Genomic DNA, 72,089 nt, shown 5'->3' on the forward strand with positions numbered 1-72,089 from the left:
TGTGAGACATGATTTCTCCCCCAGGACACTTAAGTCATAGATTTTCCCTGAAAACCTCAAATATTGCATACTTGTCTTAGCTCCGTGACAGTGAGCAACACAGATCACAAGTTTTTCTCTTAGTATACTGGAAATAATACAAAATCTGACTGTTCTCACAGCCTGTGAAACTTGCTCTTTTGGTCCCATCTGGTATCAGAACAGAAAAACATGGAAATGAATGTGTTTTATGCAACTCTAAAGATTCCTCTTCTGCCCAGTTTTTGAATGTATGACAGCGTGAATGGCAACTTAAGTTAGCTACTTTGGCATATGTTAAACTGAAAATACAAAATACCATCTCTCAGCATTAATCACCACAATCTAGAGCAGTAACTGCCTGAAAACCTAGCTGTTCCCCTCCACCTACAGCAGCAGAACATCTCTCACTTTTGTATTGTAGTAATGATGCATAATCTTATTTAAATATTTTATTTATCCATGTAGCTAGAAAACTACGTGATGGAATGTTTCATTCCTTTTCAATTTAATGTATGTTGAATATACTAGGAGTGAGGGACTAAACAGTTTTCCACATGCACATGCATGTGCACATACATGCGACGGGAGGTTATTTCTCATGCACACAGTCATCACAAAGCTTAACAAAGGAAAATGCCAGGTTCTGCACCTAGGATGGAGTAATGCCAGACACAGGTGCAGACGAGGAGAGAAGTGGCTGGAGAACAACTCAGCAGGAAGGGACCCAGGGGTGGTGGTTGACAGCAGGATGAACATGAGCCAGCAGCGTGCCCTGGCAGCCAAGAGGGCAAACTGCAATTTGGGGTTCATTAAGTACAGCATGTCCAGACAGTCAAAAGACATACTTCTCCCCTGTATTTAGTGTTGGTGTGGCCTCTGCTTGAATATGGTATAAAGTAGCCCTGGACAATAAGAAACAATGAGCTACTGAGCTGTAGCTGAAGGAACACTTTGTGACCACCTTGGTTTTTGGAAGGTGATTGCAAACCTAGGCAATATTTAAACAAAATTTTCATATTTAAACAAAGACACTTTCAATGTGTAGAAAATATTTAGCATTAAGGAAAATGAAGGACATTTGACACAGAGGGATTTTACTAGACATTTTCCCAACTTGAAGAAGAGAAAGAGAAAGAGAGGAGGAGAAGGAGGAGAAAACCATTATAATTCCTTATGGTAGAATTCTGATACACAAATATCCATGGACTCAGTTAAATCCCCAGGATTACAGATATTTGAGTAAAATTTCTATTTTTTTTACACATTTTTCAATCTGCATCAAAAAATCCACAAAATTAACTATAGGGCTTGTCTAGTGGCAACTGTAAAATATTTAAATCTTAGCTAAACTTAGAGTGGAAAGAGAGGAGAGAATGAAATAGCCCTCCACTCTGTCATTAATCTCGTAGATCTACACAGAAGTCTGATATCTCAGAGATTATGTTTGGTCTGCAAGCTTCAGTAACTCAGTGTTAATTCTCTTTTGCTGTACTTGCTGAAGCACAGACAAGAGCACTGGGCTAGAATGCTGTTCACTGTTTTCCATATGGAGGATTTTTAAATGGAAAGAGGCAAGGAACACAAAAGTGATTCCCTAATATGAAATGGAAAGTTGCCCCCACTATCAGGTCAAATGACAAGACCAAATTTTTAGAACCCCTGTAAGCAAGAGAGGTGAGAGCAACTGCCAGAAGTACAGCTGATTGTCAGGCTTCTTGTACAAATCTCCCCACACTGCCTTCCTGCAGGAACTGTGGGACAGCACAGCCTGTCGCTGCTGCCCTGTCCCATGCCCAGCACAGTCAGGGCTGGGCTTGGCAGCCCTCACCTCCTTCCTCCACCTCTCGCTGCCTCCGGGTGGCTACACAACAGTGAAGGCAAAACATTTGTCCAGTATTGCAGAGAAAGTAAGGTATTTTACAGGGCTTAAATACAGGTTTCCATAGTCACTGTGCATGTCCTGTGAGAATGATTGTTTTTGCCAATTGGTCACTCCAGTCTGGGAACTGCTGAACAAACAACGGGAATGTAATCAACTGGAAGCAAGTCCAGCGAGCAACACCATAATGCTATTCTATTTTTATATATTTTCTCAGCTATTTAAAAAACAAGCTTAGCCAGCTTTCCCCTGTTGTTCAACAAAGTAGGACACCTAATTTACAAGAAAACCTTCAACCTTCTGCTGTATCAGGACTAATTTGACGGTTAATGTTTTATGGAAATAAATCTTTAGAACACATTTTATATCATTTTTCAAGCTTGCTATATCCATACCAGAGGAAAATTGTTAGGATCTCGTTCTTTCCTCCAATTCTGGTACAGAAGATGCTCTAATTTCTCAAAAACATAATAAAATAATAATAAAAAAGACAATTAGAATGCTCTTTTTTTTTTTTTTTTTTTACAAATACAAAACATTGATTTTCATACAATGCAGAGCACTGTACATAATGTATAGTGCAATAACTTTACTGTAATACAGATATACATATGCAACACAGTACTAAAATATGAACCAAAAAAAAAGTTATTTGATAACTCTACTGTAATACAAATACATATGCAACACAATACTAAAATATGAACAACAACAACAAAAAAAGCTATTTGGAATGAAAATAATTCATTAGGGCCCAGTTCTTTCATAGTACATTTATTTCTAATTTGATAAATACCTCTGACTATTAATTTTTACCCCAAACATTCCCTTTTTGTAACTAGTTAAAGTTCAGAACATTATTTAGAAATGTTTATGCATTTTACAGAGACACATTCCAAATATAAAAATGAAAATAAATAAAAATGAAAATAAGTAAAAATAAAAACAAAATAAAAACAAAAAATAAAAGGGGAAATAAAAGAAAAAGAAGAAATAGAAAAAAAAGGAAAAAAAGGGAGGGGGGGAAGAGGTGGAGAAACAGAGTAGAACATTAGAATCATACGATCAGTTTTGTGAACTTCATTCATTTCCTCTTGCAAATCAAGTGTCCTGAGGTCGGCTATGCTCTTATCATACAGAAAAAAAAAAAAAAATAGAAAGTGCTAGACTTGTCCAGAAAGGATTATCTTCAATATTTTCATTTACAAATATAATTGCATGACAGCAGTTAGTTTCCAAGCACCAGACTCCACAGCCTGAACCTCATGCCTGTGCTCCACAGGGCAGCACCACCAGAGGGCTGTAGACACCAGGGACTGTTTGGGACTGGTCTGGTGCTGCAAGATGAATGTAGGAGCACTGCATCTGTTCACCTGGTACCAAAAATATTTGATGTATGTCACTGTGTTAATACAAAAAGATGTTGAAGTTATCCAGAGGGATGAATTTCCACAGCATTTCCACAAGAACTGCACTGCCAGCTACAAAAGCAAATCTCACAATTTGCATCTGTGTGCATGAAGGAATTTTGGTTGGTTGCTCCAGAACGACTGAACCAGACGTTTTTTTTTCTGATAAAATTTTCTATGCAGTGAAGGTTCCCTCTTTAGTCATGATTTTGTATAAAGAATAAAGTTATTAGGAAGATATCTGGTCAACATGCCTGCTTCTAGTGAAGAAAATGACAGCATTCCTCCAAACTTCAGGAAAGCAAGAATTGGGGTAGTAATATATCACTATTGGGAAAACAAGAAACTATGGGCTGGGTTTTAGGCTCAGTTTTGCCATAAACTTACCTTTAGCAAGCCATTAACTTGTGTTGCTGTGCCTTGGTTTTTCCATCTTCATAGGAGCACAAAGAAATTTACTGAATTCATAGGACTGCATCAAAGAAAATGTATTGTCATCAAAAAATAGGATTTTTTCCAATCAAGTACCATTAAACCATCCAACTTATTTAATCTTCATTTCCTCTTTATCAATCCAGTTAATCTGTTTGCTAATTCAGTAGTTTATAACAACTCTTCAAATATTTATTTTGGTCTGATTACAAGTTGCCCAGGAAAACAAGTACAGCACTATTTTTAAGTATGTCCCCTTTACTGAAAATGGAATGCAGTTATTTATTCCCATATAATGAATGTGGCACAGTTATTCATCATTTTTTAACAAGTGAAGAATGTACAATTTTCTAGTCTCTTGTTGAAAATACACTCTGGAAATGTATATTATCCACAATCATAAGTATACAAACATCTTGGAAAGTCACACATAGAAAATGTTTCACAGAGGTGATTAAACACGTGCAAAAATATGCTAACAATTTTCCTTAAGTCTCAGTATTTTAAATGCTGCAATGCTTTACCATACACAGACACAACAAAATCACTTTAGTATGTAGGCAGATCATGCTTAAATTTAATTTCCACAGAACAGACAAATGTTACAAATATATTAGTTGAGGTTAATATTGATTATAGTTCTGGCAGTGTTCTGCAGAAACCTACACTCTTCACTGTAAAAGAGTATGACAAATCAAGCTGTCAAACTAAATACTTCAGAAGCAATCAATGTTGGGGCAAAACTTGTTGGAATTTTTGGAATAACTTGGTGTAATAGTCAAATGTCACTTAATATTATAACACATAGTGTAAAGAGGAAACTGATCTTTCTTTATCCAGAGTAAACTAGTACAATATTAAGCATCTCTCCTCTCCTCAGAAGTGTGCAATACTACCTAATCAACTACGATGCCAAAACCTCAGGTCCTCTTCATTTGAGCTTAGTTTCAGGAGGTTCTTGCTTGTCAATAAATATCTTGCTTTAGTTCAAACTACTAGGATTTCTTAAGTATTCCAAAAATATCTGTCTAGGTGAGTCTAGCTCAAACTGCAGTGGTAATCTGCGTCAGTCCTAGATCATTGGATTCTTCTCTCTCTTGAGGACAGTAAGATGACATTTCCACGGCTAGTCATACAGGTTTGTTTGTCCCATCTGCTTCCCTCATATAAGCTGGGTCTTGCACAGTGTTTCTGACTCTGCTCGTGCTCTGCCTGTCCATCCTCATCTTAAGGGGGAAGCAGAAGTCCTTGAAACATCTCTTGAAGTTTTCATCCAAAAAAGCGTACAGGATTGGATTGAGGCTGCTGTTGGTGTAACCCAAAGCAATACAGAAATAATAGCTGGATATAGCAGCAGTACTGTGGGACACATCCCCTAATGCTTCAACCAGCACAAAAATGTGAATAGGAGTCCAACAGATGATAAAAACTGCCACAACCACAAGAACCAACCTGGTGATGCGGCGCAGGTTTCGATCTTTCTCTCGAGACCCTGAGAGAAGCCGTACGCTTTTAAGGCGCAGGATCATCAGAGTATAGCAAACAATTATAATAAGGACTGGAATAACAAATGCAAAGACAAAGACACAGATTTTCATGAAGATGTCCCACCACACGTAATCTCTGTCTGGAAATTGCAAGGAGCATTCAGTGCTCATGGTATCTAGAAATGAAATAAGCAAGAAGAAAATTGCTTTATTATTAGATATTCTAAACAATATCATTATCATAGCATAAGCTAGGAAAAGTGATTATCATGTAATGTGATACTAATAAATAGAGTTAGCATTAAATCACTCCAAGGAAAGCTTTCATTTACCACTGAAACTGGTTTTATGCAGCTGTCTAGAAATTACTTAGAGAGATATGGGCTTTTTAAAATGCATAACATTGTATAAACTTTGCTTCCCACAGGAGGAGCTAAAAATGCAGAGGCACAAAAATAAAAATTTATAAAATGAGTTGAGCAATTGTTTCCATTTGAATCTCACTGAGATTTAAAGCCATAAAGACTAACAGATTTAATGGAGTAGAAAACTTGTAATTATTATCAAATTATATATGTTTTTGTCTGTGAGAGGAGCAGATTTTTGGTATCATGAATGGTGGGAGCTGGATGAGATTTTGATCATAGGAAGGTTTTGCCAATATATGACAATTGTGTAATAATCTTTTCCCATGTGTCTCCTTCAATGCAAATGGAGTACATGTTAAGTGCTTGCATTCTGAAAAAAAAAAAAAAAAAAATCTGGCAACAGCTTCTTTTCAGTTAAATAGAAGCAAATAAAATATGTATATGTGCAGAGTCAAATGGAAGCTGCTCTTTTTGCAGATCGTGTCACTGACTGCAGTATCTGAGCCACTAACACCACCCCACTCCCTTTCTCCTTTCCCATGCCAGGATTCAAAACCACAGGCTCTCACATTGTTGTATATCCCAGAAATATTCCATCTGACACGAGGCTGTTAAGGCATGAAATATGAGGTTTCATTTGCTGACCTCATTGCAGCCTTCCAGCATACAAACCACACGGAGAAACAAGAAATAAGATAAATGGCAAAGCAAGACAAGGGATAAATTTACAACTACTATCAGCAGTTAAATTGCACTGAAGACAAGTCAAGGTAACCCAGGGATTTTTCACTCTGAATTGTAGCTTAGAGTTTATCCTCTCAAACACTGCATTATTCTAGTGTTTGGTGGTATGTTTTATTTATTTATTTTCTCTACTGAATTCTTCATTCCTTTACAAATTATTATGTATTGGCTTTTATTGAATCAGAGCTAAAGGTGGAAAACTTCAATACACTGTTGTACCTCACTTTTTCATATGTCTAAAAGAGAATCAGTCAGGAAAAAAAAAATCCATCAAACCATATTTGCTTGCTATCAAAATGCTTCACAAATCAAGCTGATATTGCAGCTGATATTATTTTGAAAACATCCCCAGAGGGTGGGGTGGGAAAAGTTATCCTAGAATCATAAAATCATTAAGGTTGGAAAAGACCTCCAAGATCACCTGGTCTAACCATCCCTCTACCACCAATGTCACCCACTGAACCACATCCCTAAGCACAACACCCAGCCTTTCTTTAAATAGCCCCAGGGACAGTGATGCCACCACCTCCCTGGGCAACTCATTCCAATGCCTGACCACTCTTTCTGAGAAGAAATGTCTCCTAATTTTCAACCTGAACCTCCCCTGGTGCAACTTGAGGCCATTCCCTCTAGTCCTATCACTAGTTATCTGTGAAAAGAGGCCAACCCCCAACTTATAGTATCATATACGCATTTCCATGGTTAGAGATCAGAAAACTGCTAGTAGGTGATATTGAACACTACTACATTCAAATAAAAAGTTGAAATTGAAACTAAATATTTTGAGTTTTTATTTTAAAGAATATAATGATTAATGGATGTTTCTGAAAGCTGAAAAGTGAAAAAAAGTCTTCATCTGTCAAGCCTGATGGAAAATGTAAGATGACAGCAGAAGCATTATTTCATAAGGTTGCAACTTTCACTCAACTCTTCTAAATCCTTTGTGATTATAGTTTAATAAGTCAATTTACTTTTACTTAATTTTATTCCAGAAACATCAATAATTATCTTCAAGAAAACTTTAACATTGATTATTTACTGCTATTTGTAGTAGATCATGGCCTAGCAACAGCAGAAATAATACCAGGACGCAAGTACAATGTCTAGACTAGTAAAGCCAGATGTGCAGTTTGGGACAAATGAGAGCTATGATTAGGGATGACTGCTCTAGACCACATCCAGCTATCAAGCAATAACCCCTCCCTCTTCAAGTCAATTGATGTAATTTCACATATTTATCAAAAGTATTAGATTAGAAAAAGCTCCTGCTGTTTAAAATGTTTGTGCCAGCCAAATTATCTTGAGAAAGCCACAGGAATGCATATATATATATACTTCAACAGCCATTCCTGAGAGGACAGGAGCTGCTGAACAGCTGGAGACATGTTGGAAGCATAAAACCTTCAGCTGCAGCTGGAAGAGCAAGACCAGCCACAGCCCAGTCATCATCCCTCAGCAAAGAATTCAGAGTCCAGGCAGCACTTCCAGTGACAGAAAAGGAAAGATCAGAAACGACTTGAAATTTTCCAACAGAAAATGAGAATTGTTAATTCACCAAAATTATTTCTCTAATCCATCTTGATCAAAATCATCTGAAAGAAAAACAGGAAAAAAAACAAACGAACAAAAAAATCCTTGAACCTTGTTTCACTTTCAGAGTATTCAAATACATCATTCTGATAGACTTTTTCATAGCAAATTCTCTTTTGTTTTAGTTTTACCATGAAAGATATTTGTAAGATGTAGTTTATTAAGTTAAAAATATTAAAGAAATTATATATAATAAATATAAACAAATGTCATAATATTAAGATAATATAGTGTTAATTCAGTGTATTAGATGGAATTTATATAAGATATAGTCATAAATAGTCTCTCAGAAAAAGAAGATGGTATCAGCATAGTTGACTCATTTTTTTTCTTTTGACTCATTTTTTTTCTTTTTGATGCATAAAAAAGACAAAAATGGATTTAACTTACAAAAAGATAAAGGCATGGGTACTTTATATGTGTATCCCAGCATATACTATTGAAAGTCAGTATTGCTAATTTTCAATAAAATTTTAAAAAAAAGAAAAAAAAAACTTTATTAAAGAATCTGAGTGGTAATGGCTGGAGGAGACCTATGGAGGCCATCTGGTCCAACCCCCTGCTAAAACAGGCCACCCAGAGCAGGCTGCAAAGAACCATGTCCAGGTGGATAGCACAGCAATTTATATGTAAAAACTTATCCTAAATTCATTAATATATAATGTTATCATAAGAATATATAAACCATATTCCAAACATTTCATTGTGCTCTACATATGTAGTGAAAATGTTTTCCACTTCATATACAGAGCACAATGAAATGTTTGGAATATGGAATCCTTTTCACAGTTAACATCAAGGATCAACAAATATCGCTGTCAAAGATGCAAAATATCATACTAATTTTCAGGAACATTCAGAGAGAATCCTTAGATCAGGAACTCTGAGAGATAATAATATCCAATTTGTACTTGATACTTGTTGCCTGAAAATGTGCAGAACTAAATTTAGTGTTACAAAATGAGCACTTAAGATGCTCATACTGTCATACTGACTTTTCCCACTCTGGAAGCCATCTATTCCAAATAGATCAATATATTTAGAGGAAAATGTTGCACTTCAGAAGGTATTTTAGAGTAAATATATATTAAAATATTTGATAAGATACCACTTAATATTCATTTTAGTCCTTATGCAGAAAGTCTATTTTTGTTAGGTACCTTAGTAGTACCTCACCTTCAGGCATCCATATTCCTCTCTATTCAATTGGACCCTTCATAATATTTCTGGGAATACTAATAGTACCTCTGGTTTCTTTTCTTTTTTCTTTTTTTTAATTATTCTTCAGCAATAAAGGTTCCATTAAGGCCAGAGAGGGAAAATTTACACAGACTTAAGATTTATTCTATAGGGAAAATGCATCTGGAAGGATACCCCTGGGAGCAATCCTGAACTGTGAGAACAAAAGGGACTAACTGTGTATAGGCTTGGAACTTTAAATACAGTCATTTTCCTTTTGATATTCAGTTGTTGTTTAAATCTGAACCCAACAGAGGCCCCAGAGCATATAAACAGCAACTATTGTCATCAACATAATATAGAGTTTCAGTACCGAGCTCCAGCTGCCAGGCAAAGGGAGGATCTTTGTTGTTTTTTTTTCCCTTCACCATTTATCAGTGCAATTCATGAACACACCAGACGAGATAATTGGCAGTAAATGCTCAAGAGACACCTTAGATCAGACAAGCAGGGCTGAATGGTAGGGGCTGACAAGCACTTGCTAATAATTCCTAATCTTATTTGGCCCAGCTGAGGTGTGTATTACTAGTAGCTGTTTCAGGAATAACAAAAAAAATAAATAAAATAATAATAATAAAAAAAGGCTGCCTGCCATGCAATGTGAAAAAAGGCATTTAATCATTTCTGGCCTCAGAGCAGCCCTTTGAACTCAATGTGATGCTTACAGTGAATGACAAGAACATTCTGCTAGTTAAGAATGCTCCTAACAAAACACCTGGTTGAGCCAATGTCTCATAGCCTTCAAGATTTCAGCTGTAGTTAGATAATCATTATTCCCACCTGGAGATACTTGGAAGTGAATTTTTCCTGATTGATCTACACAGTATTTCATAGAGCCTGTCCAAGCTTTACTGGGGAGAAGAGTTACAGCACTGCAGACCAGGACACTTGATCTCCCAAAAGGCTGATGAAGAGTTCCCAGAGATTCTCTTTCACTTACCGAGCATGAGACCAGGAGCAAAAACATCTTTACATCTTCAGTGAAAACAATCAGCCTTTGTGCAGCTGAACACCGTTGTTTTGTTTGCATTGATCTATGCCAAGAGTTTAACACACATCATTTATTTTCTCTGCCAGATAAAACTGTGTCCTTATGTAAAGTTTACCAGTTCTCTTGGGAGGAGTGAAACCTTTCTACTAGAAAAGGTTGCTAATTCAGGAACTTATTAATCATTCTTCAGAAGATCATTTACATCGCAAACAACACTACCACCAAATAAATATGTATGCCCTGTATTTCATAGGCCATCTGTGTCAGGATGGCCTCAACATCAGGACATTATTAGAGGTTTCAAGCCTTTTGAATATACAGAGGTGCTCCTGCACTACTGTCATGCTTGTGCGGATGAAGTATTTATCTCCCCTTTCCCTGACAAGGAAGATTTCAACTAAGATTAACTCCCGAGCAGGCCAGCTTTGGTAATGAGTCACCAGTTATAGGGGTGAAATCTGCAGTCCCTTAGGGATTATAAATTTCAAGTAAAGCCTACAAGTTCTCTGCACACAGATTCACTGACCTCATGTTCTTGTAGTTGCTTCCCTGCTATGCTCTGTATTCCCAATTTCTGGCTAAAGCTTATTCCTAGCCTTTCCAAGTCTCCATATACACCCTCTTTCCTTTTTAAACAAGAACTTCTGACATTGTCATTTTCACAAGGTTTAGCTTACTTTTCTCTCTCCAGCTACTGATTTTTTTTTTCTGCCATACCTTCAAGTTCTGTGAGATGGCTCTTTATAATAAGTTCTCAAGTCTTAATACTAATGACGGTTTTAATATTAATGCGAATGAGAATCAATCTACTTTCTGCTCTTGGAACTTCATCAGAACTACTCTCACAACACCTACTAAAAGCACCTTCAGCCCACATTTCAAGTTGGCAAGGGCATCTGAGCTTAAATTATTTATACGTCATATAGTAATGTTCCACAATATATTTCAAAATGTCAGAAATTTAGACATACTTTTTGAACCAAGGAATGTGGATGTCTGTGTGTAAAGCGTACACAAATTATTGAAGTAGGAACAAAACAGGTGTAGCCAATATTCCAAGCTACATTTTCTGTCATTTGAGAAACAAGAAGACTCAGTTCTTTCAGAATGCTCACACTCACCTTCCCTGACTTTGGTACCTCCAAGAACTATTGCAGATATACCCACAGATGAGGACAACAGCCAGATACAGATATTGATTATCTTCGCCTTGAGTGGAGTACGGAAGTCCAGAGCCTTCACAGGGTGACACACAGCGATGTATCGATCAACACTCATCATGGTCAGTGTGAATATGCTGGTAAACATATTATAGTAGTCGATCGAAATAACTATTTTACACAGCACATCCCCAAATGGCCAAGAGTTCATCAGGTACTCTGTGCTTTGGAAAGGCATGGTTGTGGTAACTAGGGCATCTGCCATAGCCAGATTGAAAATGTAGATGTTGGTTGCTGTCTTCATCTTTGTATACCTGAAGGACAAAAAATAGTAAAGATTATATGATTGTATCAGCACATTCAAATATGTAATGGCTCTTCAGTCAGTCTTTGCCACAGTCATTTTTTTCACTATCATTTCTAGTTTTGTGACAGAAGTGCACACATTTAGGACCCTTGGAATTACAGTAAACACTTTTCACTCTGTCCTTCAGTACCTGCATTAATCAGCTACAACTATTCACCACAGAAGAAAAGAGACATATGAACAAATTTAATCTAATTATCCAAATGCTGGTTTGAATTCTATCTTCTCAAATCCATTTATAAGCAATTTCCCTTCTTCACTCCTATATATCCAATTTCTCTTTCTTTTTTATCATCTGCATTTCCCAGTCCCCTCTTTCATGAATGCCAATGTAAAAGATGATGACAGAACAGTAGGGGAAAAAAATCAGCAATGTTTTCTCTGCATCCTTTCATTTCACCAATATGAAACATTTGTTTTGTCCATGTGGTAGGAACCTTAAACCACACAGAGGAAGAAGATCCCAGACAGCACCCTGCTTTGTTCTGCACAATGAGAATCTGACTCTGGGGACCCTGGCTGTTTTGCAGCGTACAGAGGACTGCTGCCAGCTCTGCTACAGACACAAAGCAGGAAGGACAGCCTCTCTCATTTTCATTATTACCATACAGATATACTTAACTCTCCTTTCTGAAATTCATCAACAAGTAGTTACTTCTGATCATTGCTGTAAATTTTTATGAGATTCAGTAATGGAGTTTCTCAAAACTTAAAAGTTTCACCCACATATTTTGAATGGGTCCCCAAATGAAAAGATGCATATGCAACACACACAGAAACACATCAAGCTAGATTGTGCCAAGTATCATTAACGAATTTGCAATGGGGATATGAGATTCTATCACTTCAGCTAATGAACATGTTGGGCAATGTGTCTATTTATCTTTTAAACTTTGACATGTGAAATCAAAATTAATTTGGAAAAAAAAAAAATCTTGAGCAGAGTTCAAAAGTGCTGACAAATGTGCCTAGCAAGTAAATGAAATATTAATTAAAATATAGGCAGGAATGTCATTTAATGACCTATATGAAGCATGAAAAACAGCTTCAGTTTTTATGCTTCATTCTAATTAGAACTCAGTGAGAAAATGAATCCAAATGCTAGTTCAAAGCATGGAAATGAGAACTGCAAGGGGAAAGGAGGTAAAAACCCTTCTCACTCAGATGCCAACAAGCTGTACCTGCTGCCTGAGATGACTGTAAGCACTAGGATTAGCTGCCAAATGAAGCAGCTCTACAGCAATGGTGTGATCCCTCTGTCCTGGTTTGAGCTTATCCAAGATAAAAGGCAGAATAAAGGTGCGGAAGCACCCACCAGTCAAAGCTGGGCTTCCCTAAGCTTTCCAGAACAGCATCCTCAACAGGACCTCCAGCAGAGGAGGCAGTCTGTCCTGTAGGTCACATTACAGCCCCTAAGAGACTGTGGAAACACAAATATGAGAGTATATAGCAAGGAGAAACAAATATAAGATGCATTATCAGACTAGGAATTTTCCTCCTGGGAGGGGGAGGTAGGGAAAAAAAAAAAAAAAAAAAGCAACTCTGAATGATGAATCTCAGTTGTAAGACTGAAGAAAAACTCACTAAGCTCTCAACACATCTGTGCATATATATATAAATATATATATATATAAACTTTTGTAAATCTGGAAAGCCTACCTTGAAGCACCACAAAAATAAGTGAAAGAAGAGGGGAAAATTCTTACTGTGATTAACTTAAAGACCTCAAAACATTTAGTTTATCAAAAAGAACACCAAGAGGTGACTTGATTACAGTGTCTGAAGTCCTCTACAGAGAGAAAATAGCAGGTACTGAAGAGCTCTTTCAGACTGGAAAGGAAAATGTAACAAGGAGACATACATAAGAGTCACAGCCAGACAAACTCAGCTTAGAAACAATGATAGATTTTTCCTAACAACTAAGGTGATTATTATTGGGAACAAATTACACAGGAAAGGAGTAATTTTTCCATCTCTTATGTCTTCAAATCAATGTCTGACACTTTGCAAGTAGCTGTGCTTCAGTCAAACACAAGCTACTAGACTCAATACAGGATTATTTAAATGAAATGCAATGGCCTGTGATAAGCAGAGGTGAAATTACTAATAGCTCTTCTGAATCACTACTTCTGTAAATCTTTCAAAAAATCCCCATGGATTTGGACAGGGAAAGTTTGCGTTCACATGTAGAAGAATTTATCTGATCTTTTTCCTTTAAAGAAAATCAGAACATTTAATAAAAAATAACTAAGAAGATTTTATTAGCCTTAAAAAATCAAATGTCTGAAAGACTTTCTATCTCACATTTCCTGTTCCTTGCAGCCTGAATTCAACTTTTGTTGTGCATGTGACACCATGACACAATTTAATTACATGTCGATGTATACTATATTTTCTCCTTAACTCTTTCCCCCACCCCTAGCCTTCCAGTAGCAGGATAGGAAAGACCCGCTGTAAAATAGAACTTATTTTTTATGTAACTTCAAAACTCAATTTTTTTAAGCTGCAACGTGAATCATATTCTCTGCACACAGAGTGTGTATTAATGGTATTATAAATGTAAAGTGAGCAATTCTGTTTTTTTGGACTACACAACATATGCATGCATAAGTAAAATAATTTTCCTCAGTCCAAAAAGAAGTAAGTCTTGTCATGTACAGATAGTAAGAAATACATAGGCATCCAAGCATCAGCATTTAGACAACCTTCAATATAAGCAAATCAAAGTTGTATTTGGCCCTGAAAATATATTTAAAAACAAAAACAAACAAACAAACAAACACACACACACACACACAAAAAAAAAAAAAAAAAAAAAAAAAAAAAAAAAAGTCGTTCTACCTATAAAGCTCTGTGAAAGGCTTTGGCTCCTTTTCCTGATCCAAGCATATATCAGTGCTGTCTTTGCCAGCCTTACCTGCTGTGTGCCTAGTGCCTCCCACAGCTCACCAGCCAGGCAGTCCCATGACTAGCTGTCTTTGCCTAAATCCCCCTGTGTTCATAGACCACAAGCAGGTGCCTTCTTGCACTATTCACTCTCAGCCAGAACAGGCACCTATATTATACACTCTTCTCCCTTGCCCATGCTCGGTAGAGCATGAGACTTCTAATCTTAGGGTAGGGTTTGAGCCCCATGCACAATGCAATTGCTCACACCTGCTGCTTGGGGATGGGATGGGCATCGGTCAGCGGGTGGTGAGCAATTGCATTGTGCACCATTTGTTTGTACACATTATTAATAGTAGATTAGTAGTAGTACAATTGTCATTATTATTATTTGTTTCTTTTCTTTTCTGTCCTAATAAACTGCCAATAAACTGCCTTTATCTCAACCCACAAGCTTTCACTTTTTTCCGATTCCCCCCATCCCACTGCTGGTGGAGTAGGGGATGTGAGCAACGGGCTGTTGGTGCTTAGCTGGTTAAACCACAACACCCCTTTTCTGCCAGACAAGAAGGAGGGAGACTAATAAATACTGATCCAATAAATACTTTATTACATTTAGGCAATTAATTCCCCCAGGCACTGCAGAGCAATGATGGGTACCTAACTAAAGGATAATGGTTCACTGGTTAACCTCAGCAATGCTAAGTCCAAATACTTTTTACTGATGTAACTTAAATCTCATTGACATCACACTTTTTCTTTTTTTTTTTTACGCAATGTAAAGAACTTGATTACTTTCATCTGAAAGCAGCAGCCTCCATATGAATGAGATGCTGGCCTTTAAAGCTGTTAGGCAAGATGGATTAAATCATAGAATCATTCAGAAGTTTATACATTCAGAAGAGCCTTTGAGAATCTGGACTCAATCATCCAAACTACTTTTGAATTTTTGGAATTAAACATCTAAAAATTATTAAATGCTTAGATGTCGCTGAAGATATGTACTTGCAGGCTTAATCAAAAGTCCAGTTAAAGTAATGGAGTGAGAGCTGTTGCTGTCAGACGAAGTAGACCCCAATAGAATCTTGACTCTAACACAATATGAGCAATTTGATCACTTTTCTACAACTCATTTCTATTGCACTAAAATATGGGAGGCAATATTTTGGAAGGTCTGAGCATCCACCCCTACACTCTTCATTCACCCAAATGAGCACTCGAAGAAGGCAAAAATAGTCATGGAGTAAGGGAATCCTGCCTTCCTTCACAAAATTAAAACTATTGATCAAATAGTTGAATATTATTTAAGGGAAAATACTGCTATCTGCTTAAATTAGTCTAGCAGAGCAGAATGGATTAATACTAATGTTACATAGGAATGGAAAGTCTCACTGCTCAATCAGCTGCTAGCATCTTTTTTCAAGAAGCCGAAAATCCTCCAATGACTTAAATTAGTTGACAGATTTTTGCAACTGCTTGTCAAGCTATAAGCAGGCCTCAAACCTCTGTGGGTTTTAAATACCTGGAAGATTTAAGAAAATCATGCAGAAAAACAATCAATATAAAAAGAAAACTATAATTTGGATGTATTTTTGGATGAATATATGGTAATGTTTTTTAAGAAGCAAGATTAAAATGATGTGTACTTGCATATCACAAGTAAAATTCTCAGAGCTATCACATCTTAACCTAAGTACACTTTACAAAAGTGGAAGGTTCTCTGAGACTGATTTTAGACTGACCTTTAGAAAATTTCTGCCATCACTCACTCAAATCATCGTTACTGTACTTTTTCCTCATGGAGCAGTTTACTTTGCACGTGTTTCTAAGACACTAAATAGGATAAAAATTACGCCTCCAACCCAAGCTTATCATCGAAATTGGGGTGATTGAAGAAGGAATCATGCTAGTAAGAAGTTGGTGCACTTTTAGAAAAAAATAAAATTCATTAGTAAACCTGCTAGCAGAGCCCCTTAAAGGTATTATCTCAAGAAGAAGAGAGGAGTGTGGTTCTATAGTACAGCATAATACTAGTAAAGCTAATAAAAACTGGGAAGGTAGATCTGGTCAAAAATTTGTCATTTACCTTCAGGTAAATAGGCTAAAAAGTTCCCTGCGGTGTGAAATGAGGGGTGGGGAGGGGAGCAAGTCTAACAAATATACTACAACAGTGTTCTGCAGTAGCAGAGTGAAAGTACAAAAGCATGAAATACAAGGTATAACAAACATATTTTTGGCAGATACCTGAGCCAGCGAATGTAAATGAAAGCTAAAGCACATCTAAAAGCAAATTACAAAAACACCTATCACCAGGATACAGGCTCTGTTCCACTAGGCTCCTCTGAATGATGTATATGGAGATCAAGCAGCTGAAAAGCTTATTCATGAAAGCTCTAAATCTCAAGGCTATATTCAGGGCACACTCTGTCAGAACAAGGAAAAAATAAATAAAAAAAATAAGGGGGAGTATGCATTCCAAACACACCAATTCAAAAGGATGGCTCAGCTATCTTTTGGATCTTCAAGCTCAATGTAAAAGGTTTATGATAATATGAAGCTAAGGTTGAGGTCAAAAGTAGAATGCAAAAAATCAATATTCTGCTGTTTCCATGTTCACATTGGGTTATATGTTATTATTACATTTTGAATGACAGCCAGAATTAAGCAAAAAAATAAAAAACAATTGAGTGTACCACTTTAGGCAAAAGCAAGCATTGTTACTGCACACAGATAAATTTTGTTTGTCTCCAACATCAAAATAGTTAGGAGCATATGAAAAATTGTATATGTTGCCTTCAGAATAGTATCCTAAAGTGGAATTCTATTTACTCATAAACACCTGCAGGTACCTATTTTTAAGTGGCTTAAATAATACGTGATCTTGGCTTTTATGCTTCCATTGGGGAGCTCAATCTACTGGAATGTCAGAAGGTATCACCAAAATCCTGGCAATTTACCACTACAATTACTCTTGTGAACTAGCCATAGGCTGAGCCAGAACTAGATCTTCCAGATTTAGATGTAGAAACATTCCTTCCTGAGCTTCTGAATTAGGGAAGAGAAGGTTCAACTTTACATATAACCCAGTCAAAACGAAAAAAAAAAAAAAAAAAAAAAAAAAAAAATCTCTACTTAACTAGGATGAACTATTTTTCTTCCTTCTCTGTTAAGGACTTTTAATATTTTTGTGTGAGTTCAAAAGCATCTTTTTGAAGAAATATGCTTAATGTTAGACACACCAATACTCTGAAATTTGTACTTCTATGGTTTTTCTAGGAGAGCTCAGAGATACCTTGAGGGCACTGTGATTTATCACGTCTTATATTGAAATAAAGGGAATTAAGAATTTTACAAAATTGGTATTATCCAAAACTGGGATGTCTCATATTATCATTAGGGAGCTAAGACAACTAATGTAGCCTATGTACCTAATTGTTTTGACGTCTAATGGAAGAATCCAGTCCTTGTCAAGCACCTGACTCAGCTGAGAAACTTTATGCAGCTGCAGATGCTTTCTGGTAAACTGTCACATTACAGAGAGTGCCCAGGGTGTTACACAGCCCATCCTAATCCTTCTCACTTGCCACCTGCACATTAGCCCAGTGAGCTGAGTCTCTGTCTGGTAACATTCACTTTTCCCATTGCTCTTACCTCTTGAAACACTATTTTCTTCTTGAAGGACATCATGAGCCCCCTTAACAGAACAAAACTCTTCCTATCATCTTGTGGGAGTGGGAAGAGAGTTTTCTATGCAGTAGGATAGTGATTGCCTGGCAGAAAGGCAGAGAGAACAGATCTCATTGTTCAGGGGTGCAGGGATAGCAGCTCCCTCTGAAGGTTTTTAAGGGTCTTGTTTTCCTGCTACATAGGTAGAATATATATGCAGAACTTGGCAGAAGCAGCCAAACGCTACTGAACATTTATTCTCATCTAGGTGTTTCTGCAGGAGAGAAATAAGGAAAGAATTCAGAAAATTCTCACAGAGGGGTCCTGTGGAATGGATATCACTCTTGTTCTCAGAACAAGACACCCAGCCTCCATTTTGCCACAGGGATGAATAATAACTGCCACTGCTGGGAGTGTTTTATAGGACAACTGCACACTTGTGTTGTGTGGAGACCTGAGACTCGGGTCAGCAATCCTGTAATGGAGTTGAATGGGAGACAAGGGACCTCCCTCTGTAACAAGTACAGGATTATGTTGTAAGGTAATGAATGCATACACTAACAGTGAGCCAGCTCAGGGAAAAGTCTTAAGTCCCTCTTAGGAGGCAGCCCAGAGGCACTCTCTGGACTTTACTCATTCATCTGTTTTCCTCACTTGCCTCAGAGAAGCCCCCAGCACAGATCAACTAAGCACACACTTTGCCAAAGAAGATGAGGTAAGTGAAATGCAGGAAACATTAAGATATAGTCAACTGAAAGGCACAACCGATAGCTTTCATGTTATAAATGTTTTTCTTCTCCAATGCACTTTAACAAACCAGTCATTCTGAAAGCCATGTCAAAGAGTAGGCTGCAAAGCTGTTTGTTGGCTAGCAGAATGGTAAAATAAAATTTCTGACTGTGAATAGTAATTGAACATATTGAATAGCTTGTCTGAACTAATCCTACCATGCAGATTCCCATCACTACTCAAGGACTTTCTTAATTGCCCCATGTTAACCACTGTGGGTAGACTATGAACAACGCAGCAGGCAGTGAATTTGGCTAAACAGTCAGTCAGGAAATATAATGTCTTCTTTCTTCCATATGCTGGGTAGATAGGTTTGGCAACCCTAGGTGTGCGTTCACAGTGCACTGCAGAACAGCACCAACTTTGTAATAGAGAAGAGCAACCAGGCAGAGCACTGTGTGTTGCACAGGTGCAGCGGTCTGAGGAACAGAGAAAACAGAAAGGTTCTGCACCTGTTCTTGCCACGGATTGATGAAAACTCATGCACTGAAGAAAACCATGTTAGGTTCTAACATTCATGCTGGAAGGAAAGAGCTTTCATTTTAAACAATGTCACAGAACTGAAAATAGGAAACTGCCTAGAACTAATTTTCACTGCTGTAGGGATTAAAAGCTGCATCTAATTAGATCTGAACCCTCTGGCTTCAGGACAAGTAAATATTTCAAAGATAATACACAGTCCAGCATGCAAACTTCGCAATAGGATCATAAAAATGCTGTGCACCTTTATATATTCTTTATTTATATCTTTTTCATATTTTGCAGAATGCCAGCATGGGTCAGACACACCTCTTTCCATGTCCTCATTCCATCTGTACACACCCCTTCCTCAAAGCTAATTCAGTTTGTGCACTCATGCCTGCCAATAAACAAAATGACATTAATATTGGCATTTCCTCATGCCTCTCAAACTCCCCCAAAGAGAAAAACAATAAACAAAGCACAAAGACTGACTTGAGTAGACACAGGGCCCACACTTTGCAAGAGTTTTCTGGTGGGAGGACCAAAAAACATTAAGCAAGGTTCCTAGAAGTAGATTTTATAGTTTTTCCTGCTTGTTTTTCCTTTGGAAGGTAACTGAAATTGAAACTCTCCTTGGGAACTCACATGTTTCAAAGAATTTCAGATAAGGGACCAACAAATCACAGTTTGAACTGAAAGTAGGTAGACAGTAAGGTTATCCCCCCTTACCCATAGCGCATCCTGGGCCAAAGTCACCATGTTAAGCATTTTCTACCTCAGCACCCTTCCAGCAAATTCAAAATCTTCCATTGTGCAAAACTTTAGGAAGGGTCCCCACTCTTCCCTCACTCTGTCCCCCTCACTGCTTCCCTGCTGCACTCCCTCCCCACGTGCTGGCCAGGAGCATAGTCCTCCCAGCCAATCTCCCAGCTGAAGACTGATGATCTGTCTCAAGCTTTCTCCCTTGCCAGTGGCCAGACGGGAAAGTTCTTGTAAGTTTTCACTTTCTGCCAGTTCAAAAGGGCTCCCCATAATTTGTCTTGCTTCCAGCCATTAATTCCAGCTATGCCTTTCTCTGAGATAGATGACTACCTGGCTGCTAGCCCAGCGGAAGTGTCTGGATGGATACCAAATTACTTTCCAGAAGCCAAAGAGATTACTCACTATAAGCTATTGCCTCTCTCTAATATTCTCTCCAATAAATATTCCTTCTAACTCTTTCCTGTGCTCTCTCTAGTTTTTCAGTATCAGATCTTCTTATCATAGCATGTTATCAGAAAATCATGTTGAGTTTCTTATCTGCTTATAAATCCCAGGTCTTACTGTCTAGCAGGATATTAAATATATTAAAAACATTTAAATTCTGTTTAAATGAGCTGTGCTTGACAAACTACCATTTATTTTTTAAACTTGTTCTACCTGCTCTACCCTGGTCTTTGTGCTATCTGTAAAAGCTGTCAGTAGTGACCAGTCGTCAAAGTCTTGATGATAATAGTGCCATGTCTGGCCAAGTTCTGCAGAACCCACCAAAAGTACCTCCACTCAGCAAGGTGAGGCCAGATGTTCCTTCAGGTCCTGTGATGAACTACTATCAATCCACTTGATGCCTCTGGACTGATAATAGTCAGGTGTTATATGTTTCACCAGGTAAAAATAGGTAAAAATCCATAAACTTAAAAAAGTATACTACAGCAAGGCCTTTACATTTAGCAGCAAATCCCATGATTTCATAAAAGAATGAAAGGGCTGGCTGCAAGTAATAGAGAACAGGCAATTCAGCTAGGTTGACTCTCCCCAGTTTCATTTTTCATTTCAGAACAATATAATTTCCTAATATAATTTAATAAATTTAGAAAAATAATTTAAAGCAAATTAATATGTAGTCTTTGATGGTACCAAAATCTAATATAGATCTAGACCAGTATATTGAATCAATTTCATTTTTGTATATATGTCTACTTCACTATTTTCATTATGGTTTGGAATGAACGGTGGATAAGATTTAAAAACAATCTGGAAAGGAGTTGGTTTTAGATGATATTTCTTAACAGACTCTTCCTGTTACATAAGGTGCCACTTGGTTCAGTGAATATCAGAACAGAAATGTATTACTAGTTACCTTTTTTCTTAAACATTAGGCTGAGCAGAAGAATACAAGCTTTCTCTTTTCCCTTAGGAATGAATATACATATCTGTGACACAGCCTCTCGTTAAAACTGTTTTTGAATGTAGAAAATTATTCAGTTCACTGGAAGCTTGAAAGATAATTTTAAAAGAAATACAGGGTTGCTTATTTGAGAATTTGATGTCAGCAGCTGTTCTCAGTAAATGACTTCAGTAATAATGGAGGTAAGGCACATGCAAAAAGTAGTCAGTCTGGAGTAGGTAAGAGGCAGTCACATGGCTCCCACAGAGTTTTTACCAGATTATGTTTATGGTTTTTTAAGAGCCAATCCATTGTTAAAACTGTAACTCAGCCTTCATTCAGAGAACTTTTCTGCCCCTCCAGCTGTCACAAGAAAGCACCATTTTTTTAAAAGTTTGCACTAACATTTGGAGAAATAAATTCAGGAGAGGGAGGAAGTGGGGGAGGGAGGAAGAAAAAAAAAAATAAAGACTATTTTGCTTCCAAGGACAAGTAATTTTGTTTACCAGCTTCACCCAGCTATTTTACTTCCAGAAAGCAAGACCTCTGAGGGTTTGAAATAGACTCTGACCATGTTAAGACACACACAGATGTGTAACTTGACAGAGGTGAGGTAAGATAATTTCACGTGGTTTCTACAAAAAACATTTTGTGCCTCCTATTCTCTTCCACAGGGGGACTGTGCTTCCCACATTGCATTTGCAGTTCCCACCAGTGCAGCAAGCAACATGATTCCCTGTTTCTTTCTTACTGTCTCCCCACAAAACGCAGCAGCTGCAGGCAACTGTTACATCCCATGTGCCCCGCTGGCTGTTGGCTGACAGCAGACCTCTCGGGGCTTGTACAAGGAACACACATCTGATCATAACACAGTGAGAGCTCCTGCAAACCTTAGAGAGTGCCAAGAGTGCAGGTTGCACTGCATACATAAGGCAGAGCTACTTTCTGCAATGGTAATTGCAGAAATTGTATCCCAAAAGTAAAACCAAGGGAAGAATCCAGGTTTCCTGAAATGTGGTTTAACAGGCCATACTGCCACCACAGTACTGAAATACTATTCCCACCCTGCCTTCAACACAGCTCTCTACAGGAGCTGGAATGATTGGTCGCCAACATGAGGAAATTAGATAGATACTCGTACAGTGGTGGAAAACATCCTTATTACCTTATTTCAACTCTAATCTTTTCCTATCACACAGATTTCTCAACAGGTTAAAGAGGTATATTTCTCTCTCTATTTTCTCCAATGCGTTTTTCTCCCTATGTCTTTAAAGTATATGAAAGAATATATGGCTGCCTCTGTCTCAACCTACACTTTTCCATTTATATATGGAATATATATCTTTCTCTTCTTGCCTTTTCAACACTTCTGTTTTCTTCCTGCTTCCACTTTTGCACTCACTGAAGCAGAACACACACCTGTTTGTCTCAGGAGGGATGCACCATCTCTGTGCCTGTTGTCTCCTCCTCATTACCGGGCAGAGGGAAATCCCACCCACTCCCTCAACCCTGTAGCTATTTGAACACCAGCTCTCTGTCCTGGGAAAGAGCTAAGGTCTGGAACATAGCCCAGCCTTCCAGTAAAGCAGTTGTTCCAATCACATAGGAAACATGTATTTGAAGTAATTCTTTCCTCCTTTAATAAACAGTGTAATGACATGGTTTGCTCCCTAACCAAAACTGAAAGATCCCATGGATTTATCAGTCGCAGCTACTTAACTTTCAGGGCTTGTACACGCCATTGAAGTGTCATTCTCCTGTGACTTCTGTGGGTTTTCCCTCTCAGCAGAAGCACAACCACCACACCCGAAAGAGATTTCAGACACCCAGCGCTCTGCATGTATGCTGCTGGGATGGTGACTTGCCGGTCTCCATGAGCTCCTTCAGCAGCACATGTGAGGATGTAGCTAAGGGCCTACCCTTGTGTTGGTCTTAAAGCAAGGAACAGGCCAAGGCCTGCCTACTCTACAGCTTCTGGCTGAATTTGAACCTGCTTTGGAAGGGTCTCAAGACCATTTGGAGACTCCTGAATCTACCACAGCATTGATACTTCAGCAGTTTCATTGAAAGTTTCAGAACATAAGGGGTATTTTTTATGTCACCCAAAAAGTGTCTCAGTGGTCGACTGCTGTGGTTTAACCTGAACGGCAGCTAAGCACCACAGAGCCATTTGCTCACCCTCCCTCCTGCACAGTGTGATGGGGAAGAGAATCAGAAAAAAAGTGAAAGCTTGTGGTTGAGATAAAGACAGTTTATTAGGACAGAAAAGAAAGGAAAATAATGCTGATAATAGTACTACTACTACTAATGTGTATGAAACAAGTGATGCACAATGCAATTGCTCACCACCTGCTGACCAATGCCTAGCCTTTCCCCAAGCAGTGGTCACCCCAGGGTGATACCCCAGGCCAGCCACCCCATATTAATTGCTTAGCATGATGCCCTATGGTATTGGAATACACCTTTGGCAAGTCTGGGCCAGCTGCCCTGGCCATGTCCCCTCCCAGCTCCTGGTGCACCCCCAGCCTCCTTGCTGGCAGGGGAGCATGAGCAGCCTTGGCTCTGTGTGAGCACTTCTCTGCCACAGCTAAAACATCGGTGTGTTATCAACATTATTCTCATCCTAAATCCCAAACACAGCACCATAACAGCTACAAGGAGGAAAATTAAGTCTATCCTAATGGTATCCTAACCAGGACAGCTGTTGTTTAAAAGAGAAAAGGGAGGAGTAGCCAGGCCTGCTCTGCCTGCTGATCCAGCCAGAGTTAGGAAGAGGAGAGCAGATCCAGGATTTGGAGACATGAGAAATGGCAAAGATGGGATGCACAGAAACCCTCTGCTCAACTGGTGGGTAAAAAAGAGCCATTTTCCCATCCTCCTTGAGATTCATGGCAATGGGACATGTTCCCCCTATGCCTTGCCACCATCTTTCACAAACTTCCCACACAAAAGCACGTTACTGCAGTCTGCATTTTCCAATGGGTCGTGAAAACCTATCCTGAAGTGCAATCATGCTGAGAGAGGATGTGAGGGAAAGAGAAAGGGAGATGAGAGGTTGGGACAAAAATTTAAAAAGAAAAATAATAATAAAAAAAAAAACTCTTGCATGAACATTTGGAATATTTAAACAATCCAAATATATTGTAAATAAATTTGTAATGTAATTGCGGGAACTGGTAAGAGAGGGAGGCAGGGCTAGCTAGACCCTCACAAAAAATGGTCTTAGGAGAGAAAAAGAAAGAGAGAGAAAAAAAAAAAAAAATATATATATATATTATATGAACTAGTGTAATCCATACATGTTAACTTTCAGGGCTCTGGCTACATTTGAATTTTTTCCACTTCTCAAGCCAGTTGATCAACACTATCACTGTTAAGTGAGTGGTGATTTAGAAAAACTGCCTTTGCCACTATGTATGTCAAGTATGGAGTCTCCCTTTTTGCAAGGTAAGTTCAAAAAGAAAAGAAATCTTTACTCTGAAAGAAGGCTAAAAAAGCAGGAAGGAGTACAAAATCTACAGTGCCACAAATATGGAGCAAACCAATTACTCCACATTGACAACACGCATCTTTATCTATTAGACCAACTTGTAAAGGGAATTTTATTTCCATTTTTCAAGGTAATTCACCTGGTTATAACTCATCTTTCACATAGTACATCATCAATAACTTCACTGCTTCCAGTTAACTTCCCTCTATATCAAGTCTGACAGAGTTATTTCACCATTCTGCAATTGCTTGACCCTTATCATGCACTCTTTACAAACAAGATCCCTTGCAATCCTTCCATTTTTCTTACTGTGCTCAAGCTGATTTTATATAAGGAATGAATACTCCACAGAATTATTTTTTTCAGGTGTTTTTTTTTTTCAGCATTCACATAGAATGCAAAGCAGGATTCCAAGAAGTTGTACAATTTCAGTTCCCTTGGTTGCTCATTATCACTCTGCTGAGCTGCACTATCTGAGCATCTTTATAAATCGCAAATGGACAGGTCAAAAAGAGAGAAAAATCATACTGTAAGCTAAAATATATGCCAATACACAAGTATTGGTGCATTGCACTAAGTAGTTTACTGTGAAAAAATAATTGATACAGATACACAGCTTTGTCCTGCTTCTGGAGAAACAATAGGAAAGGTCTTTGCATCTTCTTTGCTTTCTTCAAGACACCAACAACTGGAGTTAAACACCACTAAGCAGAGAAACAATACACCTTGGTTAAACATTTCTTTTTTTTCATATCTTGTTAAATGAGCCACTAGGTGACAAGGCAGCAATGTATTGGTGTCCACACGACTAGACACATAAGCCATCCCTAGGGGACTCCTCATAGGGGAAAAAAATAAGCTGCCTTGCAGAAGTTTCCTTCTCCACTTTCCCTCGGACAAGGGAAGCCTCTCATCCCTAGAGGGCACCCGGTGAACACAGCTCCCGGGCACCAAGCACCTTTCCTGCAGGATTCATCACTTTTAACTAGCTGCTCCCTTCCGCCTGAATCTGCCCTTCCAGACAAACCTCAGTGACTGAAAATGTTCGGGGTCATTCCAGCTACTTTTTCTTTTCTACCTCCTCATATATGCATGCCAACTCATATAGGCACCCCACCACTGATAAATTTCAGGACAGCCATTTGCATCCCTTTCAAACAGGTACCCCAAAGCCCCTTACCTTATGATGACAAACATGACCAGAGAGTTTCCCACCAAGCCGACCACAAAGACCACTGAGTAGACAGCGGTGATGATGATGGGGATGGCGGGGGAGATGCTGGTGTGGTTGTGGTGGGTGTCCCCGAAGGCCCCGGTGGTGTTGCTGTCGTAATCTGACCAGCCCAAGGGCCAGCTGCTGCTGGTGCTGGGGGGGCGACAGGGCCCTGGCGAGCAGGTGGAATCTGGCTCCTCACGGAAAATCTGTACAGGGGCATCCATAGGGGCCACAGCCCCCACGGGCAGGAGAGAGACCAGCAGGAGAGCGCAGGCTGCAGGAGGCAAGTATGCTGAAAAGAGAGGGAATGAGACAAAAGTGCTGTCACGGCCACTGGATGTTCAGCCCTCCAAAATTTGTACCTGTTAAAGGGAGCTCTGGTGTGGCAGGAACTGTAATTTGCCAAGCAGAGATTTAGGTAAACCACATTCATATTAAAAAAAAAAAAAAAAAAAAAAAAAAAAAAAGGCAAGTTTTACATCTTGGTGTGTAATGGGTAAGTGCTGCTCCTCCAGGTGCACAAGGAAAGTTTTCCTCCACTTTCAGAGATTACACAGAGAAACAAATCAGATGGGAAGCAGCTCAGATCCACCCCCACACTTTAACCCTGTCTCTCCCATCCTCCATATTTAAATCAAACAGCATCCTAATGACAGGAGCTCTTTATTCCCTAAGCTCTGCTATAAGCAAGGACAGAGAAACCCATCACCTCTTTGCACATCTGCTTTGACTTCCAGCCCTGAGTTATCTTTTTCCAGATCACCTATCTGCTTCCAAAGTGACAAAATAATGACATGAATTACCTCTTTCAGTCCAGGGAAAAGAAGGGAGTCCTCAGACAGATGTTCTTCGCAGAAAAAAAAGCATCCCCGTAGCTCCTGGAAGTACCACAGATCTTCTTGGACTTTGGAACCTGAGGCACCTGCACCTCTGGAGATGCGTGCTGGCAGCCGAGCCAATTCCCGGGCAGGAGCAGTGGCGTGCTAGCAGCAGTTGCTGCTGTTCCAGCTCCCACCACTTCGCCTTTTCCCTCCCAGGCTCTGCCTCCCTCTCCCCCTGCCAGGGCTCCGGCAGCACTCTGCTCTGATGCACGCATTCTCCTCCGTCTCTGTCCCTGCAGCTCAGGAGCTCACATGACTTCTGCCTAAACGCTTAGAGGCAGACAAATTAAAAGATAAGCAAGAAATAAGTTCTGCAGGGAGTGAATGCTTGGTTTTATTCACTTTTCCAAATCACCTTTTCTCATTGCCCCTGCACTCCCAGGCCTCAAGTAATGATTTCCTCTGCCTTATTGAATTCTGCATGCTTTTACAGGCTAGCAGATGATGAATAAAACAAGATTTTTCAGTATGTCCCAAATGCTTCTTGCAGGGTGGCTGTTCTCCTATTCCCTTATACCTGTAACTTGGAGGAATGGCAATAGCTGGGTACAAAAGCAGAGAGGCAGAAACGGCTGGGAACACCCTGATCACTGCCCTTAGTTCATTCTAGCTGTCCCACATGGCTTGAGAATTTAAGCATGCTGGGGATAGAGAGGTGGCACATGTAGAAATCAAATCCCTCGGAATCAATCCTGTAAATACTCCATCAAGTACCACCACCAATTAGTGTTCAGGATACCCCTTAATTTGCACACGGACCTTGAAATCCCCACCAGGACTCCCTCTAAATGGTGAATTGGAGAGGTGAGGCAAAAACCTGAGTAGTTGCCTCTCCCTTGGAAGAGGTGAGAAATGTCCAGACTGGCTGCACCTCAAAGCTCCCAGCAGGACAGCAGATCTCTGCAGGCAACTGCAGACTGTTGTGCCTCTCTGGGCATGTGTCGAAGCTCAGACATCCAGAAAAGGGGCGTGAGTTTTCTTCATCCTTCTAAAACCTTCAGGTTCCTCTTGTCTGTGATAAGGCTGAGGTTTCTATTTTTAAAACATTTGTTTCTTTCTAAACCTATAATCAAGATGAGAAATGGTGTCAGCTGTTGAATCAAAAGTTATGAAGGAGATTTAAAAGGTACAGAATCCCCTTTCTTAGAGGCAGAGGCTCAAGCAAACATGGTGATGGCTCTGACAGTGGTTACTGCTTCCTCCAGAGCATCAGCATCTGCTCATTACCTGTCTGAAAAGCTGTCTGAAAGTTTCACCTTTAATGGAGATGTCAAAAAGTGCAAGACAGCAAACACACAGCAGAAACACCCCCAAGCCAAATACATTTTAAAGGAGAAACACAGGCCTTTGACAATAATCATCATTTCTTGGAAGATAAACTGAGATCCTAACATAAAATGCTCTCGCCCTCCACTCCTCATTTTTTCCCTCTGTAATCCATGGGCCTATGCAAATACACCAAAAGGAATTACTACCACTGCTTCTTCTCCTACATATATTTATTTGGCAATTTTTAACTTCTTGTGAACCTCTTCACTAGACTTCTCCACATTCTGGAATTAAAAAATACGAGAAAGCCAAAAGATAGCAATATTTTTGCATTCATTGATACTCTGTCTCTTATAAACAATTGTTTTATTTGGATTGTACCTTAAATGTGAGCATGTGCAGCTGCAAAATAATAAAATGGATTGTAAGGGTTAGGCTGGTGAAGCAGAGGAAGAAGCAACAGTTTGTCATTCTGCAATTGCTACAGTTGGATAAGAAACATCTATATGAGGAAGAAAAGTTTGTTATTGCTCTGCATAAATCTCAAGCACAGATGGTGTGAAAAAATCAGTAAGATTAATTAACAGTAGACTCAAGGATTTTTTCAAGCATCAGTGGTTGGACAGTGAGCTCCTCTTCCTCTAGCTAAATTCTGTGCTGAAATTCTTCAGTCATCTTAGAGTTAGCACAAAAAAAGATGTGCTGACAGCTGTGGTCACTGACCTGTAATGGAGTAAGTACCTTACAGCTGCATGGGACACATGCCCTGAAGTCACAGGGGAAGAGAAAGGAATTTGCAGATGTAACCTGTCTACACACCAACACTTCTGCCTGAAGCCACCCCCCCCCCCTCCCCCCCCCCCGATGGAGCTCAATAGACAAAAGGCCTTGTGCTTTCAGGGGAAAGGAAATATTTTTAAAAAGCATAAGAGCACAGTCTCAACCATTTAGCTACAATGTGCCTCTTGCACCAAAGCTGTAAATCTGTGGATTACACACCCTCATTTTTTTTCACTACAATACTATAGATTCAGTGTTCATCTCACTGGACTTTAGGAGACACAAGAGAAATCAACTGGACTTGTTTTGCATTAAAGGCAAAAACTTTTGCATTAAATGCAAAACTTTTGCATTAAAAATGCAAAACTATGTACAAAATTCTATATTTAAGAATCATTACTTAAAATGTGAACACCAGCCCTCTATGGTACAGAAATGCCACATCCAGCTCTCTGACAGCTAGACAGTGCAATACACATGTATTTACACCAATAATTTTTTCTATTTTTTTTCCCCAGGCTTTCTGCATCATTCAGAGATAAATTACACAACATTGCCACATTTAACTGTAAGGAAACCCATAAATTGAGAATCTTGTAACTGTAAAGCATTTTCTTTTGTAATCCTTGTGAAATTCTTTGAATGAATAAAGAACAGGGGGGAAGGGAGCTATGTGATACTTCACAGTAGCAGTGGGGGAGGGATATATGCGATATTTAACAATAGCAGGTGGGAAGGCTTCCACATTGTCTTTTTTTTTTCTTTTTTTTTTTAATTGCCAAAATCTAAACTGAAGAGCTGCCACCAGCAGCACTGTGCTTCAAAATCTCAGTAATGCACCGGGACATTAATTCAGCCCTGACTCAGAGGTAAGTACGAAGTATACTGAATCACCGGCACGACTCGTGGTGCCGCAGCAGCTCGCAGGTTCTGGGTGCTGTGTGAAAGCTGCTGAGCTTCCAACATTGCTTCCCTGAAGACTGTGCCACTTTCTAGGCTTAAGTTAAATTTTTGGAATAGGGCAGACCTTGAAGTCCAGCCATGAGCCAGACACTTTGGTACAGGATCATGTGCAGAGGTCTCTTTTTATTCTAGAAATTGTGAGGGAGGCAAGACGAGTTAAGTGCAGCTGGCTATTGAAATGCTTTTTTTAGTCCATAATTGTTTTTACTACCTGATTGACCAAAGGATACAATAATGGTGAGCCCAAATAAAGGGAGGAGATGCTGGAAGAGCTTTCCTGTGCTTTCAGTTGCCAGGGAAACAAAGTTCTCCTGTGTCTGTGTATCCAGAAATGCGGGCTGGCTGTGTGAATGCAGCTTCAGGAAATGTGACATATCATCCTCTTCAAAGACCAGCAAGGCAGAAAAAGGGGGAAATGAGAGGAAGGAATGTGTATCTAATACTCCTTCCTAAACAGCTTCCTAAACATACATTTTAGTCATAGCAGTCAGTGAATATTCGACATACGACTTGTAATTTGTTTTACACTTGAAAGATGGCAGAAGTTAGTGTTCATTTTTAAATAAATTATTAGTATACTTCTCTACTTTCAACTTCAGAAACCAACACAATGAAACTCCAAGCACAGGAAGAACCTCTGTGGCCTGTCCCCAGACACCTCCATCTTCCACGGGAAAGTCCTTGTGGGCAGGGTGAGAGACCAGCCACCCTTAAACTGCCAGACACAGGGAGGCACTGGGCAGATGTTGGCATATTTCTGACCCCAGGACTTAAGAAACGAAGGGTGGTGCACAGGCAGGAGCTAACTGGCAGAGAGGAGGTTACTGGCTGGGATTAAGGACTTCTGCAAATTGTAATGATAGAAGCCACTTGCTCCACTCTGCTGTCACCCTGGCAGCAGAAGCAGCATTGTCAAAGCAGGTGGCCACTTTGCCATCTTCCCTGCACTTTCCTTAGTGGGGGTCCCCAGCTGGAAGTTTTCCTTCTGCCCAATTTCCTGGAGCAGGCTGCAGCTGTGGCTCCTGGAGGAGATGCGAGCATGCTGAGAACAGCTGAGCTTGAGCTGGAGAACCATTCCTGGTGCCTCCCCTTTTCAGAGAAAACTATAGTATCTATACTATCCTCGAGCATCTGTCATCCTGTTCTTACAAAAAAGAAATGAAAAACTGAAAGAAAGAAGAGAAGGGAAGGGAAGGGAAGGGAAGGGAAGAACTGATTCTTAAAGTCTCTCTAATTATTGTTTACTAATGATTATTTGTCATTGCACCTCCTGCAGAGCACTATGTTCATCATCTTCCATAGGAAGTTGGCTTCCCAGCACATGGGAGTGCAGGGCTGCCAGTAGCTGGCACACCGCTTGAGGAAGGGAATGTGGTCAGCTAACGCAGCCCGAACTTCAGCTCTGAGGCACCAGAAGCTGTTCATGCTGTGGATAAATTTTACGGGAATAAATAAGAATCAGTTTTAAGATTAGGCTGGTGTTTGGGGGGATGATCCCAGTGGATTGTGTGGGATAAGTACTGGCTTCTCTCGAAAGGACTCAGGCTCCCAGAGAGACTTCTCTTTACCTTTTTGACAAGAAAAGAAAGGATTCTTTTTTTTCCAGAGTTAAGACCTATGTGTCAATTACATGCCAATGATATCCAAATCTTAATCCACTTTTCTTCAGACCTAGAATTGTTTGTTCACTTTTTCAAATGCCTAGCAGAAGTCAGACTCGGACTGAAAACAAATGACGCAGCTAAAGAAAAGCAAATTTTACATGGACAATCCCTAAGCATTCCCCCTTCCACCTCCTTTGCCTGCTGCTTTTGGCACCTTCATTCAGACATAATCAATTGCTTAAACACTGATATAAGAGAGGTGATTTTAGCTCCCTGAATAAGGCGTTGTGCCTGCACTGGCTGACTAAGCCAGTGTCTGCCGACTCCAGGACGGACTGGGGAAGGCAGTACTCCCTTAGTCATCCCCCCTTCCCCATTCCCCAGTTATCGAATCTATTCATCGCTCACTCACTTGATCATGCAGAGATCCCACTTGAGCCATAGAAGAGAATAGTATAGGAACAGTGATGCTGGGAGCGAAGGGTATCAAGAAAAATCAGGCACGAAGGGCAAAGCTTAGCACAGGAGCTGGAATAAAGAGAAAGTGGGATTACTTAAGTGTGTATGTACAGCGACAAACTCTTACAGGTAACCAGCTGCCAGTACCCATGCTGAGAGCTATTTTCCGAAGCAACAGCAGAGGGTGTCGGTGCCCTGACGTGGGGCCACCGAGCAAACCCGATGGCACCCCCGCTGCCCACCCGGACCTGGTCCTGGACCCAGACCCACTTCTGGAGGAGGCAGCCAGGGACCAGAGTCCTTTCGTGGTGCTGCCCCTCTCCCAAAATTATGAATACAGGTCTTTGGTTTGTCCCCCATCAATATATTATTATTATTATTATTATTATTATTATTATTATTATTATTATTATACTATTATTACTACTATTACCCTGTGGCACTGAGCAGCAGAAAGTCACATACTTACCGTATTTCTTAGGACATAAAAAGATAGTGCAGAGTAAGTCTCCAAGAAAAAAAAAAATGCACAAACGTGCATTGTTTGGTGCTTTTACTAAATCGTAGATTACTAAATGTGGAAATGAATCTGAAAACTCATGCCAATGTTTTGCAGCATATGGAAGTGCAACGTGTGAGACATTTGCTTAAACAAATGACGAGAGAAGGAAATGTGTCTGTGATCAATTGCTTACATTCCGGTTGGTTGCCAGGCTGGAAAACTCATGGTTCACTTTGAAGGGTACTAAATGGGTCCCATAAATATGAAAGCCCAATTGTGTTCTCATTAATCAGTGCGCGTAGTGCCACTAAATCCAGTAACACTGTTCATGGACTGAAAGGTAACAGGCTAAAAAGCTAATTTGTAAAAGACACGGAGAAGGGGGGTGGGGGTGGAGAAGAGAAATTTCTCAGTAAAGGTATAACACAGAAAACTGCAACACCACAGGCTGCAGGGGGACAGCCTGCTCCACCAGGGGCCTCTCCACAGGCTGCAGGGGAACTGCTGCTGCCTGCCTGGAGCACCTCCTGCCCTCCTGCTGCACTGACCTGGGGGGCTGCAGGGCTGCTTCTCACTCCTCCCTCTCCCACATGCTGTGTGCAGCAGTTTTTTTTCCATTTCTTAAATCTGCCCTCCCAGAGGTGGCAACAACATCACTTATTGGCTCGGCTCTGGCCAGCAGCAGGTCCCTTTGGAAATGTCTGGAATTGGCCCTTATCTGACATGGGGCAGCTTCTGGATTCTTCTCACAGAGGCCACCCCTGCAGCCCCCTGCTACCAAAACCCAGTCACATAAACCCAATACACCAGCCGGGCATTTTACATAGCCAACTGTTTTTGCTGGAGCTATCTGGTTTTTATCTACATAGGCTATTAAAGAAGAAGGTATGAAACCACAGAGAAGTTCTTATTTCATATGACACAAAATAATCATCCATTAACTTAGAAAACATTAGACATGAATACAGTCTGTAATGATCCTCACAACATGTAACCTTTGGGCTCATTTGCATCCTATGACAGAAATTCTTATACGAAATATTCACCTAAGAGAGAATGAGCCCAGCACCCTGCTTGCTATGAGAAGGACAATATAAGGATACTCACTGTTCCTCAGAAAAATCTGCATCATAACTATAAGCATAACTATAACCAGTGTTGCTGCTAAAATTTACTTACAATTAACTAGAACATAAAAACTTTTTTTACAGGTTTGTCACCCAGTGGGTCTAAGTAACTACAAAATAAGCCAACAAATTCCCTGAGCCTGTCCTGCATCAGCTGGCAAAGACCATACCTTGTGTCCTAGCTTTTCCTTCAGTCAGAAGAGTTCAACATCTGTTAATAGCCTGTTGGAGATTTCTGAGTTTCTTGAACACAAATTTTGAAGGAACTGTCTATCTCAACAACAATATTACTGTCGAAGATAGAAGACAGCAGCTCAAGCTGGTAAATGAGGTAATGGTTAGCATTACAGAAGCAATGTCTTTAGGCTCTAGCATTTCCTCTTGCTCCTAATCCATTGTGGATAAATAAACATTCAGAAAATGGCAGGTAGTTCTCTAGTATAGTAGCTAAAACTCCTACTAGACATGTAGAAAGCTGAGCTTACCTCCCTGCACTGACCAAATATATTGAGGTTCTTGCTCTCCCACCTGTTGTCCGAATGCTCTATCTATCCACTAGGGCATCAGTCCATCTTGGTGAGCCTGACCTTATTATTCCCCCCTCACATCAGAATACAAAAGATTTTTTCCTCCTTATGAAGCAAAATTCCAAAATGACATTAAAATTATGACCTCACATAAATGCAGTTAATACAATAACTTATTTTCTTAGGGTAAAGAAAACAACAACAAAAAATAACAACAAATAAATATCACCTTTTAGTATAACAGACCACAGTACACACTTCTACATTTTTGAAAGGTTAATATAATTAAACAAGGAAATAGAAAGCTATTTTATATGAAAAGCTATTACAATGTAGGACCTCAACATAAACATCCAGTTTGCCTACATAATTTTTGAAAAAAAAAAATACGACATAGCAAGTCAATAGTATCTTGAAAAGACAAAACAGAAGAATTAAACCTAACAGTAGATAATTTCATGAAATAATTATTTTATAAAACTGTGCTCAGATTCCTTCCCTAGATATCTTATTGTCTGAAGTTGAATTGTCAATTCCTTCAGGAGCCTGGAAATTTCAGTTTAAAAAACAAAAAGCAATTATTTCAACATAAATGATGAAATAACCTCACTAAATTTTTAGGTGCAAATCTGTTTCACACTTATATCATTCAAATTTGAAGTGTTGACTATAGTTTTTGAATGATATTTACTTTGAATTTTTCTAGGTGCTTAAACTCATGAAGAATTAAAAAACTCTCAAAAACTATTCCAATTAAATTTATTCTGTCAGCAACCAATAGTAAATTCAGATACAATCTTGGGCTGTCTAACAAAATATGTTTATTATTTATGATGTTAAAATTGCTATGTAAGAGGCTAAAAGTCAAAAAGAAAAACTGCTTAACAATAACCAATGTCCTGCAGTACTGGCATAGTCAGGTGAGTGTAGTATAGAATCATAGAATCATAGAAAAATTAAGGTTGGAAAAGACCTTCAAGATCATCTGGTCCAACCATACCACCAATGTCACCCACTAAACCATGTCTCTACACACCAGGTCCAAGATTTCCTTGAATACCCCCAGGGACGGTGACTCAACCACTTCCCTGGGCAACCCATTGTGATGCCTGACCACTCCTTCTGAGAAGAAATGTCTCCTAATTGTTTTAACTGTTTAAGAGTAGTGCTCTTTGTTCAGTTCTTTGTTTTAATTGTTGAAGAGTAGGGGCATGACATTTCCATTTTTCCACACGCCAGGTATATCACCCAAATGCCAGGACTTTTCAACTATGATAGAGGCTTGGCAACTACATCAGCCAGTTCCCTCAGGACCCTTGGATTAATGTCATCAGGTCCCATAGACTTGTACCTATTTAGATTCATCAGATGGTGTCGAACCTGCTCTTCACTTACAGTGGGTGCAACATCGATCCCCCAGCCTCCACCTATGGGTTCAGGGAAATTAAAAACTTGGGAAGCCTGTCTGCCAGTACAGATGGAGGCAAAGAAGTTGCTGAGTACCTCAGCCTTCTCCATGTCTGTCATTGCCAATTGCTCAGATATAGAAACTCACTCCTAATATAAGAAATTAGCCACCTATAATCACTTACACACTACTTTTGTCACCCCTCAGTCTATTTTCACAAATGTGAAAGGTGCGTGGTGGCCCTCGGGGACTCCTCCTGTCACCCCAGCGCAGCAGCCTGAAGGAAGCTGGGTCCTCTCTTGTGCTCTTTCTTGAGGCTCTGTGCAGAAGGGATGCCACCTCTCGCACAAGGGCTGGGGAACGAGAAAGAAGCACTCACGCAACCCCTGAGAATTGGCAACTGAGTTCTTTATTGCCAGGACATCTTGCAGGTGAGCCTGCAGGATGTCCATGGCGTTTGGCGGCTCCAAGCTAATGCTTGGGATGGAGCCTGAGCAATGAGTAGGGAGCTGGCTGGGCACTTCTGCGACACTGTTGGTGCTCTCGGATGTTGGTGCTCTCAGAAGACATGCCGCGATAGTCCCAGCTCTGTTCTGGCAGAGGTGGATCCACTTCCATTGGTTCCTCCACATCTGGTGGGTTCAGCTCCATGGGCTCCATGGTGTTTGGCAGAAGGGCAAGCCAGTCCTTGCCCAGGACTGCCCAGATGGGATGCCTTCCATCCGGAATGTTTTCAGGCCAGGGTGCCAAACCAAGGGGTCGTCCAGTTCCACCCCTAGGTTCCATTACACTGTCAGGTTGGTTTTCATGCATGGGTTCGATGCTGCTGTCTGTTTTACGGCTACGCCTGGGTCCCACACTGTGTTCCAGACTACGGGCACGCCTCTGCTCCATGCGGCTGTCTGCCTGATCCTCCTGCCTTTGCCCCATGCCACCGTTGCACCTACGGGAAGGCCCAGGTCCCCTGTCGCTGAATGGCTGGGGGGGCAGCCTGTTCCCCACATTGCTGCGGTGCCAGTGGTACCACCTGTATGTGACTGTGGGCTGCGCACCAGAGGTCCCTCGAGCACTGATGACTCTTGTGCTGCAGGTGCTACCCCTCTGCCCATGACACATCTACTTTTGGTTAGCTGCCTTCCTTTTTGGTGCTTCTTTGGACTGCATCGCTGTCCTCTCACACCAAGGAGGGCTGCTTCTCGCCTTACTGCTTCTAGTCTTCTTCCTGCTGCGTACACTGGCTGTCAGAGGACCTAGTAGCTGAGCGAGTGGTGGGCCAGCTGCAGGGGTCCTGTTTTTTAGGGCCCGCAGCAAAGGTGGGGCAGTGGTGGCCATTGTGACCTCAGCAAGCCTCTGTGATGGAGTGGCCCGTGCATGCCCAAAGGCGGCTGTGTTGGGAGCGGCCTGGAAGATGCCCTCACATGGAAGGAGGAGGGTCTGGGGGGCTGAGGACCCCTTTTCTGGAGCTGGATCCCCCAGGCCATTTGGCTTGCCAGAGAGACAGGCTGCCCCTTGGCCACAGGGACTGCCCTGCACCTCCCATCCGGTGCTCTGGGTTTATTTTTAACACTGTTTTTTAGGTATTTTCATTATATTCTTTACAGAAAAGAACAGAAGCAAAGTGCATCTTCAGCCCTAATTCCCATGTGTGCTTTGTGCTCTGAGTGAAGAATTTCTTCCTCACATCACATCTAATATAAATCTCCTCTCCATTTGTTTAAAGCCATTATTCCTTGTTCCATGGCTACACTCCCTGATAGCGTCCCTCTCCAGCTTTCTTTTAGGCCACTTCTATGGGTTAGGTTAGGTGGCAAAAATGCAGGACCCTGCAAATTGCAGCCTGATAAGACCTTGTTTCACGTGTTCCACATGACATTTTCCAGTTCAGGCTCTAGCCTCTCATCAATGTAACATAGAATCCCAGAAACATTAAGGTTGGAAAACACCTCCAAGATCATCTGGTCCAACTATCACCCTACCACCAATGTCACCCACTAAACCATGTCCCTAAGCACTATGTCCAGCCTTTCCTTGGACACCCCCAGAGACGATGACTCCACCACCTTCCTGGATATCCCATTCCAATGCCTGACTGCTCTTTCTGAGAAGAAATGTCTCCTAATTTCCAACCTAAACCTCCCCTGGTGCAACTTGAGGCCATTCCCTCTAGTCCCAACACCTCATGACAGCATGCTCATGTTTCCTCAGATGGAGGGCGGGGTCTGCCACCCCCCGCTCTCCTCCCACTTCACCATCCTCTTCTCCACATAACCCCCCTGCTTTAGAAACAGAGAGTCCTTCTGTTACAAATAAGGACCTGAAGCATGGGGTGAACCAAGTGACTTCCCAAAAATCTTCTGTAGAGTTTTGCAGCATTACAAAATCTGTGTCCTTCTAATGCTGCATGGCAGTGACACACACAATATTGTTTCAGAAATCCCTTCTTACACACAACATCTCAAAACAGCGTTTTAGAGCCTGTCTTAGATGATCACAGGGATTAACCCTGCTTCCAAGGAAACGAGGGTCTGGGTTTCACAGACAGGTCTGCTGAATACCAAGAATCAGAATGAGGTGTTCTCCCTTCTGCTCTTCAGAAAAATGAAGGCTCCCTCTTATCATTAACTTTTCCTCCACTATTTCAAATAACAATTGGTCTGAAAACTACAGGACAAGCTTTTGGGAACAGAACAGGGTGAAAGAAGAGTGAAGAGCCATTTTTCTACGGGAGAGGTGACACTCTAAATTTTGTATATGGTCTGGACAAAACCAAGAATGAACAATTTGAAAGTAGGAAGACTTGGGCATAGGTTTCTGTCCTTGTACCTTTGTTTCTGCTGGGGGAAATATATATATATATACATATATATATTATGAATATTACAAAAATATATGCTGCCTAAGTCTTGCAGCAAAAAATATGCAGCAAAGAATTGCATTCCTGACTTCCTGTAAGTGTCTTGGGGGAAAAGTGATAAACAGTTCTTATAATTAGATTTTCTGTTTCTTCACGTGTCTATTGCTTCAAAAATAGCCCGGGATCTTCAGAGTTCATGGTCATCCCTTGTGTTTAGCTCAGCCCTACTGGCCAGATTGATTTGGCATGCTGGAAGTGCTTTACACGCACATGCTGGGTTGCAGGTGAAGGTTTTCTTTTGCAGATGTTGCCATGGAAGCTTCTTAGTAACTCTGCTCTGATAAGCCTTTACTGTGCAATTACCAGCTGGCAGTTTGGCTCAAAAAACCTACAGTCCCTCAGCACTGTGATTAATCTGAAGGCTTGTGGCGTGTTCCAGCTGACCCCCTATGTGCACACGGTTGCCTTGGCTTGTTAGCCCTCCGTTCGAACTGCTGGTTTTCCTGGGTCACCTGCTGTCTCTGTAATTCCTGCGTTGCAGCTGCTAGTTTACACCACAGGTTAGCGTGCTACACCAAGCACCTATATCCAAAGGAAGTAATCATAAGGGAACGCAATAACTACTTAATGATGAGCTATGATAACCCAGACATTTCTGTGCATCTAAGGTAATATGGTCATAATCAGGTGAAATAGTAATCTTATCTATATAACATGGGCTTTCTACAGAGACTGTTTCTTCAGCAATATATTTCAACTAATTGGAGGCCAGTATTATTTAGCATTATTCTTTTGCAGATTTTGTCACTTAAAAGCATAGGTAAGAACTTAAACCTTTCCAGGTTAATAATTCTTCCTGTACAGAAGGTGTTTCTAGGAAAGGATCCAGGTTCAACACTTTGAACATATGTACGATATACACGGACAGTAGATGTTTTTCCTCTGTGATTGTCCCAGGTTGCTTAACAGCAATGCACTAAATAAGTTAGAGAGGTACACTCTAAAAATAACTAAAACAATTGTCATTGTAATTAATTGTCCATGTAGGCAAAAGATTTTGAAATCCACATACTCTTTTTTTCCCTCTGGGCTTTGTTTTCTGCACAACTGGACAAGATTAAATAAATTCTGCCAGCAACGTTGTCTGAACCAGTCCTGAGTGGAGGAAGAAGGGAAATGCCATTGGTTATAGGGACTTTCTTCATTTTGTTCATTCTGATTAATTCTGACACAAACAGTGTGTGAGAAACCTGCTTAAGCACCACAATACTGCTGTGAGGCAGATACACAAAAAAGACTCACCATCTGTAAGACAGAGAAAACACACAAAGGCTACACACAAATGTGCTCCCAGACATACAGGAGGAGTGAGTAAGAGGGCCAGAAGCAGGCTGTAAAGTCCTTTCTTTTTTGTTCTTTTCTTACCTGGTTGTGTGCCTCATTTTTTTGCAGGCTTTCCTGTCATTCCTCTTCCTTTTAACCCATGTTAATATCACTGGCTTACTATTTATCAGACCTGCAAATGTTCTGTGAGTCAAAGAGTCCATCTCTAACAAAAGATTTCCACTAGAGGTTGGTGGGATTTGGTCTGAGTTAATGAATTAGCTCTGTAAGGAAAGATTTACAAGACAGGCCTTTACACAGTGCATTATTTTTTTTCTGATTCCAGATCAAGAAGAAGGATGGAAAATAAAAGCATTCCTAACACGATACCCTGTGGAAATATTTATCCTTTGTATTTCACACTACCTGCATAGTCAGGAAATTTGTCACTTTCATAGTCTGAATACATCTCTTTTCCACACAGTAGAATGAAAGGGATTATGTGAACAATGTATTAAACTACAGACTAATGGACATTTTTCTAGTATAAAAACAATGACTTATCAGTTCTGCAACTTTATGACAGAAAGATTTATTGACAAGTGTGCATGAGAATAACTTAGAAACTCAGTGTAGCAATGCTAACAACTAACAGTGCTTCAGTCACCAGTCTTAAAAAATAATTCCACAAATAGAAATATGTACTTAGTACATGTATATAGTTGATCATTAGTACAGGCATTTCTATTTCCCATTGAAAAACATAAATAATAATTAATTACAACTATATATATTTTTTAAAAAAGGGCATGCCATTTGCCTTTCTAGTTTTCATTTTACTTCCCAGAAGAGAAATGAATTGCACGTTATCAAACCCACCTTTTGCTAAGCCTTTGCACCTATTCCAAGTTTGAAAAGGATCTCTTAAATATGAATTGATACATGAGAGATAGCAAATCCTCAAGGTGTTTTAGCCTTGTGATCTTTTCAGTGCAACCAAAGGATAAAACCTGAAAATAAGAAAGGATGACACATTTAATTGTTCCAAATGGTTCCTAATTTATGGTTATAATTAGTTGGCAGAATTAAGCCATTTCACTGAATCACCAAGTTCAGCCAAATAAGCACAAATCTGTGCCCCACCAGCCTTGCCCTACTGCAGCCAACAAAAAGGAATGAGCAACAGTCACTGAAGAAAAATTACCAACCTCCCCGTATGGCATGCAGGACATTAGAAAGTTGCATATCACTTCCACAGACACAGCGAAGGGCTTTTTACAGGTTGTGTATAATTACCTTTTACAAAGTCACTGCTGCAGCAGGTAGAGCCTCCCAAACATTGTCCTCTCTGAGATATTATTTTTCAGTTTTCTGACCAACTTTTAATACTAGCTCTATTTTTTTCTTCATGCTAACTTTCTATCTTCAGTTTAAAGATTTTGAGATAAATTAGCAGAGAACAAAAAAAAAAAAAAAAAAAAAAGTATTTAACTACTTTGGAGAACAAAGTTAGGTGGTTTTTAGCTTTTTTTTTTTTTTAAGCTGAGGCACTCTGACACTGACACCAGAAGAAAGACTTCATATATTTTCAGGAGTCACCTTGAGCTGGGAGAATGCAGCTCATGTGGAAATTTCCCCAAATGGTGCTATGTTGAAAGCTTTTGAACATCTCATGTAGTGCTTTGAAAAGATTTGTCAGACCTGGGAAGGTGAAATCTCCATAGAGTATGCTAGCCCTGAGCAGCAGAACTCAGCACATCAGGTCCTGCCCTTGTGCCAAGGTAGCCAGGAAGAGAAGAACTGAGGGGAAAGAAGAGAAGGAGGGCTATCAGGCTGGGGAGATGGGACGTAGAGATACAGAGGCTGACATAAGCAGCTGACTGTTTGCCTGCAGCATTTACTTACAATAAGAAGTAATAACTGTAGAAACTACATTGAAAATCTGATTTTTAATGATAATCTCTCGAGAGATTACTCTCAAGGAAAATAGTCTGTGATTTTTAGCTTGTGAACAGAAACAGTAAAGATTATAGTTATGATCACTTACATACTTTTTCCTACCTATTCAACATCAACATTTTTTTCTTCCATTTCCTTATTTTCAGAGTCCACTCAGCGTACAAATAATTGCATAATATAGAATAAATCCAGTTAAAAATGCGAAGGTTTGCATAATATCTTCCCAATATTTTCCACAATTCAGACATAAAGCAGGATCTTTCAGAAGATTTAGTCCATGTATCTTGGAGCAACTTAAGGCTCTCCAAATCAGACTGGAAGCAAGGGGCAAAGATCCAGGGCTGAGGTCATTCTGTTGGGGAAAAATAAATAATTAAATACATAAATAAGAATTTGGTGCAAAGACTTAGTATTAAGTAAAATGGACAAAGGAACTGGAAGTGGACTGGAAACAACTAGGACAGCTCCCATGAGTCCAGACACAACTGAGCGCTGTTTCTGGAGAACAAGGAAAGGATACAGTCACAGAATGGCCTCAGTCAGGGTTGGAAACAGTCTGGAAAGGAATTTATGTGAATTTGAGAGGCAGAGGCAGAAAAGATCACGAGGATGGAGTAACTGTCAGACACAAGTTTTCCCGAGTGACATTGAAAAGATCTGGAGATTTACACTCCTGCACAAATTACTTCTGTGATCCAGTCCCTCATACACATCTGGTCTGACTAACATAACCTCCTCCTCTCTGGTCTTGGCAAATTTCCTTTTACTAAACACTTACTCTTTCTCTCATCTATTAAACCATTTTACAGTCTACTTTTCTTCTGCAAGTGTTGTCCAGAAGGTTGACTTCCAAGCAAAAACACTCAATAATTATGTTCGTGCTTTCTTCCATGTTGCTTTTTTATTTCAGAATTTCATAGATTATTTTATTTTCCACCTCATTGCAAGGCAGATGAGCAAATTAATCTCTTTCTAATAACATTTTATACGTTTATAAAAAGAGAAATTGTTACAGCAGTGAGAGTAAATTTTCCCAGGCAGGACCATCATTTTGAAAAATCTTTGTTCTTTGCTAATGCCTTGGTATATTGCTGGTTTACCTCCATCACTATGAAATTAACTTCTTTTTTGACATTGACAGAATAAAGATTTGTTTAAAACAGCAGAAAATCTGTTTTTGGTTGAAGGCTCCCCTTAAGACCCTGTCGTCTTTGGTCCATTGAGGTATTTGGAGAAGAAAACAGTCACTATTTCACAAACTAGCTACATAGTTCCAGTAGCCAACAGCACTATTAAAACTGAGGTAATAAAAGCAAAAGTAAAAATAGAGGGAAAATTCCTACTATTTTCCAGTCAACAGAAAAACACCCATTGGCTGCTTCACCATCATGACAGTGCCTGTAATTTCCAGTATTTATGGGTTTTAGAAAACATAGAAAAGAGAATGTTTAATACATGAAAGATGGACATTTTAAAAATGAATTCTTCTATCTTGCTTAACTGCACATCCTAGTTTTTTGTTTGTTTGGTTTGTTTATTTGTTTGTTTTAATTTTAGACAGTTTTTACCTAAGTCTTATGTGTAAAACCTTTTGAATAAGTTTCACAAGAGCTTGGTGAATTGCTTCTTTGCTCTTAACAGAAGAACCTGCATATGGAAGGACAGTTACTCTGACATTGTGCGCTTATAATTAAAACTACAAGAATTAGCCATCATGCATAAATGTGTATGGAAAAGAACATTAATTTAGCATGAAAGCATATTCATTTTTAATTTTGAAGCCTATTGTGTTTATTAACTTGATTTAGTAAAGTGTTTAATATTTGAAAGCAGGAGCAAGGATGGATATCCTGTTGTATTTTTTAATACCAGAAAACTTGTAGATATAACAAATATTTATTTTGTACGCATAATCTTCATGTTTAATCTAGAATACAAAGCAATAAAACAACATAATCGTCTATCCAGTTTATATATGTTCTACAGAGATGACAGGTTCCCAGTCTAGAGAAAAATGTAAAGCAACATGTTGATATTGAGGTTAATCAGCATGTTATTCCCAGTGAACCACTCTGTCACAGACTTAGAAGCAGTAATGGATTGGCAAAAATGCACTGTTCCAAGTAGATAAATGATGCTCAAGCTAACATTTAAAAAACACAAATTTATTAAACACTTCATCATATAGTACATTTTTAAGTGCACTTTGGAAGGAATTAGGCATACATCACTTCTGTCTGTTTCTACTTTCCAGATATAAATAATAAAAGAGGACCCTGTGCCTCAGATAACTAATCTAAACCAAGCCAGGTCAGTGGTCATCACAGAGACATTTCGAAACTCATAAATATTTGAAAAATAAAATAAACTCTCCTAGTAGCACTGAAACAATTCCTGTCCTATTTAAAACCTCCTTCTTCAACCTCTCCATCATACAGTTCTCCTAATGCATGCTCTTTTCTCTATCCAACCATCCAATTCCACCAAACTCATTCACATCTATTAAATATTTTTGATTATTATTTTGACGAGTTGGTTTAAAATTGACTAATAGGTTTAAAGCCATTAGGAGAGAAAGAGAGAGAGATACAAATAGAAATTGGCATTTGGTTTTATTAATTTTTACCTGAAAACCTAAACCTTTCACTCTAAAGGTTCACTCTAAACCTTTCTGAATTATAGATATTCTGTACGTAGGAAAGTAACAGTACAGCACCACCAATCATGGAATATCTTCACAGTTAATCAATTGCATATGGTTGGAGATTAAAAGAAGACAGAGAGGTTAAAATGCATAGAAATTTCTCCCATTTCAAGAGGAATGTAACATAGAATAATGGGTCCCTACAGTGGAATTCACTGGAGATTTGGATTGTAGCAACAGCAGAATAAAAGTATTATCATGCAGCAATGACTGGGTAATCTGTTTTGTTGATAGGTACAAACTAATGACAGGCTGCAACATACATGTTGATTCACTCCTTCCATCTGCCAGAAGGAGGAAGATGATGTTAGCTGCCATAAAAGATGAAGAATGTCTGAACACAAGAAAGAAAAAGGGAGAATTGCTGAGGGAAAATAAAAAAAAAAATAAATGAATGAATAAAAGCCCTGAAGGTGAACTCACTTACAAGGAAAAAAAAAAAAAAAAAAAAAAAAAAAAAAAAAAAACACCTATATGTGACAACAAAACCTTACAAGGGATTTTATCCCATCCAGGACTAGTTTAAATACAGAATCTGCTTTTTCAAGACAAATTGATTATCCAAGGTTTATGAAGTTAAATGTTACCTGTAATCAATGAAGATCAATAAGGGCAACCACTGGTTTGAAAAATCTGCTTTCAGAATAAAGGAAAAAAAAACATATGTTTGTTCATAAAAATTAAAATATATATTAGAAAGTGATTTTATTGTACTCAGGCCTCATCTGTGGTTATTGAAGAAAGAGAACATTTCCTCAGATATTGCAGCCACACCAAAATGAGACAAGGTCATTGAAGGGTGGCCAATGTCCGTTCAGTGAAGGAACAGAAGTGCTGTCTCATTGTGAAAAGGTCAAAATTAAAGAGAAAAGAAACATTAGAAAATATGGAGAAGACCAGGGTTTTAGAAATAGATGTGTTTTTTGTTGTTGTTGTTGTTGTTGTTGTTGTTTTTTTTTTTGCTTTTCCTGGAAGAAGTTTATTTAAAAGGAGATGGAAGTGCAATAATGAGAACACTTTTGCTCTCTGCAGTTAGGAATAAGCAATGATCAGCTATAGCTGAAAGATTTGGAATAGATAAGAAAGCAAAAAACAACTTGGAAATTAGAACTTTCTTAGAAGTTTCCTCTGAACTTACCTATTCTAAGAAAAAGCCATATCTTACTTTTATTTTCAGAAGACCATATTATGCTGATTCCTTTCAGTTCAATTATTGTTATACTTGCTTCATTGCTTAAGGTCCAAGTAATCAACATTGTGTTTTTTGTTTGTTTGTTTTAAATACATTAATATTTATGGGTTTTCTGTCCAACAAAATTAGTTTTGCATCCTTTGTAATGTTTCTGCCATTGACAGTATTGGTAGTACTTTGAGTAAGCTTACAATCTATTTATTTTAGTTACATTTATTATGCATTATTTCTATTAAATTTCTGAGAGGTTTAAAGAAGATACTTTACAAAAAATAATGCATAAGTCATACATTAAATCTATATTTTGTCTGGAAAATTCAGTTTCAAAATTAGTAGGAAACAGGAAACAAGGATTTGAAACTAAGAAATAAAAAAGTAGATTACTGCTTTTTCTTTGTCCAGCACAGCTAAAACCATAATCTATAACAGTACATAGATTAGAGATTTTTTTCTAGTTATGGAAATTAATGTAGACTGAAGATTTTTTTTTATATAAACACATTTCTAAAACTGTCAGAAGTCTCAGGACATTCTTATATCACAAGGGAAAGGATGTAGCCCTCAGAAATGATGGTAGACTTGCACTGAAATTATTATTTATAAAGGGTAATGTATGCAAAAGAAAACAGATAAAATAAATCCTATGAAATACTTAGTGACAGACTCTGGTCCTAAGCCTAAGCTGTGAAAAAAACAAATTCCTTCAAAAAGGAAACTGATAAAATTAACTTAGGACACTTCTGATCCTAGAATCAGCCTCATACGGTTTGGATGCAAACAATTTTCTTCTTGAGTAGCTGATCAAAGAGCCTGGAAAGGGCTCATGGCTATACTAGATGTGGTCACCAGCTGCTTCTGGAGAACTGGAGATCCCAGAGACCCCCCCTTGGCTGAGAGCAGCGCAGGTCAGAGCCCAGCCCCTTCCCCATGCCCAGGCCAGGAGCACAGCTCTCAGCCTTGAGGCAGGGCTGGGGTTCCCATGGGCCTGACACAAGGAAGCAGTGCTGCCTGATCAAGACTTACAGCGACCTTATTTCTAGGTGCCTTCATGTTAGGCATCTGTTTTATTGTGGTCCTAATTACTGTACTGGAAGCTAACAGGAAGATGAAGAATACTTGTCTCTACCCACAAACTACTTTTCCTGCTTTTAATGGTAAGAGACACATTAAAGCCAGCTGCATAAGTGACAGGAACTTTCCTGCTGCCTAACCCAGCTATTTGTTATATTATTTCCACCAGTATGAATTAATCACAATGTTTTGTTTTGGTTTGCTTTTCTTAATCAAGGTCTCTAACATTTTAGATCTATTGTCTGACATTTATGTGCCAGGAACTCCCAAAGTTACTCTGTGCTGACCTTTCTTCCAAATTGTAAATTTTCAATTAAAAGAGAAGTGTGATGAGAAGCATTTAACTTCCATAACTACCTCCTGCCTTTACAGGCAGTAAGGAAATTTGTTATCTCCTCTTAGCATATGCTACTTCTCTACAGCACGGAGTCACAGAGTCACCGAGCCACCCTCTCTCCCCAGCAGAGAGAAATTAAATAATTCCCAACTTCCAGTTCTGAATGAGATATAAATACCAAAGCCTGTCCTATAAATCAGGAGTGCCACAGGAGACTCGTGGCAGGTAGTGACTCATGGTCATACATGTTTTCAGTACCCACAGCAAAGACAACCACTGCAATGGAAAGTGCTTGAATGGTCCAATTCACAGGAGAATTGTGAGCATGTTCCATATCCATAGCAGCATCAGTGCTCATTTAGCATGACCCAGAATTAATATTCCTTATTCTGAGCTTTCTATGCATACAGATCAATAAGACTACAACTGCTGCAAATTGCCTATACACCAAAAAGACCCTTCAGCCCACCTTTGGGGCTGGGAGTCCCTCTCAGTGCACTGAGCATTTGCTGTTAAAATGCTCAAAGTTAGTGCTCTAAATTTCCACCACAGTCAGTGGGAGAGATGCTGGGTTTAGACACCAATGAGGTTATCTGATGTAGTGATGAAGATGGCTACTAAATTAGGAAGTGTCAGGTTATATTCCTAAATCTAAAGCAATAAATCCTGAATAGGTTTCCCAGAGAAGCTGTGGATGTCCTATCGCTGGAGGTGTTCAAGGCCACGCTGGATGGGGCTTTGGGCAACCTGGTCTGGTGGGAGGTGTCCCTGCCCATGGCAGGGGGGTTTAAATTAGATGGTCTTTAAGGTCCCTCCCAATCTGAGCCATTCTGTGATTCTGTATGAAATCATGCAGTTCACTTCAAGGCCGTGTTTTGGAGAAGAGTTCAGTCCCAGCATAAAATCGGTTTGAAGAAAAACCCAAAGCATATGCAGGGCTATAAACAGAATAAATCACATTAACTTTTCTAAAACAAAGTACTGTTGCTGCACCCAAAGGAATAGCAAATTGTTCTCCAAAAAATGCTTGACTGAACCATACTTCTGTAGCTATGAGGTCAATAAAATGCTTCATAAATTAGGGATATTTATTAGGTCTTGATGAATAAATTAGTCTATAGCCACTGTAACGAGGCCAGTGCTTTATTTCTTGCTTCCTTTAAAAGTTAATAATCACTTTTAACAATCACATAGTTCAGGTGATTTGCACCATTTGATTAGACAAGTACTTCATGCCTGCAGATTCCTAGTGTTATTCTCTTCCCTGATATTAAAGTTATTTTTAAATATGGAAGAAAAATTCTTGAGAACTGAAAATTTTTCTCCCTGAGAAATCCACATCCATTCAGTACATGTTAGATTCTGGTGGTACATATAAAAAGTTCAGAGCATATTCACTGCTCTATGGAGACTATGGGCCTAGAGTGTACAAAAAATTCATTGATGTTTCACAGGCAGTTATTTTTTTCCCTTCTCCAAATGGAATATATTCTGTCTGGAGAGAATGAAGGAAGGTCCCTGACCTGCTAAAGTTGACTGTGATCACTGTGTTAAATTCAATGGGCACAGAAAATTTCTTTCTTGTTTCTGTTTATTTTCTCTAAAAATTCATATTGAGAAACAAAATTTACTTCGAAATTGCTGTAATATTTTACTTCTCCAGTGTATGAGTACATATCTACAGTCAAATGTAAGAAATTAAATTTTGAAATAAAATTATTTTTGTCACCAGGAGATAAATGATGTCAAATATCTCCACAGAGTTGCCTTCTTTCACTGTATGCAGAATATTATAGTTCATAAGGTACGGAAAAATTGGCACTATTGACGGTCATGATACCTGTGTCTTGATAGAGTGTGCATGAATTTAGAAATAAGAAGGCATTTTTTTAACCATCTGCACCTCGGAGACTCAGCACAAACTGGAAGGCTATAAGGATTTTTATATTCTTTTTATTATTTCTTTTTCCTTATGACCAAGAATAAGCATTTTGTAGACCAAATCTTACCCTTAGCTATATTTCAGTAATTCCAGTGTCTTTACCATCTGCTTTTGTGACAGCTATAACTCTATCATACCTCGTACAGTGAGATTCAACAGCTCATCACCTCCTTCAGCAGAGGGTATGTGTCATACCAGCTAATATTTCTTTACAGTGGCACTAACTGGTCCTTTGCTTGAATAAGAGTCACACTCTGAAACATGATCAGAAGGTTTTTTCACCTGAACGAGGTTTACCCTAGGAGTCCCTGGGTTTTAGGAACATGATCAAAAGGTTATTTCATCCAATCAAGGCTTACCCTGGGTTTTTTAACATGGTGAATTTCTAAAGACTGTAAAACTAATTATAAACAGTTAATCTGTTTTCATAGAACTGTTGTTATCTAGGGTGAGGGCAAGGTAGCTTTTAACATTCTTTAATAAAATATTTTAATTATCAGACATCGTATTCTGATAAGAATGTCAGGGGGTTAAATCCTGGGTTCACTGAATCTGGTTGTATCCAAAATTGTCAGCCATCACCTGCCACTTCTGCCAGTCTCAGCCAGTGAAAAATGACAGACTATAAGGGAGTCAGGCTGCATTTTTTTCAAGCAGATACAAGAGCTTCAGAGAAATGCTCTTTTGTGACTCTATAAAAAATTTATCTTTAATATAGCACAGCTGTGCTTTTTAACTGTGTAAACAAAATATCTGTAGCACCAGCAGACTGCACACTGCTCTTTGACATCCAGCTGGTTGTCCACCAGGACTCGGAATGACAATGTTTTATACCTACACTGAAAAAATGTTGATGGATAGGCTTAAACACACAACAACTTTTAAATCTTGACCCCTTACTGTGCCTGTAACGGCAGCAGGAACACTTGCTCCCCTGTTGAAAGCGGGCCGAAGACTTCATGCTCTGGACTGTATTTCCCCTCATCATGGCCAGCAAGGCACCTGCCAGCAACACATGGGACTGTGTACTGCCTTAGCCCCATGCCACTGCAGGGGATGGAAGTGTGACTTTTACTTCTGAATGCTGCCAAGCATGAGTTACACAAATGACCAATTTTTTTTTTTTTTTTTTTAAATCAAGACAGTGAGCATGAGACCTTTAAGATATTTTTTCTGATGCTTTTAAACTCTACCACCAGTAATGACAGCTATAATCTCTGTTCTTACATTAAAATACAGATTTTTTTTTCAACCACAACTTCTTGGCATAAAACAGGAAAGACATTAATGTTGTCCAGTAAGACAACGTGTATTAATTTCAGTGCTCTTATCACTACAAAAATGTTTGCAGAACTAGCTAACCAGTTTTCTTCACATTTGGATTATTCTTGAGATGTCACTGGGACTCAAAACACAAGTCCAAACCGAAGACTGACTTCACCTTAAAATATATTTAAAAATCCATTTTGTATTTTTAAAAAACGATTTCAATTAAAAGAAATGCTTGAATAAATATTTGTCACAGAACCTGTCTCAGCACTTATTCAATCCAGACAATAAAAAGCTGAGTAGTCAAACAAGAGCAGTGTTATGCATCTTGTAATGTGCATACATATTTGCAATGAACAAGAAAAATGTTTAATCTCAACAGCCCTCGGTTCTGATCCAAGTTTTACTTTTTCTTTTAATAGTATTTTTAATCTTGACTCTGGTATCAAAATGTTCTTTTAAATTTTATTGGCAAGCAGACAATATTTTTAGAACATATTTATTAATGGACAAAACTTTGATAAATTATTTTTGATCTGAGTGAATCTCACAACTTCTTATGAAATACATAATACTGTCTGTCTATATACGTGTGTGTGTTTGCATGTGGATTATTATATGCAAACATATACACATAAATATGCATATGTAAAACTATAAAAGTTTATTTAATTTTTTAAAGCTGTTTTGTACTGCTTTTATTTCCCATAAAACTTTTTGTATTATTGAGAAAATAATGTTTAACTTGAATTTTCATGGTTGCAATTTACTTATTTAAGAGCAGCATTTTCAGTGTGGGGAGCTCGCCAGGTGGAGGATGGAAGAAACAGGAAAGGCAGAGGGGAAGATATTTGGTTCTGACTTGGTTTCATTTGCACAGCTCTCCTTCCTGTGCATGTGCATTACCATGGAGATTTTAAAGGAGGTGAAATGTTTCATTACCTTCAGGATTTCTGCTTCACACAGGGTACGTATTCATCAGAGAGATGTGGTGAGAAGGTAGCTATAGCTTTATTTGCTATGATTAGCACAAACTGGCACCAAAGAGTGTCCCACCGCTGCTGTTGAGGCAATGAGATCCTGCAGGAGATCAGGTTCCACTTTTATCTGTCCCGACTTATTTGTGACTTTGAAAAAGTCCAGCTGGATATCATGTTTGTTAACAGGAAGGCAGTAATATTCCTCAGCCTTACAATGACAAGTTGAGGCTGAGCTAAAGAGCATCTCACTTGTGGTAGACTTTAGAGTTGTAAAAGAAAGTAAAGTTTTAATTCAATTCCGGGTCAGATCAGAAATTCTTTAGTTTGGAACCAGGCTGAAATTACATTTATTTTCTAAATTTTAATCTGTTGTTCTCTCCTACTCCCAACTGGTTTTTAAAGGTATTTATGTCCCATGTGTGTCTGAGGTGGGTTGACCTCATCTGGCTTCGAGATCCCCACCTAGCTGCTCTCTCACTCCCCCTCCTCAGTAGAACAAAGGGAGAAAATAAGATGGAAAAGCTCATAGGTCAAGATAAGGACAGGGATATCACTCACCATTTACTATGGCAGCCAAAACAGACTCAACCTCAGGAAAATTAATTTAATCTATTGACAATCAAAATAGAGTAGAATGGAGAGAAACAAAGACAAAACTAAAAAATGCCATCACCTCTTTCTTCCTAAGCTCAGCTTCACTCCACCATTTCCAGCTTCCCTACCTCCTCCCCTCCCCCCAAGCATTTCAGGGGGATGAGGAATGTGGGCTGCCATCAGTCTGTAGCACTTCACCTCTGCTGCTCCTTCCTCCTCAGACTCTTCCCCTGCTTGTGATCCATACCACAGGACACAGCCCTTCATGAACGGCTTCAGCATGGTATCCTCCACGGGCTGCAGCTTGGATATCTGCTCCACCAGGGGCCTCTCCACAGGCTGCAAGGGACCTTCTGCTCTGGTACCTGGAACAACTCCTGCCCTCCATACTTGAGAATGCATAAGAAACAAGATTCATAAAATGATGCAGAGTGCTCAGAAAAAAAATGCTGAAGAATTATCATTATACCTTACAGGAAAGAAAGGAGCATTTTGTGAATCTTTTTGCAATTGCATTTGCTCCAATATCTTTGGTATTTGCTAAAGGCAATATTTACCATTTTGCTTCATCACACCACACCATTCACTTTTAGTAACACCTGAATGACATGACACTTTTCAAAACCCATGGTGAAAGCAGTAAATCAGTCTAGTGGCTAGAACAGATTATTCATTATTCAAGCACCAGTCTTACTGACAGTATATCAAAAAGGTCAAACGAGCAGATTAGAGATGTGAGGTATGAATTAAACATATCAGATGATCTTTATGGTAGGGAATACATTTCACGCAGGCAAAAGTGGTTTGTACATTTTCTGTTAACGGATTTGTGCACATCCTTTGCACTTTCTGTTTGAGGAAGTGCAAAATAAGTTTGGAGAGAAGATGACAAGCAATGTGAAAATAAGCAATGTGAATTTTTTCACATTATAATTTTAAAGGGAAATGTTGACTGAGATAGTAGTAATAGAAAGAACAAGTGTAATTTTTAAGCCTCTTAAATGAACAAAACATTTCTGACTGAAGAGATGAGTCAAAATTTTGTGTACATAGATACCACATATACCAACGCATAATTTTCATTTTTTTTTTAATCTTTGAAGTATTCTATAAAGTGCTTGCAGCAATGACATTCACTATGTCGGCTGCATGCAATCATTGCTAATCTAGAAACCATAATTTTAAAACAGAGCACTTTAAACAAGGTCCACAGACTAGAGAACCCAGACATGGGAATATAAAATCATGACACGGAGAGTAATGCAAATTTCTAATCATTATGTTAAGCAGCTCAGATTAATCTGGAAAAAAAAAAAAAAAAAAAGTCCAGAGGAACACAGGAAAATTCAAGTTGGAAGGGTCTGTGGGGGTCCAGCTGCCTGCTTGAACTAGGCTGAGCCATGAGGACAGTCCAGGTTGCTCAGGGCTTCATCCAGTCAGGGAAAGAACCTGTGCCTATTGTCTCATGTCCTCTTGCCCTGCCCTGTTGGGAAATGCCTGGCTCCAGACCCCAGGCATCTCAGTGGTCTTCTGCTGAACTCACTCCAGCTGATCAATGTCTTTTTTTCACTGGGGGACACAAAACTCAAGGCACTATCTAAATGTGGCCTAGTGAGCTTGGAACAAAGGGAAAGCATCATTTCCTTCAGCCTATGTGTTGTACTTCTGTTGACACCACCCAGGGTGCCATTTGCCTTCTTTCCACCCAGGCACACCAGGCCCATGTGCGACTTGAGGTCTGCTGCAGCCCTAGGGTCTACTCAGCAGAGCTGCTCCCCTGCCAGTCCGTCCCTAGTCTGCAGTACTCTCAGCCTTTCTGCCTATCCAGGGACATGACTTCACAGCTGTCCTTACTGAATTTCATATGTTTACTGTTGGCTCACTCTAGCCTGTCCAGCTCAGACTGGATGTCAGCCCTGCTGTTGAGCATATTGACTGGTATCCCCAGTTCAGTGTCCTCTGCACGTCTGGTTATGGTGCACGGTCTGCTCCTCCACATCACTGATAAAGAAGTAAAATGGTACAGGCTGCAGGATAACCCCCACTGCTGCTTCTCCCCAGCCTCCAGGTAGAGTACGACCCATTAACCACCACCCTCTGAACACAACTATCCAACTGGTTTGTAGGGCTTGGCAGGGGCAGGGAAACACTTGTTAGACAGATAATGAATCAGCACACTTCTGCTGAAAGTGCTGGGCCTTTCCTTATCCCAATCTGGGACAGTGAGATTTTTCCTAACTTGGGTTTCTTGCCAGATTAACTGCGCTTTGCAGATGTCACAGAAAGAGAAGAATCAAATTAAACAGTCTTGTTTTTACACATGAGACTATTTATGTTGTACCAGGCCATATTAGTGCTCATGGCTCCAAAACAATAAAATAGACATTAGGACAAAAAAGAGAGAATAGTGACCAATAAACCATGGGACACTGTGCAGGGAATAAACAATCATAAAATGCCACTGAGATATATCTCACAATAGAAAGACATATTAGTCTGAACCTTATGGGATAGTTGGGCTATTTCTGCTGCTGGTCTTTTAGGCTTTAAATGACCAAATTTTCACAGGAAATTAAAGGAAATAGAAAAAGAAAATAACTATGGCTGCATCTGCAGCTGTCTTTGAAGTATGAGAGCTGAATCAACAATGGTGCTACAAGAATAGCAGTTACCTTTGGCCAAAAGAAATTCATCCCAGGGGACATCAGATCACCAGTTGAAGAGATCAGTGACAGCTTCAGTCAATTACTGTTGAAACACATGGATGCCTCCTTATTTCACAGCAGAGCAGTAGCTAACTTTCTGCTCACAATACCTTTTGAAAGTACTATATAGGGATGATGTGTGTGTTCTTATGATAGTGTATAAACATCTTTTAATACATTCTAAAAATGTGTATGAACTTTATAAACATAACTGTGTTATAAGTTTAATGACTTCCTTGGAAGACAATAACATATCCCATCCCTCAGATTTATTCTCACTATATAAATTCTATGTCTAAACCCCTCAAATGACCTGCTCTGTTGCTGTCATCATGATAAAACCCTGCAGCTCCTAATTTGCATTGATTTATTTCTGTACTCTTCCAATCAGGGTTTTCCTTTTTAATATAATATCTGCATTTAATCTAAACAACTGCTTCTTTATTTGTAAAGTCAGTAGTCTCTCTACTTTGCAGAGTTCCTGGTGCAGGATGGTTCTCTAGAATATTTCCCTGTTCTGATTTTAGACGCCAAAGCAATGCAACTTCCACCACACACCATTCTTTTGGATCCAGAATGCGTTTTTTCTTTTAGTAAGTGACATCTTGCCATTCTTATTTGCACTCACATATAAGAGGGAAAACAATGTGTTTGGGTCTTGGAGCTACTCCACAGCTTTCATTTGGGCTCAGAGAGCTTTCCTTCCACAGAGCCTGCTCTCCACCTCGAGACATCCCAAGGATCAAATTAATGAGCACAGCGTCTCAGGCCCTGTTCCTGTTCCCTGGAAGTGCTACTTCCCTGGAGCCACAGTACCAGATTACTGCTCTTTGCCCAGACACTCCAGGTTGCTAAAACCCATGGGGAAAACCTCTGTAAAGTTTAGAAGAAAATCCCTGCGAAGCAGGCATTTCATATCTCTGATCACACATCTGTGCTGCTATCACAAACATCTGAGACTCACTGAAAGCTAAAAACATGCTATAGCCCAAATTAAAATAATCATAAAATTCTATTACAGACAGTGCAGTGCATAAGCAGTCAAACCACAGATGGCGTTTGCATTTTCACCTTCAGGGAAAAAAATAAAAAAAAAATAAAAAAAAATCTAATTTTATTTCAAATAAAGCTAACACGAAGCTTAAGAACAAACTTAGCTAAACATGTAATAATGAAGATTATTTGTATTTGCAAATTAATCCTTTCTTCACTGCCATTTTCTAAAAGTATTATTTTGGACAGTCAAGCGTACTGAATTTCCATATCTGATAATTGGTGAAAGCCTCTAAATATTTTGAGAGTATTTTCCTGTATCTGCAGACCAGCAGAGCCCTGTTTTTCCCCGTATTTCTATGTTTTCTAACAAGCATCACTGGATTATAAAGGGTTAAGAATATCATCATTTCTAGCCAGTCTTCTGCCCACTGTCACCCTGAGGTTTTTTTGATGTTATATTTTTCAAGGTTTGTACCTTGTCTGGAACTTTCCAACCCCCTTCCCACCCTTATTTGCATTTTTTCAATTTGAATGTGATTTTACAGTGTTTTGTCACCAATTCTAATCTGTCTAGGTAGCACTGAGCTATTCTTTTGATCTGAATGCCTTTTACATTGTTATTCCCGTGGATGTGTTGCAAACATACTCTTGTTAGAAGGATATTTTCAAAAGACTTGCATGCTCCAGCTCTGAGTTACTCGGTATACGTTACATAACGTTGCATATCTCTCTATATACATACATACATAGAGATTTAAAAGGTTTTAGAAATGGGAAGCTTGACTGCCTTTTTCTAGTAAGCTAGCAGTCTCCAAGGTCCATGACTGTCATTCTGGCACCTTCCATAAGTCTCAAATGTAAAGTCTCCTCTAACAAATCTAATACATCAATTCAGAAATAAAAGGGATATTAAAGCAATCAAATGGGTTTGGAGACTACTAAATTGCCTTTTAAACTAAGAGTATAATTTTATCTGTCTCACCTCAGTTTGCAATCATGCAAGCTGATACTCAGGCCTTGTATGAGTGAATTTTGCCTGTGAATCTTGCTTCATCTTTCTGCCTTCACCTCGGAAACTAGATAAAATCAATGCCACGTTTCAGAGTTTGCAGCTGGCTTGATGCTGTTAGTTGACAACAGAAAACAAGATTTCCCGCATGCCGCAGAGGGACCCATAGCAGGGCTGACAAGCTGCAGGTGACCACGTCACTAAGCCAGGTTCCTGAACCCACAGTGGACATCCTGAGCCAAGCAGAGATTTGCACAGCATCCGCCTGCACTGTCCTCAGGAGCAGCAGCTCTCAACCAGTTCTGCCTCCCATATCCTGATCACAGGGTATTGGAAGGACATTTGGGGCTGTGGCTGTTCAGATAGGCTTCAGGAAGATGAGGAAAGATTAAGTTAATTCCCTGCTGGGCAGGTATCTCCATTGCTGTTAGTTATTAGCTCTGTCAATGTAAATTAAATGTTCTCATTCTGTTAGTCCTAGTCTGTTACTTAAAATTCATTATGAATATTTTATAAAGTGTTGTTTGTGGCAAGTTAATTGTTTATTTATCACACACATCCAGCTTCGAGAAGTTACATAACCAAGATACCCATATACACACAGACATACATACATATATATGCTTATCTGGAGGGGATGTGTATCTGGCTGTTCAGCCCAGGCTTCTCAGGCCACAGGGAGAGCCAAATTTAACTACGAGCAAAGCCCCCCTGAGTCACCTAGAAGAGGTTCTTGCCAGTGAAATGTTTCAGAATTATTCAACCACATGCTGCTTAAAGCCAGCATTTCTGAGGAAGCTCACAGGTGACAAGCCTCCCAGCCAGAAGCAAAAGAGGAAGACAACAAGAGAGGTTTTTGTCTGAACAGCTAAAAACTATGTGCTGTCTTACATACCCCATGAAAGATCCTGATACCCCAAAACTAGAATAGGGCTGTAGAAGTAAGTCCCAAGACCAAGTTTCCCTTGGACATAAAATAGCAGTTTCCTCTGAAGCACTATTTTAACCCAGTACTTCGGTGCACAAAAGTCAAGTGATAACATTAGATGTACTATCTTTCAAATATTAAATAGATTAGTCTGTAAATTCCCAAGAGGCAGATGCCTGCAAAAATGAGTTTTCTCTGTTTCTTGGGGGTTCAGTATAAGGTTGCACAGTCACCCACGCACTGAGCAGAATTAATTCACCAGTCAACTCTGTTCCTTTTACCTTCATTATTACTGATTACAGCATTCAATTTTAGAACCAAGTCTGTCAGTTCTGCAGAGCTATTTCTACTTGATTCTGACCAGAAGAGTGCTGAAAGGGAGGAGATAAGGTAATAAATATCATTATTCTCACTTAAAAGTGCATGCACAGCAAAGTAAATTTACATTAATGTCACTGAGAACTGTTAATTTCCTCGGCCATTTCTAGAGCTGGTGTAAATTGAAGTTGCTCATTTGAAAACAACTGAAGCTACGGGCTAGGTTGCTCCTTTGAAATGGCAGTGATTTATTCCAGCTGAGAATCTAATATAAACTAAAATCTGAAAAAAATAAAAAATAATAATAATAAAAAAATCAGTTACTGCAAAAAATGTTAGCTTGTATAGAACCTGCTCAATAAAATGCATTTGCCTTAAGACAAACACATTTCCAAGTGCTTGTTTACAGAAATACCTGGTCTGCACAGAGCTAAGAAACATTTGTTTCTGACTAATGATGATACACAGCTGGCTGCAGCCTTCTACTCATACTGTGAATTTCCTGCTCCACAGTCACCTAGCATAGGAGCCGGTGTACTCCCATCCCTTGTCCAGCTCCGGGTCATTCTGCACCACCAGAATTTTATCTCAGGTGCACTGTGGCAATGCTGAAGAAGCCAGCTAAAAGCAAGTGGGATCACACTCCCACACCACAGGGCCTGTGGTTTACCACACCACAGGGCCTGATTTTTAGACATGCTGGGCACGAGCTGCCCCAGGTAAACACAGCAGTCTTTTGTGTAACTAGATGTTGGTGCCTCTGAGCTTGCCCCCTTTTATTTTCAATGTAGTTCCCTGTTTTAAATTGTGGGAGAGCACAAAATGCTGCCCATATTTCCCATTACAGATGCTCTGGTCCTCCCACAGCCACATTTTGCAGGCTCCTGCTTATGAAGAAACAGGCTGAGCGGGGAGGTTGGACTACGTAGCCTCAGAGCTCCCTCCCAGCCTGAACAATTTGGTAACATAACTCAGTGAGGACACATGCCACCACACAAACACAGACCATGTACACTCACTCCTTGATCAGTGGCCAGATCTGCTGGTGACCTCACCCCAGGGTCTCTGAAGGAAAATTTCCAACCATGACCCACCATTAATTGGGCTTTTCTTGGCAATTTTTGGTCTAACATCCAATGGGCTATTTCCTCAATCACCTTGCCGTGATTTTGTCTAGTCATCCTCTCCAGCAGCCTTATGTATCTACTGTTAGTTTGGAAAAACAACATTGAAGGTCAACAGCTTCCTTTAGGGCAGTATCAATTCTTTACAGCTAACCAGTGAGTTTTGTGGGTGTCGCTCTCAGGCTTTTGGGTTTTGAGGGAATGCTGAAAAGACTCCTCCACTCAGATCAGCTTCTCAAATGTCAACCATCATCTGGAAGAAGTTCAAGATTTGTATTTTTTTTCCATATTTCAACACAAATCTATTCCTTACCATCTTGACCAAATGTATACAAATATGTGCAATACAGAATTGCACACAATGGAAAGCATCACTGAGATAGATTGTGCTAACTACAGATTAAGTCACAGTCCAGTCAGCTGTACGGTGCTAGTAACAGATCCCTCTGTTTTCAGGTCAATAACAAAAAAACACAAAGACACCATTATGCGACTCAAGAGAAAAAAAAAAAAAAAAAAAAAAAAAAAAAAAAAAACATAATCTGAAAAGAAACAGCATCTCTAAAGGTCAGTTATTGCACCCATCAAAAGCACAGTGGCCAGTGGCTTGCCGTTGTACTATCTCCCAGAGAACATGAGACTACTAGGAAAAAAATAATAAGACTAAATTAAGTTAAATTTTTAAAAAAGCAATAATGCAAGAAATTATGTGATCAATATTTTAGCCCAGAAGTATTTTGTGACTTTTGGAGAACATTTCTGGAATAAGAGACTAATTTCTAATGAATAAACCTGATACTTTAGGGGACAAATATAGATATAGATCTATTTAATCTTATATTTATATATTTACCATTTTGGGGAGGGGAAAAAATTAGAGGAAAGGGTCAGCCTTCTGTCTTGACATGCTACAGCACTGCCATGGTTGAACTAGAAAATGCTCCTTTTTTCCTAGAAATATTGTAACTCTGTGTGCAATAAACCCAACAGGCTAGTGAGCAATAAACAAAAGTATTTGATATTAGCTTGTGTTCTTCCTTTTATTGAGTCTCATGTTTCTTTGCCAGAAAGAATATTATTTGTTTTCTTCCTTTACCTCCCAAAGGTCTTCAAATCTCTATGAATATTTTTTTTATTCCTCAATTACACTTTCACGTTTATCTAAAAAAGCATAATTATATATACATAGACATCCACACATAGATTGAGAGACAATTTTTATATAATGTACATAATATACTAATAATTTATAACCAAGGCATATTAAATACACTTTTTTTTTTTTTTTTTAAGGCAAGTATATGTTTAAAAGCTTGTTTGTAGAAAGATACATGGGATCAGCATTCAGAGTTGTTGTGTACTTCAGGGTTTCAGTCCACTGTCTTGTGGCTGAATTTCCTGTTGCTCCAGTTCCACCCATTTCTTCACTTCCTTTCACTTCCAGTGCTATGAATAAAGAAAATCATAGTGATTTACCATTTAAAGCTTCTTTAAGAGGTCTCCAATTTAGAAACACTGTGCAAATGCTAGAAGTATTGTATAACAAATAACAATCCCTCCCAAGGTTTGTAACCAACAAAGATTTCCTAGCCAGGGAAAGACTGAGTTTCTTTGAAGTACGTTCCCAAGTTTTGTGTTGGGTCAGCTCTTCATGATAATTTGGAAACCATTTGACAATTTCAATCAACTTTGTCATGGGAAGAGATACATAAAGGCACATCTCCATATAGAGTCCTGTAAAATGTGGGGGAAAAAATGAGCCCAAATAAGAATAATTACTGAAGGAAGGGAAATGCCACTCTGTACAGATGGTTCAGTGAGATTAGCTCACCAAGCACTTCTCAGCAGTTATTTGTTATCTGTTCTTCTCTTTACCTCTTTGCTTTTCTGCTGGGTCTTCCCACTTCTCTTTACAAACAAGGTTTTATACAGGAATTTTAAATGTTCAGCCTCCAGATAGATATGTGCTGATTTTTTTTCTCAGCACATAACTCGCATACATTTTTAATTTTACAAAATGCATATATATGAAAAAATAGCAGTGGGTTTTTTCAGTGGATTTAGCTGTCTTTATTAGCTGTGGGAAGCAGCAGAGTAGCTGCCTCCAGCAACACAGAAAGGAGCAGATGTTACACCAAGGAAGGGAGGGTATTTTCCTTTTTATATTCGACATCTGCTTTAATCTTCTTTGACCTGTTGAGCGATTAAGCTCCATAGAGACTGTTTGCACTTAGATGTTCCTGAAGACTCCTCTCTCTGGGAAGGATTCTGCACCTATTAGGAAGGATTTGATGATCTACCTATGTAGTAGTAACATCCTGCAGATAATTCTGCCACTTCTTTATTTTAAAAATAGCATGTTCCTCTTCTGTCACCTGATTGCTGCTGCATGTGGAACAAGCAGCCCACTGCACTGAGCATTAGCATGTTATTCCATTTTTTAGATCCTTTGCTTACAAATTTAAGTAAATAAGAAAAGCAGTCATAAATACACAGCATAAAGTGTAAGACTAGAGTATGTGCCTGTTACTATTATATGGTAAGTTTTTCATCTTGAAAATATTAGCATGTGAACACTAATGGAAGACAAGTGACCTTTAGTAACCCCTTTTAGTTGCATGGCTAATTTTCATCTAGAACGTCCTTCAAATGCAAATGTTGGGGTTGTAAGTGTTTGTAATGAGATGCTGGGTATCTAACTTGCATTAGACACCTGAGTTTCAAATGACAAGAAGAAGCGTTGAAACACAGTTTAGCTTGACTATGATCTGCACCCCACGAGCATCATCACATGAGGGATTTTATTCACCTTTGAAAATGTGGTAGACAGCCTTAGAGCTAGTGCATGGTCAGAGTGATCATAGGGAAATTAGATTAGAGTAACTGGATTGTTATAAATTATCACACTCTTGCTAAATGCAAAATAACTTTCTCCAGTAAACGAGCTCCAAGTGAAAATACTTGGTTGTGAAAAGCTGCTCCCTCTAATCAGCCCTTGTCATTACACTGTTGGAGAGGTATGAACACAGACATATATATATATATATGTATATAAATGACCTTTCTAGAGGACTGCGGACAGAACTGCAAAAAGAAAATATAGAAGTGGCTACTCTAACACAATTTTATCCTAAAAATTAAGGTCTCAGAGAAAGATATTTAGATGTATGATAAAAAAGATATATTGACGCAGAAGAAGTTGAGGAACAATTACTGATATATTTGCAGCAGGAAGAAACTAAAAAATCTGAAGACAGACTTCAGCAGCCAGTCAAAATGAGTTATTTCCACTTAATCATTCACTATGTTTCAACTGAGGGAACAGGGACTGTCTTCACAAGAGAGTTTAGTAGTTGGTCTGCCTCTTTCTAACAGATATCTATTCTCCTGAGGAAAATGCATTTTTATAAACAGAGAAGTGAAACTTTGATAAATATTGTTCTCTCTCCAGATTATTTATTATATGCTTCCTCACTTATAAATTTAAAGAAAATGTTGTAAATTTAAACAAGTATTTTCTAAATTCTTGATATTCTGGTACTAAAATGGACTTTATGAGAATGAATGTACCAGTGTATCATACAGAATACAGGCAAGATTACTGCTAATCTCAGCTACAGCATTCAGAACTACAATTATAACCCTTTGAAAATACCACTTGGTAAAAGTTTTCAGTTTTAGCGGTTCCTAAAAGCAGTTTTAGAACCTCAACCAAAGTTTGTTCCCACCACGTGTGTTGCATCCCTTGCAAATAACTTGCTTGCAACTTTAGATCACATTGACATCTCCCAACACGTCAATTATCTTTAGCACATATAAGAGAAAATTAATTTGAACTCTGTCACTGACAAAATCCCCAAGGCCACGACCACTGTCCATACAGACAGCAAGGGGGGAAGCCCAGCCAAAGCCTTCACAACCCACAGTGTCTAGGGGGAATCACACAACTGCAGTGCCTGTTCAGAAATTCAGGTTATTCAGCTACTCTTTAAAAGTCATGAGCATACCAATGGCTACCAAGAGGCACGGGTAGCTGGGTGGCTGCTGTGCAGAACCGCAGGATGATATGGCCTCACCACCATATCCCAACCCCATCAGCTGCAGCAGCAGCTGGTGTTCATAAGCCAGATGTGAACAACTGCCCCACCGACATGAGACCCATTCCTCCACCTCTGCTTCACCCACCTGTGAATCTGGTGGGCATAATCTCCTCCGGCCCAGCAGACAAACTGGGCATCTATCTCTCAGAAGAACAGTTTATCCAAATGTGCAAAATAGGCAATAATTCTTAAAAGTCTGTGAGATTTTTGTTTTTTTTTCATTGCTTCCAAAAGGACAAGGAGGCCATTCCCCAAGGTAGAGTTTGGCTGTGGAAAAGAAGCAGAGAAGCACAAACAATTTGTTACTGTGAAGGTAAACTGAAGGTAAAATAAATTCTGTCACATACCATAAGCTGGCCAAGTCCTCATTTCAGCACAAAAGCCTACAGCCTTCACCTTTGAATGTATAACAGTCATCTGCCAGCTTTTTCTTCTTACAGCCTCATAGAATAAGGCTTTACTTATTCACATAAAATGCAAATTTAAAATTGAATTCAAACATTAAGAAAAATTAAGAGTCCACAGAGCTGGGGAAAAATGAACATAATTCCAGGAAAAGGGGTAGAAACTAAGTGTGCGTGCTACAGTTTTAATTGCATAGTAATTATTTCCTTTTCTGTCACAACCAGGTTTGGACTTCAAACATCTGAGATTCTAATAATTATATTACTAAAAATATATTATTGATTTACATACATTAAGATGTGCTCCCTCTTTGTTGATGATCAGGATTTTAAGCAAGGCAGGACCAAAATCTAAGGTGTGCCACTCCTGTAGTATACAGCCTTCACAGCCCTGTGCCACAGAGCCAAGTTCCCAGCAGCAAGCTGTTGGGGTCAGGCTAGTGATGATGACCTCTTTGACTTGGAAACATAAAACATGATCTCTACTGGATTTATGTTACCGCCAGCAGCAGGATTTGAAATACCCATCTCTCTTGATTTTATTTTCTGAGGGTAAAAATGCCCCGCTTTTCTGAACACGGAATCTTATTTCCAATTTTTAAGTCCCTAAAAACCACACACACACAAAAAAAAAACACTGTCCATATTTTCAAAGTCAATATTCGTGCCTTGGTTTAAAATTTCATCTCATTCCCAAGATATCCTGCATAGGAAGGTGTTCTATTACTGATTGCTACAGATTTGCAGTTCCTGTCCAGGTACAATTCCTTCCCATGACTGGACCTGCTTCAGCAAAACACAGGTCCTGGGATGTAATAAAATCCCTTGTTATGCTGTACTGTGTCATTTTTCCTTCATCCACATAACTCTCATAAAATCTTAACATTAAGGTCAGGTTCTTTTTTCACTGAGCTAATGGTAAAGTAACTCCTTTATTCACATCATAATCATTACCAAAATTTACAAGGGCATAATTTGTACAGAAGAAAGTTTTCAGTACAAAGGCAACCTCTGTGTACAAAGAGAACCCAGAAACTTTGGCAGAAAGATAAGAGAAACCTTGAGCAAGTCTAACTTGTCATCAAGATACAGTATTCTTATATACAATTATCTCCATGTCTTTCACATAAAAAGGATCTTTTTAATAGCACTGTATTTAGAGTAAGACATTAAAATCTTGGTAAATCACATCCCTCTAGCTTGAGCCTTTAATCAGAGTCCTATCACACCTACCAGCCAAAATTATTGTGTATATCATATCCATCTTCATACTGCTGTCAATAGCATCAGTGCAAATCCTTCAAAATCTCAATAATTTATATGCTGATAAATTTTCCAAGACATAAATGAAAACTGATGCAGTGCATGAAATCTCTTACTATACAATTATGTATAGCACAGAGGACGTCTTAACATTAACATCTTTAGCCATGCCTAATTTTAGTATCCAAAAAACAAATCTAGATAAAAATTCTATCAGATAACTTCAGGATTTTCTGAGGGAGTTTGGTACATAAATTCCTGTGAAACTCAGATGTCTTAAGCACAGGGAAAAAACTGTTTAAAACTTTAGGATTAATAATATGAATTGTGTTGATGGTATAGGTCTCAAGGAGATCTTTGAAGATTAAAAATAATAATAATAATAAAACCAACTGGAGGTATCTGCAGAAACTATTGAAGAAAAGTATAGCTGTGCTATTCTTCGTGTCCTTGGGGATGAGTTCACTTGGGGCAGTGGCCCACAGCCACAGCAGCCATCTGCACAGCACTGCAGTCACAACTAAACTGGGGAGCAGGATGCAACTTTCAAGGGTGAGGCAGGGCACATTTCACATAAATAAATCAGGGGTATGCACTTGTATTTTGGAGCTGTAGACATGTGAGTGAGGTGAATAAAATGAGTAATGTCTCACATAACTTCAAAGATAATTTACATATTTATTTTTTTTTCAGAGAGACCACCATCAATTTTGAAATGTTTGTTATTTGGACAAGTGAGCTTTCAGACTGGGCAAAGGAATGTGCACTGCAGAAACCGGGAGAGGACCCAAGAAATGTGTCTGGTTTATTTTACAGTTCATTCTAAGTAGATGTTTTATAATTTGTCACTCTAAAAGAATACAGAAGGCTATTATTTATATTGATACCAATAAAAATGTGTAGTTCTGGTTAGGATTAAAAGCATTTATTAAATTTTCCACTGAAGCTTGTCATTTCAAAGGGAAGCTGCGCATGACAACCATATAGACAGTAAAATTCCATTTTCCATAGCGATGAGATTTTCCAGCCACAAGATTTTTATAGCAGAAGCTACCTGTCTTTGTACATTCAGAATTGTCTCAAGACTGGCAGTTCTGTAGTGGGGATAACTGTGGATTTTGACAAACTGCATCTTGTTCAGATTTTTCTGCCATGCCTTTCCCAGACCACTAGGTATCTACCACCATAACTCATGGAGAATGAGAAGTACAAGCCTGGGGCAGGCAGCGCAAAGAGGGAGATGAAATTCAGAGGTCTCCTGCTGTGACTCTGCATTGTTAACTAGAGACACTGTTCAAACCAGGGTTTGTTGGATCCAGTTCCACACTATGCTCCTTTACATTGGTTTCCCTCTTTAAGATGAGTTAACATTCTGGAAGTCTCAAGAAAATTACGTGTATGCTGCAAATCTAATTTAATACACCACCTCCACACCAAGCCAGCAGCTTGGGGTGTACTGAGACATTGTCAGATTTCCCTTATCCATGCCTGTTGCATTGACACCACAATGTTATTCTGCAGCTGTAAGTATTTTGTAGGAACCTACTCCGTAGGCACACCCCTGGGGGGGAATTTTGGTGCACATCCTAATTAAATTGGCCAGGAAAACAGTGGAGAAACAGAAAGCCATCTTTAATTTCAGATCTTGCTCTAAAAATCAAGCCAAGTTGTGTTGATAGATCAAATTCACTGAACACAAGATGTTCTAAAAATTAGTCCAAATGGGTTTACACACACTTTGCTCTGGTTTGAGTGGGGACCCTAGTCCCTAGGGAATGTGACCCTGTAATGCCTTACAACAGTAAGAGGGAAGGCAATATGTGGGATGCAGCAGGTAAATCTTTTGCTATTTATTTAAATCCAAGCAGATTTGTTTGGAGTAGGCTCCATATCACACAAAGGGTAGAGACTTCTTCCATTATAAAGCCACATGCCAGTGAAGCTCATCTTACCCTGGTGCGATACTGACCTGATGCTCCTCTGCTCAGCTGCAGACAGGTCTTCCCGGTGCCAAGCTCAGCTCTCAAGCTTTAGCTTGGAGCTTTCAGAGCTGCTGAAGTCAACCACATCCACTCACCACAGGTGTCATGGACATACTCCAGAGTCCTTCTTCCAGCCTCCAGGAGCTCCTTCTGTGGGACTCAAAGGGCACCCAGCTGTGGCCATGTACCTGGCTATAAAAACAGGCAGCTCAATTAAGATAGTTCTTTTGGTTAAGGCAACAAAATAGATCAACCTGGCAGCATCCTACCAACAGATTTATTTCCTCTGCTACTCAAAACAAGGATCTCAAAACACAAAGCATCAGTAAATCGAACAAAAAGTTAATTGCCATACAGGAACACTTAGAAATAATAAAAATACCAGGAATGCAGTATGATATTTTTTACAATACTCATAATTCACACGGTATTTAGGGGAACAGAGAAACTCTCCTTTCTTCGTTCTTTCAATATGTTCCTGGAAGGGGATGAAATATTATTCTGCCTTCCAAAATAAAGGAATTTTGTCAAGCATGTTTGATACACAAAATAGTCTGATGACTTCTTCAGATTTTTTTTTTCAATATTTTGAATAAAAGCAGTTCACCTGGAAGAGCCATAAGGCCTGATTTTATCCTAGATTAAATCACCTTCCTTAGCTGTGTCTACCCTGGAGAAAAAGGGCAATTTGTTGTAAAAACATAACTTAGCCACTCTGAATCAGGCATAGATAGTACTTATTTAAAAACTAAATTAACATTTGGTGTTGTTTAGGGTTGGTATGTTTTTAATTAATACTGCCCACAGTTTCCCAAGAGTTCTGAAAGATTTTCCCCATGAAATGAGTGCTGCAATTATCACTGGAGGAACAATAGGAGAAAATGCACAGCTTTCTTGGGGAACCTAAAAGCAAATGATTTCAGGCAATTTGAGTCATGAAGATCTTTCAGTATAGCAAGCACTATAGCTATAATACAACTAAAACAGGAGTGATTTTCTACGTATATAATGCTCACCCTGATGGAGAAGAGAGATGAAAACCAAAATCTACACCTGTATTCAGTGCCCTCAACCAGGAATATCACATGGGGATGAAATATTGTCCACCTACTCCTCATATAAAGTCCTGGAAAATGTGAAGTACAAGCAGTTATCTCCACCACGTCTTGGCAATTACACAAATGGCAGAGTGATTTGAAGAAGAAATAACAGAAGAAGAAGCCAACCCTGGGGAGTTTTTTTCCTGAATGACAAATTAAGGATAATGAAAACAACAACAGCCATAATAACTAGGAAATACAAAGTAGTTCATATATCTTATTTTCCAGATCCAAACATTCAATATAAAAAATGCCAAAATTTAAATGATCTACATCATTTCCAGGTAGGCCTCCTGGGGACCATATTAATGTGTTTAAGTAACTTAATTCTCCTCTGGATGTCTGCTTTATCTGGTGAACAAGATGAAGAAATTGTATCAAGAGCAGCAAGTGCGCTATATAAGGAGTTTGACTGGCTGAAACTATACTGATGATATATTTTTGCAAAGATGGTATTTCTACCACAAGGTCTGCTGTGAAATGTCTGTGTAAGAAAGGTTTTATCTGTATATATAATAAGCAAAATAAGACACAAGTGCTTTATAGACAGTCTAATTTATCTTCCAGACAGAGAGCTAAGTTACTCTGAAACCATATATTTAAGTCCAGACAAAATAAGTAACCAACTCTCCACAATTGATTGTAAGTTCCCACAAGTGTTTCTAGAAAAAGAAAAAAATAAATAATAATAGAAAACAACCTGGAGAACAGAGCAGTGGCCTTTTTCTTATTACAATTTCATCTCACTTGTTTTAAATAAAAAATAAATTATTCCATCCTGTCAATTTCCCTGCACATACAATGATACTGATCAGAGATCACAATCACATCTGGATCAGTACTGCTCATATGAGTGATTAAAAGACTGTTACTAAAATCTCAAGGAGAATAAGACCTGATTAAAAAAAAAAAAAAAAAAAAAAAGTAAAAACCAATTCAAGTTTAAGAAATACTTCCAAAGAAAATTGTGTTTTACAATCTGTAGCAATAATGTTTTTGTTTTTAAGCAGGAAACTCAGGCGTAGTGGTACACTTAGCACATGTACAGCCAATACTTTAACTGCAGAAAACAGGAAAGCACATTAGCAAAAGCAGTATATCAAACAACTAAAAGTACTATTTACTTAACCATTCCTTCCACATTCTAAAGGCAATGAACAGCAATTAGATATTATTTCTGCTAGCTGCCCTCCTAGTGTATGGAACCTGATGTGGAATTTATAATTTTGAGACTCAGCAGCTAAAGCAGTTTAAACCCAGATCCTTCTGAATACAAGGAGACCAGTAATATAGTGAAAATACGAAAGTGAAAAAGAAAAGCTGGATACGCAGGAAAATCAGAAAGAAAAAAATAATAATCTGATGATGTCCAATCACATTGTCTTCTCATAAATTAATTCCTGGCAATTGCTTCATTCCTGGTATTTCAAACTTTTCTATTTCTTCATATATATATGAAGAAACTATTATATATAACTATTATAACTAAATATATATTATAACTAAATATATATTATAACTAAATATATATTATAACTATTATAACTAAATATATATTATAACTACTATAACTAAATATAACTATTCTATTATACAAAGACACAAATCATTTGGATAATGTTTTCTGACCAAACTGAAAAAAAAAAAAAAAAATGCTCAGAAGATTTTGACCAGATTAGCTTCCTCTAAAAATTAAAACCTTAGTGGCTTTTAATTACATTTAAAGAACCAGTCATGTCAGAATTAACAATGTAATGGTGAAATTTTAAGAGTGATTAGTTTGATGGGTTAGAAAACTTATTTGAATGGAAGGGGTGATGTGAAGACTGTATGATTTTTTTTTCAATATTTTGATATAGGAGGTTGGATAGCTGCCTTTACAGCCTGGTAAGCCAAAATATGGACTTTCATATAAGCCTTCAAAGTCTCTTCATGATTCTGAGACACAATATCATTTCTCTTTTGCTCCAGATTCATTTTAGAAGAATGCAGGTTTCTTGTGGGGACAAAGGGTCTCAGAGGAACAAAACAGAGCCTTATTCATCAATTCTCCAAGCAAGACTCAAGGCATTTTAAAAATATATATACACCCCTCCTTATCTTCTGCTTTCTGGCTCTTGTAAAAGGAGTCTGCCACTGCTCAGAGAATATGGACTATGCTTCTCTGCTAGCATGATCACAGTGCATTTCATGGAAGCTCTATTGGATACTAGATTGTGAAGAATTTTGTGTTTTAAGTCACAAGATTGAAGAATTACTCATCAGGAGATCTGAATGAAATGCATCTTTGCATCTTTGTTTTTCAGCACCAATAAAACAGTTAGAAAAGAAAGGGACTATAGTGATGGTGATGATGACCAAGACAGAAGAGCTTCAGGCAATATGCAACACAATATCCATTAGGATAAGATGTAGCAGTCACAGGGTAAGGCATAAGTACTTCTGGCAATTTGAAGCTGAACACAAGCTTTCCTCGGGTACAAAATACAGTAAGGTGAGAGGATGGGAGAGCTCCCACAGCATGCTAAGGACAGAGGTTTTCAGGGGGGAGGTTAATATATTGCCAGAGTCATGTGGAAGTAGGGAGGGTTGGAAAGGGATAAAGCTTCCAAGCACAGACTGAAGCACACAGTAAGGAAAAGGCTTTCCAGAGACAGCTATTTAACACACACATGGAAGTGGCTGCTTTCTATTTCCATTCCCAGTTCTTATCAGTGACCTCCTAAAGATGCTTGGCCCAAACATTCCCAAAACAGTGAATGCCTATCCAGAAAAGGGAAGAAAGCAAAAGAAAACAAGACAGTGAGAAACCAAAAGAAAGGAAGCTAACAAAATCAAGGAAGCAAAAGAAAGCAAGAAAGCAAAAGACAGAAAAAAAAAAAAAAAAAAAAAAAAAAAAAAAAAAGAGAGAGAGAGAAAACCTAAGAAAACAAAAGCAAGAGGACGAAAAAAAACAAAAAGGAAGAGGAAAAAAAGAAAAAAGATAAAAGAAAAAAGAAAACAAGAAAACGGAAAAAAAAAAAAAAAAAAGTCAAGAAAGCAAAAGAAAGAAAACAACGGAAAACAGAGAAAACACCACAAAGCAAACAAAAGAAAACAGACAAAGAAAAGACAACAGAAAACAAAAGGAAGAAAGAAAGCAAAAGAAAACAAAAGAAAGCAAGCAAAAGAAACTGGAAAAAAAAAAAAGGCAAGAAAATAAAGAAACACCTTAGGTGTGAATTGAAAGTGCATTAAGCAATCAGTACCCAGCCCCTCTGCCCATGCTGCCACTCTGGTTTGACACACTAATGGCTCCTCTGTTGGATTTCATTGAAAAAATCAACTTTTCAAAAGGTTGTTGAAGAAAAGTTATTGCAGGCCACTGCCATTGGGCCTGCATTGGGAGGAGAGGGAAAGAGTCTTTGTAAATAGTTTTGATAGTTTTGTAGTCTTTTCAGAGGACAACTTGAAGTCTTCCAGACCAGAAATAACCCTCAGGCTGTAAGAATATCACTGCTCTTTCACCAACTATTTTGGCAGAAGTCTGTGGACCTTATATCCTAGGATCCTAAACCTGTGCAAAGCTCAGCAAAATAGATGCCACAGAAAAACACCCTGAGCCTCTAGAAATAGGGGAATTCTCACAGTAAGCTTTTAATGCTCCCTGGTAGGTTCATAGAGGTGTTTCAGGGTGAGCCTTAGATGAAAAAAGCTTTTAAGAACAAACAGCATGGCAGAAGTAGATGAAAAATGGAACTGAACAAACCAGCTATACAGGGAAAAATTTCCCAATGAAACAAAGAAATCAAATTTCTCTGCCTGACGAAAAAATATAAGAATAAATATATCCCTATAATTTGTTATGACTTTGGAAATTTAACAAAACCTCACAGCCTCATTATCTCCAGACTAGACAATCCACATATCCTCCACATCTCTTCAGAGGACGTCTTACAGACCATCCACCAGCTTTGTTGTGCTCCTATGGACACTTTCAAGGACCTTAATATCCTTTTTATATTGTGGAGCCCAGAAACACAAACTATATTCAAGCTGAGGCCACACCAACACTAAATACAGAAGGAGAATCA

General features: G+C 39.0%; 1 protein-coding gene across 1 annotated transcript; it reads right to left on the bottom strand.

Annotated features, from left to right (window-relative positions):
* Positions 1 to 3,839: 3,839 nt before the first annotated feature.
* OPRK1 (opioid receptor kappa 1) lies at positions 3,840 to 27,553 on the bottom strand. Its single transcript, XM_035319255.1, has 4 exons — positions 27,146 to 27,553; positions 26,307 to 26,634; positions 11,282 to 11,634; positions 3,840 to 5,404 (listed from the first exon to the last, which is right to left on the bottom strand). Exons 2-4 carry the CDS (start codon positions 26,564 to 26,566, stop codon positions 4,872 to 4,874), a joined length of 1,146 nt encoding a protein of 381 aa, XP_035175146.1. The 5' UTR covers positions 26,567 to 26,634; positions 27,146 to 27,553; the 3' UTR covers positions 3,840 to 4,871.
* Positions 27,554 to 72,089: the final 44,536 nt, after the last annotated feature.

Source organism: Oxyura jamaicensis, chromosome 2 (assembly GCF_011077185.1).
Source record: "Oxyura jamaicensis isolate SHBP4307 breed ruddy duck chromosome 2, BPBGC_Ojam_1.0, whole genome shotgun sequence".
Lineage (NCBI taxonomy): Eukaryota > Metazoa > Chordata > Aves > Anseriformes > Anatidae > Oxyura > Oxyura jamaicensis.

Bases quoted from the DNA above. Each gene is read 5' to 3' on its own strand.
- OPRK1 (XM_035319255.1), bottom strand. From the start codon at position 26,566: ATGGATGCCCCTGTACAGATTTTCCGTGAGGAGCCAGATTCCACCTGC. The intron at 11,635-26,306 runs GTAAGGGGCTTT...TTTGTCCTTCAG, and splicing joins GTCATGTTTGTCATCATAAG to GTATACAAAGATGAAGACAG. The intron at 5,405-11,281 runs GTGAGTGTGAGC...TTTCATTTCTAG, and splicing joins AGGTACCAAAGTCAGGGAAG to ATACCATGAGCACTGAATGC.